At 42.0% G+C, this 72089-nt stretch overlaps 4 non-coding genes and 2 pseudogenes across 4 annotated transcripts; 2 read left to right on the top strand and 4 right to left on the bottom strand.

Moving 5' to 3' along the window:
• Positions 1-15675: 15675 nt before the first annotated feature.
• On the bottom strand, positions 15676-15852 carry LOC140314832 (U2 spliceosomal RNA; annotated as a pseudogene).
• A 4985-nt stretch (positions 15853-20837) lies between these two features.
• On the top strand, positions 20838-21028 carry LOC140314910 (U2 spliceosomal RNA). The gene has a single exon (XR_011917236.1). It is a non-coding gene; the product is annotated as a U2 spliceosomal RNA (small nuclear RNA).
• Positions 21029-40278: 19250 nt separating this feature from the next.
• On the bottom strand, positions 40279-40455 carry LOC140314831 (U2 spliceosomal RNA; annotated as a pseudogene).
• A 19035-nt stretch (positions 40456-59490) lies between these two features.
• LOC140314913 (U2 spliceosomal RNA) lies at positions 59491-59681 on the top strand. The gene has a single exon (XR_011917239.1). It is a non-coding gene; the product is annotated as a U2 spliceosomal RNA (small nuclear RNA).
• Positions 59682-71291: 11610 nt separating this feature from the next.
• Positions 71292-71479, bottom strand: LOC140314933 (U2 spliceosomal RNA). Its single transcript, XR_011917257.1, has one exon. It is a non-coding gene; the product is annotated as a U2 spliceosomal RNA (small nuclear RNA).
• Positions 71480-71754: 275 nt separating this feature from the next.
• Positions 71755-71868, bottom strand: LOC140314858 (U5 spliceosomal RNA). Its single transcript, XR_011917188.1, has one exon. It is a non-coding gene; the product is annotated as a U5 spliceosomal RNA (small nuclear RNA).
• Between the last annotated feature and the right edge of the window lie 221 nt (positions 71869-72089).

Genomic DNA, 72089 nt, shown 5'->3' with positions numbered 1-72089 from the left:
TTGTTGTTTGTTTGTTTTTGTAGAGGTCCTCCGGGATGGGGTTGGGTTGAGTGGGGTGGGGCGGGATGGGTTCCTTCTGGGGGTACAGTAGCTCCCGGAATATGGTGACTGCAGGCCCCGAGCCTGGTGGACATCAGGCCCTCCTGCCCTGTGTTGGGTCCCAGGTAGCGGGGATGCCTATTGCAGCCAGTCTCTGGCTGCCCTCTCCGGGGTGGGAGGGACCAGGAGGATGAATTAATTATTCTGCTAGTTTATATATTGTAAACATAAACAATAAACATTTATAAAACTTCCCTTGGCAAAGCAAATCTGTTTGGCATAAAGGTATTCAGACTACAATTCTGCTGCCATAATGCACAATTCCGGATTTTGATATAAAATGAATTCCTTCACTCAAACCAAGTTAAAACTGCTTTGTCCTTCATATTTTTGCATGTCTAAATAGGTTTCAGGCATAAAATTCTTCATATTACCCTGTATGTGAAAGAAGCATACTTGTGATGGAGCAATACACTCCTTTTGGGTAACCTAAACTGATGGTTGGGGAGGAAAGTTAGAAGAACAATCAACTATCAACCAAAGACAGATGACGTGATGAGCGGGCAATATAACTGTGTGTTTTTGCTTCAGTGGTCAGAGCAACTCTGTATTCTGTACTGTGTTGTTCTCTCTTTCAAGATATTATTATTAAAGCCTCTTATCTCCTCAGAAGAAAATAACTGACTCTGTGCGTTACTAAATTTCCACCACAATTTTGGCGTCACGAACAGGATCCCTCGACTGGTGTCTCTGGACCGGATCGCAGTGCATGGCCAGCCTGGACTGAAGTAGCTGTTCCAGCCTCATACCTCCAAGGCCTTTTCTGAGAGAGAGGACTGGCAGGTCCTTTTCTTGAATACCAGCGCTGGGATCATTTTTGAAATATGATAGTCTGAGACGATAGGACTGCTTTTTAGTTTTTATTTGAATAAAAGAGTGTTTCCCGGTTGTGTCATCAGTGAGACAGAGATTTCATGGGTAAGTGAAACTTTTGAAGCAGTCCAAAGAAGTGTGAAGTACTCCGAAGAAGTGTGAGTACAGATTAAAGGTCCTCATTGGAGACGTCCTTTGAGTTTTGGTGTCACGGGTGTTGTGACTTACACACACACATTTCTGAATTGAGAAAGGAAATTATTTTAGAGGAAGCACTAGAGTTTAGATCCCACATTTGTTGATAGGCATTCATTTATTTCTTCACTTCTGATGAAGTTTCAACAATAAACAACAAACTTTGTATTATGAGAAAGAACCAGACTCATTCTTCAGGAATCCGAAAATAAGCTCTATTTTACGAGTTATGCACGAATTCGGATTCTCCTATAAAACGAATTCCTTAACTCTAACCAAGTTAAGACTGCTTTGTACTTCATATTTATTCATGTCTAATCAAGTTTCAACGATAAACAACGTTGTACTTTCTAGAATGAGAAAGAACTTCTTCAGCAATAAGCATCTCTCGACATATGACGAAATACAGATTTTGCTATAAAATTAATTCCTTCTATCAGCCTGACTTAAAACTGTTTGTCCTCCTTATTTATCCACTTCAAATCAAGTTTCAACAATTAAAAAAATGTTGTAGTTTGAGAAAAAACAACTTCATCTTAAGCAATCAGTAGGGTAAGAAAGGGTAAGAAAAGGTGCAAATGCCAACCATACATCACTAAAAGGTGGAGCGGAAGTATTCGGCTGCAAGTAGGTGCGAATGCATGACAATGTATGATCAAAAGAGGGAGCGGAGGTTTTCGGCTGCAAGGTCTGAATGTCCAACCATAATTTGTAAAAACCGGGGAAGAAAAGGCTCGAAAGCCCGACTATACACCATCAAAAGCGGGAGCGGAGGTGTTCGGCTGCAAGTAGGTGTGAATGTTCGACCATAATTTGTAAAAAGCGGGTAAGAAAAGGTTCGAATGCCCGACTATATATTAACCAAAGCAGGAGGAGAGGTCTTCGGATAAGAGTGGGTGAGAATTTACAACCATAATCTATAAAATGCGGTGAAAAAAAAGGTGTGAATACCCCATAGAACACTAAAAGGTAGAGCGGAAGTGTTCGGCTGCAAGAAGGTGTGAATGTCTGACCATAGTTTGTAAAAAGCGGGTAAGAAAAGGTTCGAATGCCCGAACATACACCATCAAAGGAGGGAGCGGAGGTGTTCAGCTGTAAGAAGGTGTGAATGTCCGACCATAGTTGGCAAAAAGCAGGTAAGAAAAGGTTAAAATACCCGATTGTACACAATCAATAGCGGGAGCAGAGTTGTTCCGCTACTAAAAGGTGTGAAAGTCCGACCATGGTTTGTAAAAAGCGGGTAAGAAAAGGTGTGAATGCCCGACAATGTATGATCAAAAGAGGGAGAGGAGGTTTTCGGCTGAAACAAGGTCTGAATGTCCATCCATATTTTGTAAAAATCTGGGAAGAAAAGGCTCGAAAGCCCGACTATACACCATCAACAGCTGGAGCGGAGGTGTTCAGCTGCAAGAAGGTCTGAATGTCCATCAATAATTGCTAGAAAACATGGAAGAGAATTTTCGAATATCAAACCGCACATGATCATAAGCGGGAGAGGAGGTGTTCAAATGCAAGAAGGTGTGAATGTCCACCCATAATTACTGCAAAATGGGTAAGAAAAGGTACGAATGCCCAACCATACATGATCCTAACAGGGAGCGGAGGTGTTTGGCTGCGACAAGGTGTGTATGTCCACCCATAATTAATGAAAAGCGGGCAACAAGTAGGTTTGAATACCCATCATCAAAAGCAGGAGTGGATGTGTTCGGCTACAAGAAGGTGTGAACGTCCGACCAAAGTTTGTAAAAAGCAGTGAAGAAAAGTTTCGAATATCCAACCAAACATAATCAAAAGCGGGAGCAGAGCTGTTCGACTGCAAGTAGGTGTGAATGTCAGATCATAATTTGCAAAAAGCTGATGAGAAAGGGTGAGAATGCCCGGCTATACACCATCAAATGCGGGAGCGGAAGTGTTCGGCTGTGAGTAGGTGTGAATGTCAAACCATAATTGCTGAAAAATGTGTTAGAAAAGACTAGAATGCCGGACCATACATCATCAAAAGCGGGAAAAGTGGTGTTCGGCTGCAAGTAGGTGTGAATATACAGCCATAATTACTCACAAACCGGTAAGAAAAGGTAGTATTGCCAGACCATACATTATCAAAACAGGGAGCGGAGGTGGTTCAGCTGCAAGGTGTGAATATCTGACTAAAGTTTATAAAAAGCGGGTAAGACAAGGTGCGAATGCCTGACAATGTATGATCAAATGAGGGAGCGGAGGTTTTCGGCTGCAAGGTCTGAATGTACAACCATAATTTGTAAAAACCGGGGAAGAAAAGGCTCGAAAGCCCGACTATACACCATCAAAAGCGGGAGCGGAGGTGTTCGGCTGCAAGTAGGTGTGAATGTTCAACCATAATTTGTAAAAAGCGGGTAAGAAAAGGTTTGAATGCTCGACTATATATTAACAAAAGCAGGAGGAGAGGTCTTCGGATAAGAGTGGGTGAGAATTTCCAACCATAATCAATAAAATGCGATGAAAAAAAAGGTGTGAATACCCCATAGAACACTAAAAGGTGGAGCAGAAGTGTTCGGCTGCAAGAAGGTGTGACTGTTCGACTATATTTGGTGAAAAGCAGGTGAAGCAAGGTCTGAATGCCCAACCTTACATCATCAAAAACGAGATCAGAGGTGTTTGGCTGCAAGAAGGCCATAGTTTGCCAAAAGCGGGTAAGCTGCGAATGACCGGCTAAATATCAACAAAAGTGGGGGCGGAGGTCTTCGGATGCAAGTGGGTGTGAATATTCCACCATACAAGTATGGTGGAGAGGAAGCTGTGAATGGCCGACCATAGTAAAAAGCGGGTGAGAAAAGGTGCGAATGTCCAATCATACATGATCAAAACAGGGAGCGGAGGTGTTTGGCTGCGACAAGGTGTGTATGTCCACCCATAATTAATAAAAAGCGGGCAACAAGTAGGTTTGAATACCCATCATCAAAAGCAGGAGTGGATGTGTTCGGCTACAAGAAGGTTTGAATGTCTGACCATAGTTTGTAAAAAGCGGGTAAGAAAAGGTTCGAGTGCCCGAACATACACCATCAAAAGAGGGAGCGGAGGTGTTCCGCTGTAAGACGGTGTGAATGTCCAACAATAGTTGGTAAAAAGCGGGTAAGAAAAGGTTAAAATACCCGACTGTACACAATCAATAGCGGGAGCGGAGTTGTTCCGCTACAAGAAGGTGTGAAAGTCCGACCATGGTTTGTAAAAAGCGGGTAAGAAAAGGTGCGAATGCCCGACAATGTATGATCAAAAGAGGGAGTGGAGGTTTTCGGCTGCAAGAAGGTCTGAATGTCCAACCATAATTTGTAAAAACCGGGGAAGAAAAGGCTCGAAAGCCCGACTATACACCATCAAAAGTGGGAGCGGAGGTGTTCAACTTCAAGACGGTCTGAATGTCCATCAATAATTGCTAGAAAACATGAAAGAAAATTTTCAAATATCAAACTGCACATGATCATAAGCAGGAGAGGAGGTGTTCAGCTGCAAGAAGGTGTGAATGTCTACCCATAATTACTGAAAAATGGGTAAGAAAAGGTGCGATTGCCTAACCATACATCATCAAAAGAGGGAGCGGAGGTGTTCCGCTGTAAGACGGTGTGAATGTCCGACCATAGATGGTAAAAAGCGGGTAAGAAAAGGTTAAATTACCCGACTCTACACCATCAAAAGAGGGAGCGGAGTTGTTCAGCTAAGAGAAGGTGTGAAAGTCCGACCTTGGTTTGTAAAAAGCGGGTAAGAAAAGGTTCGTATGCCCGAATATACACCATCAAAAGCGGAAGCGGAGGTGTTCGGCTGCAAGATATTGTGAACGTCCGACCAAAGTTTGTAAAAAGCAGTTAAGAAAAGGTTCGAATATCTAACCAAACATAAGAATGAGTCTTTTCCGCTGTAGAATGCCCGACTATAGACCATCAAATGCGGGAGCGGAGGTGTTCGGCTCTGAGTAGGTGTGAATGTCCGACCATAATTGCTGAAGAATGTGTTAGAAAAGGTAAGAATGCTGGACCATACATCATCAAAAGCGGTAGAGGTGGTGTTCGGCTGCAAAAAGGTGTGACTGTTCGACTAAAGTTTGTAAAAAGTGGGTAAGACAAGGTGCGAATGCCTGACAATGTATGATCAAAAGCGGGAGCGGAGGTGTTCAGCTGCAAGAAGGTCTACATGTCCATCAATAATTGCTAGAAAACATGAAAGAAACTTTTCGAAAATCAAACCGCACATGATCATAAGTGGGATAGGAGGTGTTCAGCTGCAAGGTGTGAATGTCCACCCATAATTCCTGAAAAATGGGCAAAAAAAGGTGTGAATGCCCAACCATACATCATCAAAAGCAGGAGTGGAAGTGTTCGGCAACAAGAAGGTGTGAACGTCCAACCAAAATATGTAAAAAGAAGTTAAGAAAAGGTTCGAATATCCAACCAAACATAATCAAAAGCGGGAGCAGAGCTGTTCGACTGCAAGTAGGTGTGAATGTCAGATCATAATTTGCAAAAAGCTGATGAGAAAGGGTGAGAATGCCCGACTATACACCATCAAATGCGGGAGCGGAGTTGTTCGGCTGTGAGTAGGTGTGAATGTCCAGCCATAATTACTCACAAACGGGTAAGAAAAGGTAGTATTGCCAGACCATATATGATCAAAACAGGGAGCGGAGGTGGTTCAGCTGCAAGAAGGTTTGAATGTCAAAGTAAAGTTCAAATATATTAACAAAAGCGGGAGGAGAGGTCTTCGGATGAAAGTGGTTGAAAATTTCCAACCATAATGTATAAAATGCGGTGAAAAAAAAGGTGTGATAAAACACTAAAAGGTGGAGCGGAAGTGTTCGGCTGCAAGAAGGTGTGAATGTCCGACTATATTTGGTGAAAAGCAGGTGAAGCAAGGTCTGAATGCCCAACCTTACATCATCAAAAGCGAGATCAGAGTTGTTTGGCTGCAAGAAGGCCATAGTTTGCCAGAAGCGGGTAAGGTGCGAATGTCCGACTAAATATCAACAAAATTTGGGGCGGAGGTTTTCGGATGCAAGTGGGTGTGAATATCCCACCATACAAGTATGGTGGAGAGGAAGCTGTGAATAGCCGACCATAGTTTGGAAAAAGCGGGTAAGAAAAGGTTTGAATGCCCGAACATACACCATCAAAAGAGGGAGCGGAGGTGTTCCGCTGTACGAAAGTGTGAATGTCCAACCATACTTGGTAAAAAGCGGGTAAGAAAAGGTTAAAATACCCGACTGTACACAATCAATAGCGGGAGCGGATGTGTTCGGCTACAAGAAGGTGTGACAGTCCGACCATGGTTTGTAAAAAGCGGGTAAGAAAAGGTGCGAATGTCCGACAATGTATGATCAAAAGAGAGAGCGGAGGTTTTCGGATACACGAAGGTTTGTATGTCCTACCATAGTTTGTAAATAGCGGGTAAGAAAAGGTTCGAATGCCCGACTATACACCATAAAAAGCGGGAGCGGAGGTGTTCCGCTGTAAGACGGTGTGAATGTCCGACCATAGTTGGTAAAAAGCGGGTAAGAAAAGGTTAAAATACCCGACTGTACACAATCAATAGCGGGAGCGGAGTTGTTCGGCTACAAGAAGGTGTGAAAGTCCGACCATGGTTTGTAAAAAGCAGTTAAGAAAAGGTTCGAATATCCAACCAAACATAATCAAAAGCGGGAGCAGAGCTGTTCGACTGCAAGTAGGTGTGAATGTCCAGCCATAATTACTCACAAACGGGGGAAGAAAAGGTAGTATTACCAGACCATACATGATCAAAACAGGGAGCGGAGGTTCAGCTGCAAGGTGTGAATGTCTGACTATAGTTTGTAAAAAGCGGGTAAGACAAGGTGCGAATGCCCAACAATGTATGATCAAAAGAGAGAGCGGAGGTGTTCGGCTGCAAGGTCTGAATGTCCAACCATAATTTGTAAAAACCGGGTAAGAAAAGGCTCGAAAGCCCGACTATACATCATCAAAAGCGGGAGCGGAGGTGTTCAGCTGCAAGAAGGTGTGAATGTTCGACTAAAGTTTGTAAAAAGCTGGTAAGACAAGGAGCGATGTCCCTTCATTGTATAATCAAAAGCGAGAGCGGAGGTGTCCAGCTGTGAGTAGGTGTGAATGTCCGACCATAATTGCTGAAAAATGTGTTAGAAAAGGTAAGAATACTGGACCATACATCATTAAAAGCGGGAGAGGTGGTGTTCGGCTGCAAGAAGGTGTGAAAGTCCGACAATGGTTTGTAAAAAGCGGGTAAAAAAAGGTTCGAATGCCCGAATATACATCATCAAAAGCGGAAGCGGAGGTGTTCGGATGCAAGAAGGTGTGAACGTCCGACCAAAGTTTGTAAAAAGCAGTGAAAAGTGAGAAAAAGCATTTCGTGAGTTCTGCATGATTTGGGATTTTGCTTATAAAATGCATTACTTCACTCAAACTATGTTAAAACTGATTTGTCCTTCATATTTACCATGTCTAGAAATATTTAAACAACGTTGTTTTTTTGTTTAAATCTATCGAGACATTGATAAATATGTAGGTAAAAGCCGTTTTAACATAGTTTGAGTGAAGGAATTGATTTGATAGATAAAATCCCAAATCATGCAGAACTCCTCAAAAGGGGCGTATGGCTTAATCACAAGTGTGGTTCTTTCTCATTCAGGGTAGTATGAGGAAGTTTATGCTTGAAATATATGTAGAAATGGGTACATATGAAGGACAAAGCAGTGTTAACTTAGTTGGAGTGAAGGAATTCATTTTATACATAAAATCCCAAATCATGCAGAACGTATGAAAAGAAGCTTATTCTCGGATTCCTGATCCTTCAGTTTTGCTCTTTCTTCTACTGCAAAATACAATGTTGTTCTTTGTTGAAGTCGATCTAGACATTGATAAATATGAAGGAAAAAGCAGTTTTAACTTGGTTTGAGTGAATGAATTCATTTTATACATAAAATCCGAAATCGTGCAGAACTCATGAAAATAAGCTTATTCTCGGATTCCTAAAACTTTTGATTGGCTCTTTCTTTTATTGAAAAGTACAACGTGGTTTTTTTGTTTAAATCTATCGAGACATTGATAAATATGAAGGTAAAAGCCGTTTTAACATAGTTTGAGTGAAGGAATTAATTTTATAGATAAAATCCCAAATCATGCAGAACTCCTCAAAAGGGAGGTATGGCTTAATCACAAGTGTGGCTCTTTCTCATTCAGGGTAATATGAGGAAGTTTATGCTTGAAATATATGTAGAAATGGGTACATATGAAGGACAAAGCAGTGTTAACTTAGTTTGCGTGAAGAAATTCATTTTATACATAAAATCCGAAATCGTGCAGAACTCATGAAAATAAGCTTATTCTCGGATTCCTAAAACTTTTGATTTGCACTTTCTTTTACTGCAAAGTACAACATTGTTTTTTGTTGAAATCTATCTAGACATTGATAAATACCAGCCGAAACTCTGCTGCCACTTTTGATAATTTATGGTTTGGCATTCTTACCTTTTCTTACCCGCTTTTTACAAATTATGATCTTACATTCACACCTACTTGCAGTCGAACACCTTCTCATCCACTTATGATCATGTGCGGTTGGGCTTTCGCACCTTTTCTTACCCATTTTTCAGTAATTATGGGTGGATATTCAGACCTTCTTGCAGCTGTAAACCTCCGCACCTCTTTTGATCATACATTGTCGGGCATTCACACCTTGTCTTACCCGCTTTTTACAAACTTTAGTCGGACATTCAAACCTTCTTGCAGCTGAACCACCTCCGCTCCCTGTTTTGATCATATATGGTCTGGCAATAGTACCTTTTCTTACCCGTTTGTGAGTAATTATGGCTGGACATTCACACCTTCTTGCAGCCGAACACAACCTCTCCCGCTTTTGATGATATATGGTCCGGCATTCTTACCTTTTCTAACACATTTTTCAGTATTCGAACCTTCTCTTACCCGCTTTTTACAAACCATGGTTGGACTTTCATACCTTCTTGTAGCTGAACAACTCCACTCCTGCTTTTGATGATTTATGGTTGGACATTCGCATCTTTTCCTACCCATTTTTCAGTAATTATGGGTGGATATTCACATCTTCTTGCAGCTGAACACCTCCTCTCCCGCTAATGATCATGTAAGGTTTGATATTCGAAAATTTTCTTTCATGTTTTAAAGCAATTATTAATGGACATTCACACCTACTTGCAGCCGAACACCACCTCTCCCGCTTTTGATGATGTATGGACCGGCATTCTTACCTTTTCTAACACATTTTTCAGCAATTATGGTTGGAGAATCACACCTACTCACAGTCGAACAACTCCGCTACCGCATTTGATGGTGTATAGTCGGGATTTCTCACCCTTTCTCATCAGCTTTTTGCAAATTATTCTCTGACAGTCACACCTACTTGCAGTCAAACAGCTCTGCTCCCGCTTTTGATTATGTTTGGTTAGATATTCGAACCTTTTCTTAACTGCTTTTTTACAAATTTTGGTCGGACGTTCACACCTTCTTGCAGCCGAACACCTACGCTTCCGGTTTTGATAGTGTATATTCGGGCATACGAACCTTTTCTTACCCGCTTTTTACAAACCATGGTCGGACTTTCACACCTTCTCTTAGCTGAACAACTCCGCTCCCTCTTTTGATTGTGTACAGTCGGGTATTTTAACCTTTTCTTACCCGCTTTTTACCAACTATGATCGGACATTCACACCGTCTTACAGCGGAACACCTCCGCTCCCTCTTTTGATGGTGTATGTTCGGGCATTCGAACCTTTTCTTACCCGCTTTTACAAACCAGGGTCGGACTTTCACACCTTTTAGTAGCCGAACAACTCCGCTCCCGCTATTGATTGTGTACAGTCGGGTATTTTAACCTTTTCTTACCCGCTTTTTACCAACTATGGTCGGACATTCACACCGTCTTACAGCGGAACACCTCCTCTCCCGCTTATGATCATGTACGGTTTGATATTCGAAAATTTACTTTCTTGTTTTAAAGCAATTATTGATGGACATTCAAACCTTCTTTTTGATTGTGTATAGTCGGGCTTTCGAGCCTTTTCTTCCCGGTTTTTACAAACCATGGTGTGACTTTCACACCTTCTTGTAGCCAAACAACTCCGCTCCCGCTATTGATTTTGTACAGTCGGGTATTTTAACCTTTTCTTACCCGCTTTTTACCAACTATGGTCGGACATTCACACCGTCTTACAGCGGAACACCTCTGCTCCCGCTTTTGATGGTGTATAGTCGGGCTTTCGAACCTTTTCTTACCCGCTTTTTACAAACTATGGTGGGACATTCAAACCTTCTTGTATCCGAAAACCTCCGCTCTCTCTTTTGATCATATATTGTCGGACATTCGCACCTTTTCGTACCCGCTTTTTACAAACCATGGTCGGACTTTCACACCTTTTAGTAGCCAAACAACTCCGCTCCCGCTATTGATTGTGTACAGTCGGGTATTTTAACCTTTTCTTACCCGCTTTTTACCAATTATGGTCGGACATTCACACCTTCTTTCGGCGGAACACCTCCGCTCCCTGTTTTGATCATTTATGGTCTGGCAATACTACCTTTTCTTACCCGTTTTTAGGTAATTATGGCTGGACATTCACAGCTTCTTGCAGCCGAACACCTCTTCTCCCGCTTTTGATGATGAATTGTCCGGCATTCTTACCTTTTCTAACACATTTTTCAGCAATTATTGTCGGTCATTCACACCTTTCTCATCAGCTTTTTGCAAATTATGATCTGACATTCACACCTACTTGCAGCCGAACACCTCGGCTTCCGCTTTTGATGGTGTATATTTTGGCATTCGAACCTTTTCTTACCCGCTTTTTACAAACCATGGTCGGACTTTCACACCTTCTTTTAGCCGAACAACTCCGCTCCTGCTATTGATTGTGTAGAGTCGGGTAATTTAACCTTTTCTTACCCGCTTTTTACCAACTATGGTCGGACATTCACACCTTCTTACAGCGAAACACCTCCGCTCCCTCTTTTGATTGTGTATGTTCGGGCATTCGAACCTTTTCTTACCCGCCTTTTACAAACTATGGTCGGACATTCAAACCTTCTTGTAGCCGAACACATCCACTTCTGCTTTTGATGATGTATAAATGGGCATTCATACCTTTTCTTACCCATTTTTCAGTAATTATTGGTGGACATTCAGACCTTCTTGCAGCTGAATACCTCCGCTCCCGCTTTTGATGGTGTATAGTCGGGCTTTGGAGGCTTTTCTTCAACGGTGTTTACAAATTATGGTTGGAAATTCAGACCTTGCAGCCTAAAATCTCCGCTCCCTCTTTTGATCATACATTGTGGGGCATTCGCACCTTGTCTTACCCGCGTTTTACAAACCATGGTCGGACTTTCACACCTTCTTGTAGCCGAACAACTCCGCTCCCGCTATTGATTGTGTACAGTCGGGTTTTTTAACCTTTTCTTACCCACTTTTTACCAACTACGGTCGGACATTCACACCTTCTTATGGCGGAACACCTCCGCTGCCTCTTTTGATGGTGTATGTTCGGGCATTTCAACCTTTTCTTACCCGCTTTTTACAAACTATGGTCGGACATTCACACCTACTTGCAGCCGAACACCTCGGCTTCCGCTTTTGATGGTGTATATTTTGGCAATCGAACCTTTTCTTACCCGCTTTTTACAAACCATGGTTGGACTTTCACACCTTCTTTTAGCCGAATAACTCCGCTCCCGCTATTGATTGTGTAGAGTCGGGTATTTTAACCTTTTCTTACCCGCTTTTTACCAACTATGGTCGGACATTCACACCTTCTTACAGCGGAACACCTCCGCTCCCTCTTTTGATGGTGTATGTTCTGGCATTCGAACCTTTTCTTACCGACTTTTTACAAACTATGCTCGGACATTCACACCTTCTTGCAGCGAAACACCTCCGCTCCCTCTTTTGATTGTGTATGTTCGGGCATTCACACCTTTTCTTACCCGCCTTTTACAAACTATGGTCGGACATTCAAACCTTCTTGTGGCCGAACACATCCACTTCTGCTTTTTATGATGTATAGTTGGGCATTCACACCTTTTCTTACCCATTTTTCAGTAATTATTGGTGGACATTCAGACCTTCTTGCAGCTGAACACCTCTGCTCCCGCTTTTGATGGTGTATAGTCGGGCTTTCGAGGCTTTTCTTCAACGGTGTTTACAAATTATTGTTGGAAATTCAGACCTTGCAGCCGAACACCTCCGCTCCCTCTTTTGATCATACATTGTCGGGCATTCGCACCTTTTCTTAACCACTTTTTACAAAACATGGTTGGACTTTCACACTTTCTTGTAGCCGAACACATCCCTTCCCGCTATTGATTGTGTACAGTCGGGTATTTTAACCTTTTCTTACCCGCTTTTTACCAACTACGGTCGGACATTCACACCTTCTTATGGCGGAACACCTCCGCTCCCTCTTTTGATGGTGTAGGTTCGGGCATTCGAACCTTTTCTCACCCGCTTTTTACAAACTATGCTCGGACATTCAAACCTTCTTGTAGCCGAACACATCCAGTCCTGCTTTTGATGATGTATGGTTGGGCATTCGCACCTTTTTTTTTACCCATTTTTGAGGAATTATGGGTGGACATTCACACCTTCTTGCAGCTGAACACCTCCTCTCCCACTTATGATCATGTGCGGTTGGATATTCGAACATTTTTTTTCATGTTTTCTAGCAATTATTGATGGACATTCAGACCTTCTTGCAGCTGAACACCTCCGCTCCCGCTTTTGATGGTGTATAGTCGGGCTTCCGAGCCTTTTCTTCCCCGGTTTTTACAAATTATGGTTGGATATTTAGACCTTCTTGCAGCCGAAAACCTCCGTTCCCTCTTTTGATCATACATTGTCCGGCATTCGCAACTTTTCTTACCCGCTTTTTACAAACCATGGTCGGACTTTCACACCTTTTAGTAGCCAAACAACTCCGCTCCCGCTATTGATTGTGTACAGTCGGGTATTTTAACCTTTTCTTACCCGCTTTTTACCAATTATGGTGGGACATTCACACCTTCTTACAGCGGAACACCTCCGCTCCCTGTTTTGATCATTTATGGTCTGGCAATACTACCTTTTCTTACCCGTTTTTGAGTTATTATGGCTGGACATTCACAGCTTCTTGCAGCCGAACACCTCTTCTCCCTTTTTTGATGATGAATGGTCCGGCATTCTTACCTTTTCTAACACATTTTTCAGCAATTATTGTTGGTCATTCACACCTTTCTCATCAGCTTTTTACAAATTATGATCTGACATTCACACCTACTTGCAGCCGAACACCTCGGCTTCCGCTTTTGATGGTGTATATTTTGGCAATCGAACCTTTTCTTACCCGCTTTTTACAAACCATGGTCGGACTTTCATACCTTCTTTTAGCCGAACAACTCCGCTCCCGCTATTGATTGTGTAGAGTTGGGTATTTTAGCCTTTTCTTACCCGCTTTTTACCAACTATGGTCGGACATTCACACCTTCTTACAGCGGAACACCTCCGCTCCCTCTTTTGATGGTGTATGTTCTGGCATTCGAACCTTTTCTTACCCACTTTTTACAAACTATGCTCGGACATTCACACCTTCTTGCAGTGAAACACCTCCGCTCCCTCTTTTGATGGTGTATGTTCGGGCATTTGCACCTTTACTTACCCGCTTTTTACAAACTATGGTGGTACATTCAAACCTTGTAGCCGAAAACCTCCACTCCCTCTTTTGATCATACTTTGTCGGGCATTCGCACCTTTTCTTACCCGCTTTTTACAAACTATGCTCGGACATTCAAACCTTCTTGTATCCAAACACATCCACTCCTGCTTTTGTTGATGTATGGTTGGGCATTCGAACCTACTTGTTGCCCGCTTTTCATTAATTATGGGTGGACATTCACACCTTGTCACAGCCAAACACCTCCGCTCCCTCTTTTGATCATGTATGGTTGGACATTCGCACCTTTTCTCACCCGCTTTTTGCAAACTATGGTCGGCCATTCACAGCTTCCTCTCCACCATACTTGTATGGTGGGATATTCACACCCACTTGCATCCGAAGATCTCCGCCCCCACTTTTGTTGATATTTAGTCGGTCATTCACACCTTACCTGTTTTCTTGCCGCCAAACACCTCTGATCTCGCTTTTGATGATGTAAGATTGGGCATTCAGACCTTGCTTTTCCTGCTTTTCACCAACTATAGATGGACATTCACACCTTCTTGCAGCCGAACACTTCCGCTCCACCTTTTAGGTTTCTATCACACCTTTTTTTTCACCGCATTTTATAGATTATGGTTGGAAATTCTCAACCACTCATCCGAAGACCTCTCCTCCCGCTTTTGTTAATATATTTGAACTTTAGTCAGACATTCACACCTACTTGTAGCCGAACACCACCTCTCTAGCTTTTGATGAGGTATGGTCCGGGATTCTTACCGTTTCTAACACATTTTTCAGCAATTATGGTAGGATATTCACACCTTCTTGCAGCTGAACACCTCCTCTCCCACTTATGATCATGTGCGGATTGATTTTCGAAAATTTTCTTTCATGTTTTCTAGCAATTAATTATGGACATTTAGACCTTCTTGCAGCTGAACACCTCCGCTCCCGCTTTTGATCATACATTGTCAGGCATTCGCACCTTGTCTTACCCGCTTTTTACAAACTTTAGTCGAACATTCACACCTTTTTGCAGCCGAACAGTTTTTTGCAGCCGAATTTGGGCATTCACACCTTTTCATACCCACTTTTTACCAACTATGGTCGGACATTCACACCGTCTTACAGCGGAACACCTCCGCTCCCTCTTTTGATGGTGTATGCTCGGACATTCAAACCTTCTTGTAGCCGAACACATCCACTCCTGCTTTTGATGATGTATGGTATGGCATTCGAACCTACTTGTTGCCCGCTTTTCATTAATTATGGGTGGACATTCACACCTTGTCGCAGCCAAACACCCTGTTTCGATCATGTATGGTTGGACATTCGCACCTTTTCTCACCCGCTTTTTGCAAACTATGGTCGGCCATTCACAGCTTCCTCTCCACCATACTTGTATGGTGGGATATTCACACCCACTTGCATCCGAAGACCTCCGCCCCCACTTTTGTTGATATTTAGTCGGTCATTCGCACCTTACCCGCTTTTGGCAAACTATGGCCTTCTTGCAGCCAAAAACCTCTGATCTCGCTTTTGATGATGTAAGGTTGGGCATTCAGACCTTGCTTCACCTGCTTTTCACCAAATATAGTCGGACATTCACACCTTCTTGCAGCCGAACACTTCCGCTCCACCTTTTAGTTTTCTATGGGGCATTCACACCTTTATTTTCACCGCATTTTATAAAAACACCACAGGAACACCGTATTGAGGCTTTGTTCTGACCGCTCATTCGGTGTCGCGTTTCTTTCAAGCATTTCTCCTGGTTAGCCCGCACTCGGCTCGCTCCCAGAGCCGTGTTAAAGTCTACTTCGCATTCACTCTCTTTTCTCAGCAGACTAAAAGAAACTTCCATCCTGCACCGCTGTTAGCTTTTTCACAAGAGCAGAGGAGAGCGCACCGTTCCCAGCGGCACTGCAGTACCGGGTCGATGCTTGGAGTGAACGGAGCAAGCTCCTTTTTCAACTCCTATTGATAAAAATCCATTTAATATGTAGTCCTTGCATAGACATATCACATATTAAACTGATAAGTACAGATGGATTATGTGCAATTAGTAAAGAGAGTAGAGGACGATCTCTCTCGTTGGAAGTCCTTACCTATATCACTTATGGGGAGAGTTACAACCATTAAAATGATGATACTACCAAAAGTTAACTATTTGTTCTCAATGATCCCCATAAAACCATCTGCTACTTGGTTTAAGTCACTAGATTCATGCATCTCCAAATTTCTGTGGAAAAACAAACCACCACGTATTAGTTTAAAAACCCTACAGAAGACCAAGGACAGTGGTGGATTAGATTTACCTCATTTTCAGCACTATTCCTTAGCCAATAGGTTACAATATATATCAAAATGGTTTAAACCTTGTTGTTGTCACAGTTCCCAGAGACGTTGTAATCGTTGAGGATTCTATATTCAACCCCTCATTAGAGGCACGTGTTGCAGATTGATGACACTGAATCTTCTTCTCTGTTCATTGCTGGCATCATTCCCAGCATCGTAAGTGTTCGTGGCATTGTTAGCCTCTTCTTCTGGATCTTGATATCGAGCATCCTTTTGTATTTCTGGTTTGTAAGTCCTCTCTCTTCGTTCACCGGAGTCTTCGTCTCTTTGTCCTTGAGTTTGGTGATTTTTTCTTCTTTTGATGCCTTGACACAGTGTGACAGGTGATACCACATGGGAGATCCTTTAACTTGGACTGCTGTCCCTGTGCTGCGAAATGGCTGTGCTGCTCAAATGGTCTCTCCTTCATCATATACACAGTTATTTATACATCACCTTCCACCATGAAGCGTTGTCCCTTTTTGTTTCTCTCTTTGTTCTTAAAATGCTGTTATAAATGTCTAAACCAATCCATTAAACTAGATCATTTTGGCAGTAAAGCGATCTACAATGTGCTTGGTCGCAAAGCTGCTCATCTGTGGTAAACAGCTCTTCAGAAAGGCATTCTTCAATTGATTTCACTCATTTTATGTAATAATTTTGTGATTTCCTACAAAACTACACTTCTTCTCCCATCTGTCTGAGTATTTAATATTGTCTGGGTCCCGTTAAAACATGTATTTTTCCCATCTAATTCCTTGTTTGCTTTAAAACAAGTATTCCCCATTTTCTATCCCTTCAGTAGCCAACCAGTTTGTATGGAGTACACTGGAGCAACTTGACTGATCAGTAAAACACTGCTTTTGTTGTCACCGCAAGGCTTCCCCCGTCGGTTGTTTCACTGAGACACTACTGAGTAACTACAACTCAACACAGTTTATACACATAACATTCATATACATACTAACAAACAAACAAACAATAATTTATCGCAATTTTCTCATCTCTGTTTGAACGTACACCCAGGTAAATATTCCTGTAGTCTTCTCATACCGACTATGGACCCATTCATTGTTTAACTTCACTGTTTTGCAAATCCTAATTGAATATTACACATTGACATTGAACTTTACTGGATAAGCAGGTCTTCATTGCATTCAGCAGCCTATATGTGAGCATTTATGTGTAAGCTGTTCTTCTTTGCATTTATCAGCAGCAAGCAATTCTTCACTGCACATGCATATGTAAATAGTAAAACAATTCCAATGTGTTAGCGAAACCTTCTATATCACAGTGGTTTCTAAGGTCTATTTTAAGTTCTTTGCCATCAGTGAGATGACATTGTTTACAAAGTGTGTCAAATTATCACTGAAGATCTTTTCAGGAATTTCAAATCTAGAAATGAGTTATTTTACGCGTGATTTTGCTACTGAGAGTGCATCTGCTTGTGCACATGGAAATATTTCAGACCATTTGGTAAAAACCTCTGTTGTCACTGAGCAGAATCGTTTCCCTTAACATTAATTTAGTTCAATGAAATCTACAAAATAATGAAATAATGAAATCCAAACAAATATGTTGAAAAAGATACACTGGCTTAGGGAATTATCTTCGTTTTGGTCTTAGATTGCCCTGTGGAATGTATTTTGCACATATTTGACCTGCTAGACAAAACTTTATTCATTTATTTATTCTAAAAAAATGTTTTTAATAATTAGTAAAACCATATGCTGTAAAAACCTGGTTCATTATTGCTTCCATCCCTCCTGTTGAGACATGACATGGTCCGTGGCTCAATACTGCAGCATATTTAAACAAATTCTTTGGCAGTATGGTTTTCCTTCCGGTCATTCATACGAGTCTATTGTAGATGGCAATTGAATAACATCTAATAATGCTAAAATATTTGTAGTTTATACATTTAGCTGTGGATGTCAACATACCTGTTTTTCCAATGCTGTGTTAACACATGTACAGTTGAGAAGGCATACTGACTGTCAGTGTAAACGTTAACAACCTTTTTGTTATTTAATTTACAAGCTTCAGTTAAAGCTACCAATTCGACTGCTTGAACAGAGTAATTTTTTGGTAGTGGTTGTTTAAAGAAAACTTCAGTTTCTGTTACTTCTGCAAATCCTGTAGCATTTGTGCCATCAGGGTTTTTTTCTTTGATCTGTTGAATAAATATAGTTATTTCTGCATTTTCATAATGTATATCAGTTAAGTCTGGCCTGGGTAAAACACTGATGGTTATTTCTGACATGCAATCATGAGGCTTTCCATCTGTGGGGTAGGTAGCAGTGTGGATGGATTAAGTGTAGCACATCTCTCGACAACAAGGTGTGGCTGTGAAAGAAGAACTGTTATGTAGGAGAGATGTCTGGTAAAGATATTTTGTTAAGTAACCATATCACAGCCACTGCATGAGGTACCTTAAGTGTTAATGGGTGAAATAACACCATTATTGTTGATGCCTGCACTGCCAATGGCTTCTGGCCATTGATTCAAAAGTACGATCTCGTCCCTTTTTCCCCTTTCAGTGGACACTGGCCCCTAATTACCGCAATTCAGCAGGGGGTCTTTCATTAGGAGTACTGGACTCCCCCGTGCACGGTTTCAGCTCCGACCCTGGACAGCGGAAAAAACGTTGAGATCTGGTTTGAGGACCCAATTGTTGAGAAAAGTCTCTCAATGAGACTCAGAGTTGCTGGAGTCAGTTAATGCAAAGGTTTAATCTTGCAGCAAGTTCAAGAATGTGTGTGTGTATGGGTGTATGTGTGCGAACGTGTGTGAGTTTGTGTGTGTGAGAGTTTAAAGAACCTGTAATCCACAGGCAGGCCTTAACTAGTATGGCACGGGTCCAGCCTGTCTCATCTTTTTTGGAAGGTCCAGCGCTCGGCCGTAACCCTTCTGTCTGTTTGGACTCTCACATACATTCGGTTAATCATAGAAAAACGAGAACAAAACTTTTTAGCCCCTTAAATTCATAAAACAGACATGGTGCAGTTATTTCCATTGTAGAAAATAAGAGTAATCACCACCATTCCTATAAATTCTGGATATTCTAACAATCTGAATCTTTTTTAAATGTTCGATGAAGCCCTTTGCTGTTCTGTTTAGAGACTCAGCTGATCATAAACCAAGTTTTGCTCTTGAACCAAGCTTCTAAACTCTTCACCTTTTTCATTTCTCAGTTAGTATTCACTTTAAAACTGATTAAGAGAAAAATTAAATGAATGCCTATCAACAAATGTGGGATCTAAACTCTAGTGCTTCCTCTAAAATAATTTCCTTTCTCAATTCAGAAATGTGTGTGTGTAAGTCACAACACCCGTGACACCAAAACGGCTTTCTTTTCTCTCTTTTCTCTACACTCTGCACTGTGAGCACACACAACAAATCAGAAAGGCTTTTTTCTCTCTTTTCTACATTATGGACTGTGGGGACACAAAACCGCTCTCTCTTTTTTTTTTTTTGATTGTGTGCCAGGGCGTTGTCTCACGTATTAGATTATGCTTAAGATACGAATGAGTTTATCAGTCACATCAGAATCCATATATACTGATCCTCCCGTAATAAAATGGTCGGATCTTATCAAACACACTTTGTTTCTTGTGACAAGTCAGCGAAACAGCGTATACACGTCAAGACACTGAATCAAGTTTGCCACAAGAACTCATAAGTTTGGCAGTATTGCTCTGCCGTCAGCAATCATACACCCATTTTATTTTCATGAGACATGTGCAGGCACCTGTTCATCTACTGTTCTATCACTATGAATTAGTTTATCTATTATCAATAAGGATACTTCTACAACTACTATCAAAGTATGTCCGGACTTCTTATGTTGTCAGTTGCTATATATGAATAAGTGGGTTGCTACTGAAAAGCATTAAGCATGTCACACAGCCCAAACATATAACATTTCAGGACACACCACACAGTTAACAACCACAGTGAAGCGTGTCAAAGCCCAAACATGTAACATTCAACAGGACACTTACACAACACATTCAAATCAAACAGTCAGACAACATACAAGAACCTATACCCCAGCCGGCATTGCTCCCTGCCTATTTTCCTACAACTCACTATGTGTGTGCACACCTTTATTCACAAACTCTTCAACTTATACTCTTTTACCGAAGCTGCTACAGCTCGATTGGCCAAATACCCTTAGATCCTATTTCGGTGAATTTGACATCTGCCTTGCATGTAACAGATTAGCGGTTTAGCAGTTTTAATTTAGTTTGAGTGAAGGAATTCATTTTATAGCAAAATCCGAAATCGTGAAGAACTCATGGAAGTAAGCTTATTCTCGGATTCCTGAATCTTTAGATTTGCTCTTTCTTTTACTGCAAAGTACAACGTTGAGCAGCACTAATGAGTTGTTTCTATTTTTGGCAGGCTTTACCTTTGCGGATGAAGCCCTTTCTGTCTGTGCAAAAGAAATCTTGTTACTGTGCAGAGTGACTTCTCTGAGTAGAGTCGCCTTACTTGTTGCGACTGTGCCAATGTTCGAAGCTGGAGTGCAAAGTTGTTGCTTGAATGGTGCTCGCTGGAGCGTGCGGTAGTGTAAAGTTATACCATTTAAAAGGGCTGAAGAGTGCTCAGTGCAGCGCGTGGGCCGAGGTGCAAAGTGACACTATGGCCATAAAAAGAACACCGCTACAAGTGCGCATTGTGCCAGGAAGGGCCCTCGGACGTGAACCAGTGGACAGTTATCGCTTCTCGGCCTTTTGGCTAAGATCAAGTGTAGTATCTGTTCTTATCAGTTTAATGTCTGATGTGTCCTCTATGCGAGGACTACATATTAAATGGATTTGTATCAATAGGAGTTGAAAAAGGAGCTTGCTCCGTTCACTCCAAGCATCGACCCGGTACTGTAGTGCCCCTGGGAACGGTGCGCTCTCCTCTGCTCTTGTGAAAAAGCAAACAGCGGTGCAGGATGGAGGTTTCAGGGAGCCCAAGATGAAACTTTCTTTTAGTCTGCTGAGAAAAGAGAGTGAATGCGAAGTAGACTTTAACACGGCTCTGGGAGCGAGCCGAGTGCGGGCTAACCAGGCGAATTGCTTGAAAGAAACGCGACACCGAATGAGCGGTCAGAACAAAACCTCAATACGGTGTTCCTGTGGTGTTTTTATAAAATGCGGTGAAAAAAAAGGTGTGAATGCCCCATAGAAAACTAAAAGGTGGAGCGGAAGTGTTCGGCTGCAAGAAGGTGTGAATGTCCGACTATATTTGGTGAAAAGCAGGTGAAGCAAGGTCTGAATGCCCAACCTTACATCATCAAAAGCGAGATCAGAGGTTTTTGGCTGCAAGAAGGCCATAGTTTGCCAAAAGTGGGTAAGGTGCGAATGACCGACTAAATATCAACAAAAGGGGGGGCGGAGGTCTTCGGATGCAAGTGGGTGTGAATATCCCACCATAGAAGTATGGTGGAGAGGAAGCTGTGAATGGCCGACCATAGTTTGCAAAAAGCGGGTGAGAAAAGGTGCGAATGTCCAACCATACATGATCAAAACAGGGAGCGGAGGTGTTTGGCTGCGACAAGGTGTGAATGTCCACCCATAATTAATGAAAAGCGGGCAACAAGTAGGTTCGAATGCCATACCATACATCATCAAAAGCAGGAGTGGATGTGTTCGGCTACAAGAAGGTTTGAATGTCCGAGCATAGTTTCTAAAAAGCTGGTAAGAAAAGGTTCGAATGCCTGAACATACATCATCAAAAGCAGGACTGGATGTGTTCGGCTACAAGAAGGTTTGAATGTCCGACCATAGTTGGTAAAAAGTGGGTATGAAAAGGTTCGAATGCCCAAGTTCGGCTGAAAAAAACTGTGTTCGGCTGCAAAAAGGTGTGAATGTTTGACTAAAGTTTGTAAGACAAGGTTCGAATGCCTGACAATGTATGATCAAAAGCGGGAGCGGAGGTGTTCAGCTGCAAGAAGGTCTAAATGTCCATCATTAATTGCTAGAAAACATGAAAGAAAATTTTCGAAAATCAATCTGCACATGATCATAAGTGGGAGAGGAGGTGTTCAGCTGCAAGAAGGTGTGAATGTCCTACCATAATTGCTGAAAAATGTGTTAGAAACGGTAAGAATTCCGGACCATACATCATCAAAAGCTAGAGAGGTGGTGTTCGGCTGCAAGTAGGTGTGAATGTCTGACTAAAGTTCAAATATATTAACAAAAGCGGGAGGAGAGGTCTTCGGATGAGTGGTTGAGAATTTCCAACCATAATCTATAAAATGCGGTGAAAAAAAAGGTGTGATAGAAACCTAAAAGGTGGAGCGGAAGTGTTCGGCTGCAAGAAGGTGTGAATGTCCGTCTATAGTTGGTGAAAAGCAGGAAAAGCAAGGTCTGAATGCCCAATCTTACATCATCAAAAGCGAGATCAGAGGTGTTTGGCTGCAAGAAAACGGGTAAGGTGTGAATGACCGACTAAATATCAACAAAAGTGGGGGCGGAGGTCTTCGGATGCAAGTGGGTGTGAATATCCCACCATACAAGTATGGTGGAGAGGAAGCTGTGAATGTCCGACCATGGTTTGTAAAACGCGGGTAAGACAAGGTGCGAATGTCCGACAATGTATGATCAAAAGAGGGAGCGGAGGTGTTCGGCTGCAAGGTCTGAATTTCCAACCATAATTTGTAAACACCGTTGAAGAAAAGCCTCGAAAGCCCGACTATACACCATCAAAAGCGGGAGCAGAGGTGTTCAGCTGCAAGAAGGTCTGAATGTCCACCAATAATTACTGAAAAATGGGTAAGAAGAGGTGTGAATGCCCAACTATACATCATCAAAAGCAGAAGTGGATGTGTTCGGCCACAAGAAGGTTTGAATGTCCGACCATAGTTTGTAAAAGGCGGGTAAGAAAAGGTTTGAATGCCCGAACATACACAATCAAAAGAGGGAGCGGAGGTGTTTCGCTGCAAGAAGGTGTGAATGTCCGAGCATAGTTTGTAAAAAGCGGGTAAGAAAAGGTTCGAATGCCCGAACATACACCATCAAAAGAGGGAGCGGAGGTGTTCCGCTGTAAGAAGGTGTGAATGTCCAACCATAGTTGGTAAAAAGCGGGTAAGAAAAGGTTAAAATACCCGACTCTACACAATCAATAGCGGGAGCGGAGTTGTTCGGCTAAAAGAAGGTGTGAAAGTCCGACCATGGTTTGTAAAAAGCGGGTAAGAAAAGGTTCGAATGCAAAAATATACACCATCAAAAGCGGAAGCCGAGGTGTTCGGCTGCAAGTAGGTCTGAATGTCCACCCATAATTAATGAAAAGCGGGCAACAAGTAGGTTCGAATGCCCAACCATACATCAACAAAAGCAGGAGTGGATGTGTTTGGCTACAAGAAGGTTTGAATGTCCAACCATAGTTTGTAAAAAGCGGGCAAGAAAAGGTGCGAATGCCCGAAAATACACCATCAAAAGAGGGAGCGGAGGTGTTCCGCTGTAAGATGGTGCGAATGTCCGACCATAGTTGGTAAAAAGCGGGTAAGAAAAGGTTCGAATGCCCGAATATATACCATCATAAGCGGAAGCGGAGGTGTTCGGCTGCAAGAAGGTGTGAACGTCCGACCAAAGTTTGTAAAAAGCAGTTAAGAAAAGGTTTGAATATCCAACCAAACATAATCAAAAGTGGGAGCAGAGCTGTTCGACTGCAAGTAGGTGTGAATTTCCACCCATAATTCCTGAAAAATGGGTAAGAAAAGGTGCGAATGCCCAACCATACATCATCAAAAGAAGAAGTGGATGTGTTCTGCTACAAGAAGGTTTGAATGTCCGACCATAGCTTGTAAAAAGTGGGTAAGAAAAAGTTCGAATGCTCGAACATACACCATCAAATTTGGGAGCGGAGGTGTTCCGCTGTAAGACGGTGTGAATGTCCGACCATAATTGGTAAAAAGCGGGTAAGAAAAGGTTAAAATACCCGACTGTACACAATCAATAGCGGGAGCGGAGTTGTTCGGCTACAAGAAGGTGTGAAAGTCCGACCATGGTTTGTAAAACGCGGGTAAGACAAGGTGCGAATGCCCGACAATGTATGATCAAAAGAGGGAGCGGAGGTGTTCGGCTGCAAGGTCTGAATTTCCAACCATAATTTGTAAACACCGTTGAAGAAAAGCCTCGAAAGCCCGACTATACACCATCAAAAGCGGGAGCAGAGGTGTTCAGCTGCAAGAAGGTCTGAATGTCCACCAATAATTACTGAGAAATGGGTAAGAAAAGGTGTGAATGCCCAACTATACATCATCACAAGCAGAAGTGGATGTGTTCGGCCACAAGAAGGTTTGAATGTCCGACCATAGTTTGTAAAAGGCGGGTAAGAAAAGGTTTCAATGCCCGAACATACACAATCAAAAGAGGGAGCGGAGGTGTTTCGCTGCAAGAAGGTGTGAATGTCCGAGCATAGTTTGTAAAAAGTGGGTAAGAAAAGGTTCGAATGCCAGAACATACACCATCAAAAGAGGGAGCGGAGGTTTTCCGCTGTAAGAAGGTGTGAATGTCCGACCATAGTTGGTAAAAAGCGGGTAAGAAAAGGTTAAAATACCCGACTCTACACAATCAATAGCGGGAGCGGAGTTGTTCGGCTAAAAGAAGGTGTGAAAGTCCGACCATGGTTTGTAAAAAGCGGGTAAGAAAAGGTTCGAATGCAAAAATACACACCATCAAAAGCGGAAGCCGAGGTGTTCGGCTGCAAGTAGGTGTGAATGTCCACCCATAATTAATGAAAAGCGGGCAACAAGTAGGTTCGAATGCCCAACCATACATCAACAAAAGCAGGAGTGGATGTGTTTGGCTACAAGAAGGTTTGAATGTCCGAGCATAGTTTGTAAAAAGCGGGTAAGAAAAGGTGCGAATGCCCGACAATGTATGATCAAAAGAGGGAGTGGAGGTTTTCGGCTACAAGAAGGTTTGAATGTCCAACCATAGTTTGTAAAAAGCGGGTAAGAAAAGGTGCGAATGCCCGAAAATACACCATCAAAAGAGGGAGCGGAGGTGTTCCGCTGTAAGATGGTGCGAATGTCCGACCATAGTTGGTAAAAAGCGGGTAAGAAAAGGTTCGAATGCCCGAATATATACCATCATAAGCGGAAGCGGAGGTGTTCGGCTGCAAGAAGGTGTGAACGTCCGACCAAAGTTTGTAAAAAGCAGTTAAGAAAAGGTTCGAATATCCAACCAAACATAATCAAAAGTGGGAGCAGAGCTGTTCGACTGCAAGTAGGTGTGAATTTCCACCCATAATTCCTGAAAAATGGGTAAGAAAAGGTGCGAATGCCCAACCATACATCATCAAAAGAAGAAGTGGATGTGTTCTGCTACAAGAAGGTTTGAATGTCCGACCATAGCTTGTAAAAAGTGGGTAAGAAAAAGTTCGAATGCTCGAACATACACCATCAAATTTGGGAGCGGAGGTGTTCCGCTGTAAGACGGTGTGAATGTCCGACCATAATTGGTAAAAAGCGGGTAAGAAAAGGTTAAAATACCCGACTGTACACAATCAATAGCGGGAGCGGAGTTGTTCGGCTACAAGAAGGTGTGAAAGTCCGACCATGGTTTGTAAAACGCGGGTAAGACAAGGTGCGAATGCCCGACAATGTATGATCAAAAGAGGGAGCGGAGGTTTTCGGCTGCAAGGTCTGAATTTCCAACCATAATTTGTAAACACCGTTGAAGAAAAGCCTCGAAAGCCCGACTATACACCATCAAAAGCGGGAGCAGAGGTGTTCAGCTGCAAGAAGGTCTGAATGTCCACCAATAATTACTGAGAAATGGGTAAGAAAAGGTGTGAATGCCCAACCATACATCATCAAAAGAAGAAGTGGATGTGTTCTGCTACAAGAAGGTTTGAATGTCCGACCATAGCTTGTAAAAAGTGGGTAAGAAAAAGTTCGAATGCTCGAACATACACCATCAAATTTGGGAGCGGAGATGTTCCGCTGTAAGACGGTGTGAATGTCCGACCATAATTGGTAAAAAGCGGGTAAGAAAAGGTTAAAATACCCGACTGTACACAATCAATAGCGGGAGCGGAGTTGTTCGGCTACAAGAAGGTGTGAAAGTCCGACCATGGTTTGTAAAACGCGGGTAAGACAAGGTGCGAATGCCCACAGTGAAGCGTGTCAAAGCCCAAACATGTAACATTCAACAGGACACTTACACAACACATTCAAATCAAACAGTCAGACAACATACAAGAACATATACCCCAGCCGGGTAGGAAGGTCCAGCGCTCGGCCGTAACCCTTCTGTCTGTTTGGACTCTCACATACATTCGGTTAATCATAGAAAAACGAGAACAAAACTTTTTAGCCCCTTAAATTCATAAAACAGATAGTCTGAGACGATAGGACTGCTTTTTAGTTTTTATTTGAATAAAAGAGGGTTTCCCGGTTGTGTCATTAGTGAGACAGAGATTTCATGGGTAAGTGAAACTTTTGAAGCAGTCCGAAGAAGTGTGAAGTACTCCGAAGAAGTGTGAGTACAGATTAAGGTCCTCATTGGAGACGTCCTTTGAGTGAAGGAATATATTTCCCCATTCCAAGTCTGAGAATGGGAAACAGTAGGTCTCAGACTTTTGACCCTACCGGGGGACCTAAGCATGATGAAATGAAAAAGACATATGGTCCAGAGGTTTTCCACCAGAAGGTTCTTTTAGTATGTTAGAAATAAGAAAATTAGAAGAAAAGTTTTGCAAATATGAGAAAGAGATGAAGCAAAAAAAAAGAAAATTAAGTTTAAATAAGAAGTAAGAAAGGTATAGAATTTTGGAAAAAATAAAGTGTATTAAGAGAAAGAAAGGAAAATGTTAAACAAATGCCATGACGGAATGATGATAATAATTTAGTATTAGCTGTGCCGGATCCAGACCTGGACTCCTGCCCTCCACAACGCCTGCAACAACAACAGCCAGCCCTGCCACAAGCCTCTGGCTCTCGGGAAGAAGGGACTTCTTCCATCCTCCCTCGGGAAGAAATTCCATCATTCTCACAACATCAGCTACATAGGTCTGATGATGAGGAAAAGGAAGACGTTTGGTTCTCCAGCGTACCTGCCCAAGAACTTTTAACGCAAGTGACAAAAATCCTTTACCCACAATCTGGACTTCAGAGATCTAAACGTGAGAAAAAACAAAACCAGATTCAAACCATGCCTATGGTTAAAGTTGCAGTTCCCACTGGACCATTACTGGTTTATCGACCCTGGACTGAGACTGACATCATGGAAGCATAACAATGCTTACCAGATCCAGAGATTTCTGGACCCCATTTTGCTGACGAGTTGCGAGATTTCTGCGCACAATTCTGCCCGACTGGGGTTGAATTGCGTCGCATATTGGCAAAAAAGTTCAAACCGTCCGACCTCTGCAAAATAGAGGCCAGTATGCTACAACTGGATTTGCGACCTACCAACAGTGAACGAGGACATAATGATAACGCTCAATATGAAGCAGCCAACCAAAGACTGTGTCAAGCCATCACCACTCAATTTCCAACCAAAATCAATATGTCCCACATTTACACCTGCAAACAGAAACCCGGTGAAGGGACTGATGATTTTGTACACCGCATCCTTGAGGAAGTCAGCAAGCACAGCGGTCATCAGAGACCAAGGGATTTGGGTAATGAATCAGGACCATGGGAGAGTATTGCATGCAATGCAATAATTAAAGGCCTCATGCCAGATGTCGCCACTGAAGTAAAGAACATTTACGTGGGATGGTGTGAGGGTCCTCGTTTGGCTGACGTTCGCCGATATGCTCGCCATGCTCATAACCAAGTTGAGACGCGTAAGACAACCAAAAGGGACAAGTGTGAAAAGGAGCTGCATTTGGCAGCCATGACCATGTATTACGCAGTTGGTGTAAACAGAGGACGAGGCCGAAGTCGAAGACGTGGATGTGTGGGATCAGAGCTATGATCCGAATATTTGTTTTTACTGTGGCCAGACTGGACACTGGAAGAAGGACTGTCCACAGCTGAAAAGTGATGAAATTGGGCAAAAGGCTGACTGAGGGTGGGAGGCAGGTTCTGGACGTCACGCGGCAGCGGAGCCTCCACTAATGGGTGATAGCACAAACACACTCACACATTTTTCCTGCTCTGTGTAGTGAAGAAACGCTTGCCGACTGTGATTCACGTAGTAAAGTTTTGCATGCTATTTCCGTCCTAGAGCAAAGATATTTCTCTCAGATTATGGGAACTTATGTTCATCAGTAGTGACGTCAGGGGAGTTTTATTGTCCTCCAAAGTTAAGTGGAAACCACGTTTACTCTATGTCTGCCTCAGGCCAGGTTGTGAAGGAGAAAATGACAATGCCCATTGCGTGTTGTCACTCCCGATGAGCTCTCCTTCAAACACTCATTTTTGTTATCAGAGTTGTGTCCCATTAACCTGATGGGCTGTGATCTCATGTGTAAATTAGGCATTATTTTAACTTCTACACCAGAGGGTGTTAAGGTTATGTTACAGCCTGACAAAGTTTTCACAGCAGTGCAGTTTGATTCATCGGCACTTACATATGCTTATGAGTGGAAACTTCCCAGCTCTCCTTTTTCACAACAACTAGTGGAAGAAGCAAAAGTGTTAGTTTCACCCCTTTCTGATTTCATGCAACCTACTGATTTGCACTGCACATCACACATTTCTTTGGGGCCTGACAATGACTATGAGAAGAAGTGAAAAAATATGTGCGCCTACTTTATTGGCTGTGTCGCTCACTCCAGAGCACTTCGATTTTTTTAATGTTTGTGGTACTCGCCCTCACATTTCCTTGGCCAAACGTACACACTGGCAGTGACAAGGTGTGGGAGAGTTTGTTGCTACATGTCAGAAATAAATGGAGTGGACTGTTTCACCTGCTGATCCAAATTTGATGTTTTCTGAACGATTGTCAGCATACAAAAAAACATTTTTGAGTACAATGCATTGTCAAAGAACTGTGGACTTAATTCCTACCACAGAATCACATTTTGAAGCATGTTTTTTATCTGAAACAGATTTGTCTTCGATACCCATGTTGGCTGAAGTGCCCAATGATCTTTGGGCTAAGAGCAAATATGATGTGGGGTTGATAAAAGGCTGTGAACCAGTAATTGTCACCCCTAAATCAGACTTTTGTCCATGTAAAAAACAGTACCCTTTTAAGCCTGAAGCAATTAAAGGGATTAAACCTGTTTTTCAATCTTTTCAGAAAACAGGCGTTATTGTTCCTTTTGAAAATTCACCTGTGCTTACTCCATTGTTTCCTGTTAAAAAGATTAAAGATGCTGGCCAGCCAGATGAATGGCGTTTTGTACAGGACCTCCAAGCGGTGAATGCTGCAGTTCAGCCACATGCTCCTACTGTGCCCAACCCACACACTATTTTGTCTCAAATTACATCAGATGCACAGTTTTTCTCAGTGGTTGACTTGTCGCCAGTGCACCCTGATAGCCCATTTTGGTTTGCTTTTTAGTTTGAAGGGAGATCTTGGACTTTTACCCGGTTATGCCAGGGGTACTGTGAAAGTCCCACTATTTACAATGCTGCCCTCAAAGCTAGTCTGGATTAACTTCAATCAACCACAGGCTCTGCTCTTTTGCAGTATGTGGATGACATCCTTTTATGTGGTCCATCTAAACAACAGTGTGAAAAAGACAGTGAATCTGTTGAAACATCTTCCTTCTTATGGCCATAAAGCCAGCCTTTCTAAGTTACAGTTTGTACAGGACGAAGTCACCTTTTTGGGTCATGTGATTTCTAAGGATGGGCGCTCACTTTCTCCTAAACGTGTTGCTGCAGTTCAGATCATTCCTAAACCGGTTACTAAAAAACAGCTTATGTCATTCTTAGGTATAACATCTTACTGCAGGAACTTTATTCCTAACTACTCTTTTCTCGAAGCTCTCTTAGGTGCTCTTATCCATGGTAAAGGCAGCTGCAGTTCTGACATGCAGCTCCAGTCAGCTGATCGTGTTCCATGGACTCCTGAGGCTGAATCAGCCTTTAGTGAGCTTAAGCTGGCTCTTCAAACAGCACCAACACTTGGCATTCCAGATCCTCATAAACCTTTCATACAGGCAGTTGATGAGAAGCATGGTTGTATGACATCTGTTCTTATGCAGGAACATGGGGCAGGCAAAGGCCAGTGGCTCATTTCTCAGCAAAACTGGACTCTGTGGCTGCAGGCCTGCCTGGTTGTCTTCGTGCTGTTGCAGCTGCAGAGAAAGCTGTCCTGGCCTCCCAAGATATTGTGGGCTACGCTAATTTGACTGTTTTGGTTCCTCATACTGTTGCCATTATTCTTCTCGAGCAGAAAACTTCACATCTTTCAACTGCTTGTTGGCTCAGATACACCTCTGTGCTCCGTGATATGCCAAATGTCACTGTTAAACGTTGTACTGTTCTGAATCCTGCTACTTTGCTTCCGACTCCTGAGGATGGGGAGCCTCATGACTGTGAAGCTGTTTTGGAACAAGTTTGTACACCCCGACCTGATCTTTTAGAGACTCCTCTTCCAAACTCTGACATGATTCTTTTTGTAGATGGATCAGCTTTGCGTGATCCAGCCACAGGTACTAACTGTGTTTGGTTTGCAGTATGTTCTTCACATGACACTTTGTTGTCTGGTTCTCTTCCTAAACATTTCTCCGCTCAAACTACTGAGCTTATTGCACTTACTGAAGCTTGTAAGTTGGCAGCTGGTAAGTCTGTCACTATTTACACAGATTCCAGATATGCTTTTGGTGTTGTTCATGACTTTGGTGCGCTGTGGAAACACAGGCATTTCCTTAAATCAGATGGTAAAACTATTCTGAACTCCAAGCAGGTTTCTGATCTTCTTGATGCGATCCTTTTGCCTACAGCAATCTCGGTCTGTAAGTGTGCGGCTCACACTAACTCAGACGATCCTGTTGCTTGTGGCAATGCCAGAGCTGATGCTGCAGCTAAGCAGGCAGCTAATTTTTTTCCTGTTTTCGCTTCCCTCTCTTTGCAGGCAGAAGACTCCCTCACAGATCTCCATGCTTTGCAAACTTTTGCCTCTGCAGATGAAATTTGGTCCTCTGGACGCATTTGGTCCTCTGTGGGTGCAACTCATACGGATGGTGTTTGGATGGGACCTGAGGGTAAACCCTGTCTACCTAAACATTTTTTTCCTCATTTTTCAAAATTGACACATGGGTTGAACCATGTGTCAAAAGGAGGGATGCTGAATGCACTCACTGCTCAGTGGTTCACAAAAGGGTTCAGTTCATATGCGCAAAAATACTGTCAGTCATGTATGGTTTGTGCCACACATAATGTAGGAAAGGCATTACACACATCGCAAGTTGCACACCCTCCACCAGAGAAACCTTTTGAACATTTGATGATGGATTTTGTTGAACTCACACCAGCTGAAGGAAAGAAATATGCACTAGTAATAGTGGACGTGTTTAGTAAATGGGTTGAAGTTTTCCCTGCAAAACATGCAAACAGTAATGCAGTGACTAAAGCACTGCTAAACAGAAATCATTCCTAGATGGGGCATTCCAGAGAAGATCAGCAGTGATAATGGCACACATTTTGTAAACACTGCATTGACTGAGGTTGGTAAATTCCTGGGAATAAGCTTGCGCACACATTGTGCTTATCATCCACAGAGTGGAGGTGCTGTGGAAAGAGAAAATGGTACATTAAAGTCCAAGTTAGCCAAATGTTGTGAAGAAACAGGTCTGCCATGGACAAAAGCATTACCTATTGTGCTTACCTACATGAGAATGAGAATCAGAGCTCAAGTGAATCTCAGCCCATTTGAAATTTTATTTGGCAGACCTCCTAACCTGGGATTGGGACCTGTAACCAGACCCCTCCCTTCCACAACTGTTTGTGATGATGCTATGTTTTCTTACTGTCGAAACATTTCCACTGTTCTATCTCAAGTTTCACAGGCAGTAAAAGCAGCCCTTCCAGCCACAGAAAACACACCACTCCAACCAGATGACAGGTGGTGAAGGAACTTCACATTGGAAGCACAAACGTTGGCAAGGCCCGTTCCAGGTGCTACTGGTCACTCACACAGCTGTTAAAGTTGCAGAGAGAGCAACCTGGATTCATGCCAGTCACTGTAAGAAGGTACCAGAACCAGTAGATGACTTCCACCCTGACATACATCAGCCTAACCAACACGCCCGGAAGGACAAAGATAAGAGTCAGCAGTAAAAGCTGTACTCCACCGGTGTGTTAAGTGCTAGTAACCTCTGACACCGAAGATTGAAACATCCTTACTGAGACCAGCGATGAAGATGATCATACACATGCTGTGAACCATGGAAGAAACTGTTTGTTGTTTGTATTTTCTTATTTGTAACCAGCATGTGCACATTGTATCTTGATTTCACAGGAAGCAATAATACAGGGCTGCCGTATTTCCCCACGACCCGAGAGACCACCAGACGCCCGAAGCCACACAGCCCCCCCCAGCACACACCCAACCGCCCAGAGCGACGGGACAGCAACCCACCACCACCACTATGTGATCAAGCTAATCAGAAGGGACCAGAGAGAATTAAATTCAGCCAATTGATGTTTTGAGGAAGCAGACATTGTTTCCATGCTAATATAATCTAAAAGAAAATTTCTAAACTGGTTAATACACAGATTGTTCTTCGCTTTCCAGTTCATGAGAATAGTTTTCTTTGCTATACATAACACTGTGAGGATCATGTGTGCTAAGCTAAATTCCACATTGATGTTGTCTAAGTCACCCAGTATGCACAGTGTGGGGCATGCAGGAATGGTACACTTTAGTCATGTTGATAGGTCCGCACAGACTTCAAGCCAGAACTTCTGGACAGGCGCACAAAACCACAAAGCGTGTGCATAATCATCAGGTGTGTTATCTGTGCAATGTGAGCAGATGTTTGAGTGTGTTAAACCCATCCTGAACATCCTTTGTCCTGTATAGTGTGTTCTATGAAGAATTTTGTATTGTATGAGCTGTAAATTAGGATTTCGAGTCATTCTGAAGGTGTTCAAACATATATGTGGCCAGAAGCTATGACTAGAACTGATGGATAAATCTGCCTCCCATTTTGAGGACGGTAGAGACATTGTGTCATCTATCTTAGACAATAATTTATATATTTTTGATAGTAGTTTTGGGGTGCAGATGCTTAGAAATTCTACTACCCTAATCGGGAGTTGTAAGTCTGGTTGGTGGAGGATATATTTCTTTTTTATTATAGACTTAAGTTGTTGATATTCTAGGAATTTATTGCTGCCTATCTCATGTTGTGATATGAGCTCATAAAATAAAATAAAATGTCCATTTTGGATTATATGTTCCAGATGTTTGATTCCTTTGATCTTCCACAGAGTAAAGTTTAGCATTTTTTTGTTTTGCAGGATGTCAGGATTGTTCCAGATGGGTGTAAGCTTACACGGGACAAGTGAAGACTATGTTATTTTAAGAAATTCCCACCAGGCTGTCAGAGAGGTGCTGATGTTAATGCTTTTGAAACATTTGTGATTTTTTACGTTTTGACTAATAAGTGGCAGGTCAGAGATTTCCAGATTATCACACAATGCTTGTTCTATATTTATCCATGGTTCATCTATTGGGCTAGGTTTAAACCATTTTGATATATACTGTAACCTATTGGCTAAGGAATAGTGCTGAAAATTAGGTAAATCTAATCCACCCTGTCCTTGGTCTTCTGTAGGGTTTTTAAACTAATACGTGGTGGTTTGTTTTTCCACAGAAATTTGGAGATGCATGAACCTAGTGACTTAAACCAAGTAGCATGTAAGATGGTGCGAATGTCCGACCATAGTTGGTAAAAAGCGGGTAAGAAAAGGTTCGAATGGTTTCCACGAGTTCTACACAAAGAAAAAGTTCGAATGGCCAACCATACATCATCAAAAGCAGGACTGGATGTGTTCGGCTACAAGGTTTGAATGTCCGAGCATAGTTTGTTAAAAGCGGGTAAGAAAAGGTTCGAATGCCCGAACATACACCATCAAAAGAGGGAGCGGAGGTGTTCAGCCATAAGAAGGTGTGAATGTCCGACCATAGTTGGTAAAAAGTGGGTATGAAAAGGTTCGAATATCCAACCAAACATAATCAAATGCGGGAGCGGAGGTGTTCGGCTGTGAGTAGGTGTGAATGTCCGACCATACTTGCTGAAAAATATGACAAAGCAGTTTTCACTTGGTTTGAGTGAAGGATTTCCTAAAGGTTTAGTGTTGTTCTTTGGTATACTGCAAAGTAATACTTTCTATTTTGTTGAAACCGATTAAGTTAAAACTGCTTTGTCCTTCATATTTATCCATGTCATAATAGCTTTAAACAAAAAAGAACGTTGTACTTTGCAGGATAGGAAAGAACAACACTAAACCTTTAGGAATCCGAGAATAATCTTCTTTTCACGAGTTCTACACAATTTCGGATTTTGATATAAAATGAATTCCTTCACTCAAACCAAGTTAAAACTGCTTTGTCCTTCATATTTATTCATGTCTAAATAGCTTTAAACAAAAAAGAACGTTGTACTTTGCAGGATAGGAAAGAACAACTCTAAACCTTTTCAGGAATCCGAGAATAAGCGTCGATTGACGAGTTCTACACAATTTCGGATTTTGATATAAAATGAATTCGTTCACTCAAACCAAGTTAAAACTGCTTTTGTCCTTCATATTTATCCATGTCTGAATAGGTTTCAACAAAAAAGAAAGTATTACTTTGCAGTATACCAAAGAACAACACTAAACCTTTAGGAATCCGAGAATAAGCTTCTTTTCACCAGTTCTACACAATTTTGGATTTTGATATAAAATGAATTCCTTCACTCAAACCAAGTTAAAACTGCTTTGTCCTTCATATTTATCCATGTCTGAATGGGTTTCAACAAAATAGAAAGTATTACTTTGCAGTATACCAAAGAACAACACTAAACCTTTAGGAATCCGAGAATAAGCTTCTTTTCACCAGTTCTACACAATTTTGGATTTTGATATAAAATGAATTCCTTCACTCAAACCAAGTTAAAACTGCTTTGTCCTTCATATTTATCCATGTCTGAATGGGTTTCAACAAAATAGAAAGTATTACTTTGCAGTATACCAAAGAACAACACTAAACCTTTAGGAATCCGAGAATAAGCTTCTTTTCACCAGTTCTACACAATTTTGGATTTTGATATAAAATGAATTCCTTCACTCAAACCAAGTTAAAACTGCTTTGTCCTTCATATTTATCCATGTCTGAATCGGTTTCAACAAAATAGAAAGTATTACTTTGCAGTATACCAAAGAACAACACTAAACCTTTAGGAATCCGAGAATAAACTTATTTCCACGAGTTCTACACAATTTCGGATTTTGATATAAAATGAATTCCTTCACTCAAACCAAGTGAAAACTGCTTTGTCATATTTTTCAGCAAGTATGGTCGGACATTCACACCTACTCACAGCGGAACACCTCCGCTCCCGCATTTGATGGTGTATAGTCGGGCATTCTCACCATTTCTCATCAGGTTTTTGCAAATTATGATCTGACATTCACACCTGCTTTTGATGTTGTATGGTTGGGCATTCGCACCTTTTTTTACCCATTTTTCAGGAATTATGGGTGGACATTCACACCATCTTGCAGCTGAACACCTCCTCTCCCGCATATGATCATGTGCGGTTTGATATTCGAAAATTTTCTTTCATGTTTTCTAGCAATTATTGATGGACATTGAGACCTTCTTGCAGCTGAACACCTCTGCTCCCGCTTTTGATGGTGTATAGTCGGGCTTTCGAGCCTTTTCTTCCCCGGTTTTTACAAATTATGGTTGGACATTCAGACCTTCTTGCAGCCGAAAACCTCCGCTCCCTCTTTTGATCATACATTGTCGGGCATTCGCACCTTTTCTTAACCACTTTTTACAAAACATGGTTGGACTTTCACACTTTCTTGTAGCCGAACACATCCCTTCCCGCTATTGATTGTGTACAGTCGGGTATTTTAACCTTTTTTTACCCGCTTTTTACCAACTACGGTCGGACATTCACACCTTCTTATGGCGGAACACCTCCGCTCCCTCTTTTGATGGTGTAGGTTCGGGCATTCGAACCTTTTCTTACCCGCTTTTTACAAACTATGCTCGGACATTCAAACCTTCTTGTAGCCGAACACATCCAGTCCTGCTTTTGATGATGTATGGTTGGGCATTCGCACCTTTTTTTTTACCCATTTTTGAGGAATTATGGGTGGACATTCACACCTTCTTGCAGCTGAACACCTCCTCTCCCACTTATGATCATGTGCGGTTGGATATTCGAACATTTTTTTTCATTTTTTCTAGCAATTATTGATGGACATTCAGACCTTCTTGCAGCTGAACACCTCCGCTCCCGCTTTTGATGGTGTATAGTGGGGCTTCCGAGCCTTTTCTTCCCCGGTTTTTACAAATTATGGTTGGACATTTAGACCTTCTTGCAGCCGAAAACCTCCGTTCCCTCTTTTGATCATACATTGTCCGGCATTCGCACCTTTTCTTACCCGCTTTTTACAAACCATGGTCGGACTTTCACACCTTTTAGTAGCCAAACAACTCCGCTCCCGCTATTGATTGTGTACAGTCGGGTATTTTAACCTTTTCTTACCCGCTTTTTACCAATTATGGTGGGACATTCACACCTTCTTACAGCGGAACACCTCCACTCCCTGTTTTGATCATTTATGGTCTGGCAATACTACCTTTTCTTACCCGTTTTTGAGTTATTATGGCTGGACATTCACAGCTTCTTGCAGCCGAACACCTCTTCTCCCGCTTTTGATGATGACTGGTCCGGCATTCTTACCTTTTCTAACACATTTTTCAGCAATTATTGTTGGTCATTCACACCTTTCTCATCAGCTTTTTACAAATTATGATCTGACATTCACACCTACTTGCAGCCGAACACCTCGGCTTCCGCTTTTGATGGTGTATATTTTGGCATTCGAACCTTTTCTTACCCGCTTTTTACAAACCATGGTCGGACTTTCATACCTTCTTTTAGCCGAACAACTCCGCTCCCGCTATTGATTGTGTAGAGTTGGGTATTTTAGCCTTTTCTTACCCGCTTTTTACAAACTATGGTCGGACATTCACACCTTCTTACAGCGGAACACCTCCGCTCCCTCTTTTGATGGTGTATGTTCTGGCATTCGAACCTTTTCTTACCCACTTTTTACAAACTATGCTCGGACATTCACACCTTCTTGCAGTGAAACACCTCCGCTCCCTCTTTTGATTGTGTATGTTCGGGCATTCGAACCTTTTCTTACCCGCCTTTTACAAACTATGGTCGGACATTCAAACCTTCTTGTGGCCGAACACATCCACTTTTGCTTGTGATGATGTATAGTTGGGCATTCACACCTTTTCTTACCCATTTTTCAGTAATTATTGGTGGACATTCAGACCTTCTTGCAGCTGAACACCTCCGCTCCCGCTTTTGATGGTGTATAGTCGGGCTTTCGAGCCTTTTCTTCAACGGTATTTACAAATTATGGTTGGAAATTCAGACCTTGCAGCCGAAACACTCCGCTCCCTCTTTTGATCATACATTGTCGGGCATTCGCACCTTGTCTTACCCGCTTTTTACAAACCATGGTCGGACTTTCACACCTTCTTGTAGCCGAACAACTCCGCTCCCGCTATGGATTGTGTACAGTCCGGTTTTTTAACCTTTTCTTACCCGCTTTTTACCAACTATGGTCGGACATTCGCAGCATCTTACAGCGGAACACCTCCGCTCCCTCTTTTGATGGTGTATGTTCGGGCATTCGAACTTTTTCTTACCCGCTTTTTACAAACTATGGTCGGACATTCAAACCTTCTTGTAGCAGAACACATCCACTTCTTCTTTTGATGATGTATGGTTGGGCATTCGCACCTTTTCTTACCCATTTTTCAGGAATTATGGGTGGATATTCACACCTACTTGCAGTCGAACAGCTCTGCTCCCACTTTTGATTATGTTTGGTTGGATATTCGAACCTTTTCTTAACTGCTTTTTACAAACTTTGGTCGGACGTTCACACCTTCTTGCAGCCGAACATCTCCGCTTCCGCTTTTGATGGTATATATTCGGGCATTCGAACCTTTTCTTACCCACTTTTTACCAACTATGGTCGGACATTCACACCGTCTTTCAAGTGTAACACCTCCGCTCCCTCTTTTGATGGTGTATGTTCGGGCATTCGCACCTTTTCTTACCCGCTTTTTACAAACTATGGTCGTACATTCAAACCTTGTAGCCGAAAACCTCCACTCCCTCTTTTGATCATACTTTGTCGGGCATTCGCACCTTTTCTTACCCGCTTTTTACAAACTATGCTCGGACATTCAAACCTTCTTGTAGCCAAACACATCCACTCCTGCTTTTGTTGATGTATGGTTGGGCATTCGAACCTACTTGTTGCCCGCTTTTCATTAATTATGGGTGGACATTCACACCTTGTCACAGCCAAACACCTCCGCTCCCTGTTTTGATCATGTATGGTTGGACATTCGCACCTTTTCTCACCCGCTTTTTGCAAACTATGGTCGGCCATTCACAGCTTCCTCTCCACCATACTTGTATGGTGGGATATTCACACCCACTTGCATCCGAAGATCTCCGCCCCCACTTTTGTTGATATTTAGTCGGTCATTCACACCTTACCCGTTTTCTTGCCGCCAAACACCTCTGATCTCGCTTTTGATGATGTAAGATTGGGCATTCAGACCTTGCTTTTCCTGCTTTTCACCAACTATAGATGGACATTCACACCTTCTTGCAGCCGAACACTTCTGCTCCACCTTTTAGGTTTCTATCACACCTTTTTTTTCACCGCATTTTATAGATTATGGTTGGAAATTCTCAACCACTCATCCGAAGACCTCTCCTCCCGCTTTTGTTAATATATTTGAACTTTAGTCAGACATTCACACCTACTTGTAGCCGAACACCACCTCTCTAGCTTTTGATGAGGTATGGTCCGGGATTCTTACCGTTTCTAACACATTTTTCAGCAATTATGGTAGGATATTCACACCTTCTTGCAGCTGAACACCTCCTCTCCCACTTATGATCATGTGCGGATTGATTTTCGAAAATTTTCTTTCATGTTTTCTAGCAATTAATTATGGACATTTAGACCTTCTTGCAGCTGAACACCTCCGCTCCCGCTTTTGATCATACATTGTCAGGCATTCGCACCTTGTCTTACCCGCTTTTTACAAACTTTAGTCGAACATTCACACCTTTTTGCAGCCGAACACAGTTTTTTGCAGCCGAATTTGGGCATTCGCACCTTTTCATACCCACTTTTTACCAACTATGGTCGGACATTCACACCGTCTTACAGCGGAACACCTCCGCTCCCTCTTTTGATGGTGTATGTTCGGGCATTCGAACCTTTTCTTACCCGCTTTTTACAAACTATGCTCGGACATTCAAACATTCTTGTAGCCAAACACATCCACTCCTGCTTTTGATGATGTATGGTATGGCATTCGAACCTACTTGTTGCCCGCTTTTCATTAATTATGGGTGGACATTCACACCTTGTCGCAGCCAAACACCCTGTTTCGATCATGTATGGTTGGACATTCGCACCTTTTCTCACCCGCTTTTTGCAAACTATGGTCGGCCATTCACAGCTTCCTCTCCACCATACTTGTATGGTGGGATATTCACACCCACTTGCATCCGAAGACCTCCGCCCCCACTTTTGTTGATATTTAGTCGGTCATTCGCACCTTACCCGCTTTTGGCAAACTATGGCCTTCTTGCAGCCAAAAACCTCTGATCTCGCTTTTGATTATGTAAGGTTGGGCATTCAGACCTTGCTTCACCTGCTTTTCACCAAATATAGTCGGACATTCACACCTTCTTGCAGCCGAACACTTCCGCTCCACCTTTTAGTTTTCTATGGGGCATTCACACCTTTATTTTCACCGCATTTTATAAAAACACCACAGGAACACCGTATTGAGGCTTTGTTCTGACCGCTCATTCGGTGTCGCGTTTCTTTCAAGCATTTCTCCTGGTTAGCCCGCACTCGGCTCGCTCCCAGAGCCGTGTTAAAGTCTACTTCGCATTCACTCTCTTTTCTCAGCAGACTAAAAGAAACTTCCATCCTGCACCGCTGTTAGCTTTTTCACAAGAGCAGAGGAGAGCGCACCGTTCCCAGCGGCACTGCAGTACCGGGTCGATGCTTGGAGTGAACGGAGCAAGCTCCTTTTTCAACTCCTATTGATAAAAATCCATTTAATATGTAGTCCTTGCATAGACATATCACATATTAAACTGATAAGTACAGATGGATTATGTGCAATTAGTAAAGAGAGTAGAGGACGATCTCTCTCGTTGGAAGTCCTTACCTATATCACTTATGGGGAGAGTTACAACCATTAAAATGATGATACTACCAAAAGTTAACTATTTGTTCTCAATGATCCCCATAAAACCATCTGCTACTTGGTTTAAGTCACTAGATTCATGCATCTCCAAATTTCTGTGGAAAAACAAACCACCACGTATTAGTTTAAAAACCCTACAGAAGACCAAGGACAGTGGTGGATTAGATTTACCTCATTTTCAGCACTATTCCTTAGCCAATAGGTTACAATATATATCAAAATGGTTTAAACCTTGTTGTTGTCACAGTTCCCAGAGACGTTGTAATCGTTGAGGATTCTATATTCACCCCCTCATTAGAGGCACGTGTTGCAGATTGATGACACTGAATCTTCTTCTCTGTTCATTGCTGGCATCATTCCCAGCATCGTAAGTGTTCGTGGCATTGTTAGCCTCTTCTTCTGGATCTTGATATCGAGCATCCTTTTGTATTTCTGGTTTGTAAGTCCTCTCTCTTCGTTCACCGGAGTCTTCGTCTCTTTGTCCTTGAGTTTGGTGATTTTTTCTTCTTTTGATGCCTTGACACAGTGTGACAGGTGATACCACATGGGAGATCCTTTAACTTGGACTGCTGTCCCTGTGCTGCGAAATGGCTGTGCTGCTCAAATGGTCTCTCCTTCATCATATACACAGTTATTTATACATCACCTTCCACCATGAAGCGTTGTCCCTTTTTGTTTCTCTCTTTGTTCTTAAAATGCTGTTATAAATGTCTAAACCAATCCATTAAACTAGATCATTTTGGCAGTAAAGCGATCTACAATGTGCTTGGTCGCAAAGCTGCTCATCTGTGGTAAACAGCTCTTCAGAAAGGCATTCTTCAATTGATTTCACTCATTTTATGTAATAATTTTGTGATTTCCTACAAAACTACACTTCTTCTCCCATCTGTCTGAGTATTTAATATTGTCTGGGTCCCGTTAAAACATGTATTTTTCCCATCTAATTCCTTGTTTGCTTTAAAACAAGTATTCCCCATTTTCTATCCCTTCAGTAGCCAACCAGTTTGTATGGAGTACACTGGAGCAACTTGACTGATCAGTAAAACACTGCTTTTGTTGTCACCGCAAGGCTTCCCCCGTCGGTTGTTTCACTGAGACACTACTGAGTAACTACAACTCAACACAGTTTATACACATAACATTCATATACATACTAACAAACAAACAAACAATAATTTATCGCAATTTTCTCATCTCTGTTTGAACGTACACCCAGGTAAATATTCCTGTAGTCTTCTCATACCGACTATGGACCCATTCATTGTTTAACTTCACTGTTTTGCAAATCCTAATTGAATATTACACATTGACATTGAACTTTACTGGATAAGCAGGTCTTCATTGCATTCAGCAGCCTATATGTGAGCATTTATGTGTAAGCTGTTCTTCTTTGCATTTATCAGCAGCAAGCAATTCTTCACTGCACATGCATATGTAAATAGTAAAACAATTCCAATGTGTTAGCGAAACCTTCTATATCACAGTGGTTTCTAAGGTCTATTTTAAGTTCTTTGCCATCAGTGAGATGACATTGTTTACAAAGTGTGTCAAATTATCACTGAAGATCTTTTCAGGAATTTCAAATCTAGAAATGAGTTATTTTACGCGTGATTTTGCTACTGAGAGTGCATCTGCTTGTGCACATGGAAATATTTCAGACCATTTGGTAAAAACCTCTGTTGTCACTGAGCAGAATCGTTTCCCTTAACATTAATTTAGTTCAATGAAATCTACAAAATAATGAAATAATGAAATCCAAACAAATATGTTGAAAAAGATACACTGGCTTAGGGAATTATCTTCGTTTTGGTCTTAGATTGCCCTGTGGAATGTATTTTGCACATATTTGACCTGCTAGACAAAACTTTATTCATTTATTTATTCTAAAAAAATGTTTTTAATAATTAGTAAAACCATATGCTGTAAAAACCTGGTTCATTATTGCTTCCATCCCTCCTGTTGAGACATGACATGGTCCGTGGCTCAATACTGCAGCATATTTAAACAAATTCTTGGGCAGTATGGTTTTCCTTCCGGTCATTCATACGAGTCTATTGTAGATGGCAATTGAATAACATCTAAAAATGCTAAAATATTTGTAGTTTATACATTTAGCTGTGGATGTCAACATACCTGTTTTTCCAATGCTGTGTTAACACATGTACAGTTGAGAAGGCATACTGACTGTCAGTGTAAACGTTAACAACCTTTTTGTTATTTAATTTACAAGCTTCAGTTAAAGCTACCAATTTGACTGCTTGAACAGAGTAATTTTTTGGTAGTGGTTGTTTTAAGAAAACTTCAGTTTCTGTTACTACTGCAAATCCTGTAGCATTTGTGCCATCAGGGTTTTTTGCTTGACCTGTTGAATAAATATAGTTATTTCTGCATTTTCATAACGTATATCAGTTAAGTCTGGCCTGGGTAAAACACTGATGGTTATTTCTGACATGCAATCATGAGGCTTTCCATCTGTGGGGTAGGTAGCAGTGTGGATGGATTAAGTGTAGCACATCTCTCGACAACAAGGTGTGGCTGTGAAAGAAGAACTGTTATGTAGGAGAGATGTCTGGTAAAGATATTTTGTTAAGTAACCATATCACAGCCACTGCATGAGGTACCTTAAGTGTTAATGGGTGAAATAACACCATTATTGTTGATGCCTGCACTGCCAATGGCTTCTGGCCATTGATTCAAAAGTACGATCTTGTCCCTGTTTCCCCCTTTCAGTGGACACTTGCCCCTAATTACCGCAATTCAGCAGGGGGTCTTTCATTAGGAGTACTGGACTCCCCCGTGCACGGTTTCAGCTCCGACCCTGGAAAGCGGAAAAAACGTTGAGATCTGGTTTGAGGACCCAATTGTTGAGAAAAGTCTCTCAATGAGACTCAGAGTTGCTGGAGTCAGTTAATGCAAATGTTTAATCTTGCAGCAAGTTCAAGAATGTGTGTGTGAATGGGTGTATGTGTGCGAACGTGTGTGAGTTTGTGTATGTGAGAGTTTAATGAACCTGTTATCCACAGGCAGGTCTTAACTAGTATGGCACAGGTCCAGCCTGTCTCATCTTTTTTGGAAGGTCCAGCGCTCGGCCGTAACCCTTCTGTCTGTTTGGACTCTCACATACATTCGGTTAATCATAGAAAAACGAGAACAAAACTTTTTAGCCCCTTAAATTCATAAAACAGACATGGTGCAGTTATTTCCATTCTAGAAAATAAGAGTAATCACCACCATTCCTATAAATTCTGGATATTCTAACAATCTGAATCTTTTTTAAATGTTCGATGAAGCCCTTTGCTGTTCTGTTTAGAGACTCAGCTGATCACAAACCAAGTTTTGCTCTTGAACCAAGCTTCTAAACTCTTCACCTTTTTCATTTCTCAGTTAGTATTCACTTTAAAACTGATTAAAAGAAAAATTAAATGAATGCCTATCAACAAATGTGGGATCTAAACTCTAGTGCTTTCTCTAAAATAATTTCCTTTCTCAATTCAGAAAGGTGTGTGTGTAAGTCACAACACCTGTGACACCAAAACGGCTTTCTTTTCTCTCTTTTCTCTACACTCTGCACTGTGAGCACACACACCAAATCAGAAAGGCTTTTTTCTCTCTTTTCTACATTATGGACTGTGGGGACACAAAACCGCTCTCTCTCTTTTTTTTTTTGATTGTGTGCCAGGGCGTTGTCTCACGTATTAGATTATGCTTAAGATACGAATGGGTTTATCAGTCACATCAGAATCCGTACATACTGATCCTCCCGTAAGAAAATGGTCGGATCTTATCAAACACACTTTGTTTCTTGTGACAAGTCAGCGAAACAGCGTATACACGTCAAGACACTGAATCAAGTTTGCCACAAGAACTCATAAGTTTGGCAGTATTGCTCTGCCGTCAGCAATCATACACCCATTTTATTTTCATGAGACATGTGCAGGCACCTGTTCATCTACTGTTCTATCACTATGAATTAGTTTATCTATTATCAATAAGGATACTTCTACAACTACTATCAAAGTATGTCTTCTTATGTTGTCAGTTGCTATATATGAATAAGTGGGTTGCTACTGAAAAGCATTAAGCATGTCACACAGCCCAAACATATAACATTTCAGGACACACCACACAGTTAACAACCACAGTGAAGCGTGTCAAAGCCCAAACATGTAACATTCAACAGGACACTTACACAACACATTCAAATCAAACAGTCAGACAACATACAAGAACATATACCCCAGCCGGGTAGGAAGGTCCAGCGCTCGGCCGTAACCCTTCTGTCTGTTTGGACTCTCACATACATTCGGTTAATCATAGAAAAACGAGAACAAAACTTTTTAGCCCCTTAAATTCATAAAACAGACATGATAGTCTGAGACGATAGGACTGCTTTTTAGTTTTTATTTGAATAAAAGAGGGTTTCCCGGTTGTGTCATTAGTGAGACAGAGATTTCATGGGTAAGTGAAACTTTTGAAGCAGTCCGAAGAAGTGTGAAGTACTCCGAAGAAGTGTGAGTACAGATTAAGGTCCTCATTGGAGACGTCCTTTGAGTGAAGGAATATATTTCCCCATTCCAAGTCTGAGAATGGGAAACAGTAGGTCTCAGACTTTTGACCCTACCGGGGGACCTAAGCATGATGAAATGAAAAAGACATATGGTCCAGAGGTTTTCCACCAGAAGGTTCTTTTAGTATGTTAGAAATAAGAAAATTAGAAGAAAAGTTTTGCAAATATGAGAAAGAGATGAAGCAAAAAAAAAGAAAATTAAGTTTAAATAAGAAGTAAGAAAGGTATAGAATTTTGGAAAAAATAAAGTGTATTAAGAGAAAGAAAGGAAAATGTTAAACAAATGCCATGACGGAATGATGATAATAATTTAGTATTAGCTGTGCCGGATCCAGACCTGGACTCCTGCCCTCCACAACGCCTGCAACAACAACAGCCAGCCCTGCCACAAGCCTCTGGCTCTCGGGAAGAAGGGACTTCTTCCATCCTCCCTCGGGAAGAAATTCCATCATTCTCACAACATCAGCTACATAGGTCTGATGATGAGGAAAAGGAAGACGTTTGGTTCTCCAGCGTACCTGCCCAAGAACTTTTAACGCAAGTGACAAAAATCCTTTACCCACAATCTGGACTTCAGAGATCTAAACGTGAGAAAAAAAAAACCAGATTCAAACCATGCCTATGGTTAAAGTTGCAGTTCCCACTGGACCATTACTGGTTTATCGACCCTGGACTGAGACTGACATCATGGAAGCATAACAATGCTTACCAGATCCAGAGATTTCTGGACCCCATTTTGCTGACGAGTTGCGAGATTTCTGCGCACAATTCTGCCCGACTGGGGTTGAATTGCGTCGCATATTGGCAAAAAAGTTCAAACCGTCCGACCTCTGCAAAATAGAGGCCAGTATGCTACAACTGGATTTGCGACCTACCAACAGTGAACGAGGACATAATGATAACGCTCAATATGAAGCAGCCAACCAAAGACTGTGTCAAGCCATCACCACTCAATTTCCAACCAAAATCAATATGTCCCACATTTACACCTGCAAACAGAAACCTGGTGAAGGGACTGATGATTTTGTACACCGCATCCTTGAGGAAGTCAGCAAGCACAGCGGTCATCAGAGACCAAGGGATTTGGGTAATGAATCAGGACCATGGGAGAGTATTGCATGCAATGCAATAATTAAAGGCCTCATGCCAGATGTCGCCACTGAAGTAAAGAACATTTACGTGGGATGGTGTGAGGGTCCTCGTTTGGCTGACGTTCGCCGATATGCTCGCCATGCTCATAACCAAATTGAGACGCGTAAGACAACCAAAAGGGACAAGTGTGAAAAGGAGCTGCATTTGGCAGCCATGACCATGTATTACGCAGTTGGTGTAAACAGAGGACGAGGCCGAAGTCGAAGACGTGGACGTGTGGGATCAGAGCTATGATCCGAATATTTGTTTTTACTGTGGCCAGACTGGACACTGGAAGAAGGACTGTCCACAGCTGAAAAGTGATGAAATTGGGCAAAAGGCTGACTGAGGGTGGGAGGCAGGTTCTGGACGTCACGCAGCAGCGGAGCCTCCACTAATGGGTGATAGCACAAACACACTCACACATTTTTCCTGCTCTGTGTAGTGAAGAAACGCTTGCCGACTGTGATTTCCGTCCTAGAGCAAAGATATTTCTCTCAGAATATGGGAACTTATGTTCATCAGTAGTGACGTCAGGGGAGTTTTATTGTCCTCCAAAGTTAAGTGGAAACCACGTTTACTCTATGTCTGCCTCAGGCCAGGTTGTGAAGGAGAAAATGACAATGCCCATTGCGTGTTGTCACTCCCGATGAGCTCTCCTTCAAACACTAATTTTTGTTATCAGAGTTGTGTCCCATTAACCTGATGGGCTGTGATCTCATGTGTAAATTAGGCATTATTTTAACTTCTACACCAGAGGGTGTTAAGGTTATGTTACAGCCTGACAAAGTTTTCACAGCAGTGCAGTTTGATTCATCGGCACTTACATATGCTTATGAGTGGAAACTTCCCAGCTCTCCTTTTTCACAACAACTAGTGGAAGAAGCAGAAGTGTTAGTTTCACCCCTTTCTGATTTCATGCAACCTACTGATTTGCACTGCACATCACACATTTCTTTGGGGCCTGACAATGACTATGAGAAGAAGTGAAAAAATATGTGCGCCTACTTTATTGGCTGTGTCGCTCACTCCAGAGCACTTCGATTTTTTTAATGTTTGTGGTACTCGCCCTCACATTTCCTTGGCCAAACGTACACACTGGCAGTGACAAGGTGTGGGAGAGTTTGTTGCTACATGTCAGAAATAAATGGAGTGGACTGTTTCACCTGCTGATCCAAATTTGATGTTTTCTGAACGATTGTCAGCATACAAAAAAACATTTTTGAGTACAATGCATTGTCAAAGAACTGTGGACTTAATTCCTACCACAGAATCACATTTTGAAGCATGTTTTTTATCTGAAACAGATTTGTCTTCGATACCCATGTTGGCTGAAGTGCCCAATGATCTTTGGGCTAAGAGCAAATATGATGTGGGGTTGATAAAAGGCTGTGAACCAGTAATTGTCACCCCTAAATCAGACTTTTGTCCATGTAAAAAACAGTACCCTTTTAAGCCTGAAGCAATTAAAGGGATTAAACCTGTTTTTCAATCTTTTCAGAAAACAGGCGTTATTGTTCCTTTTGAAAATTCACCTGTGCTTACTCCATTGTTTCCTGTTAAAAAGATTAAAGATGCTGGCCAGCCAGATGAATGGCGTTTTGTACAGGACCTCCAAGCGGTGAATGCTGCAGTTCAGCCACATGCTCCTACTGTGCCCAACCCACACACTATTTTGTCTCAAATTACATCAGATGCACAGTTTTTCTCAGTGGTTGACTTGTCGCCAGTGCACCCTGATAGCCCATTTTGGTTTGCTTTTTAGTTTGAAGGGAGATCTTGGACTTTTACCCGGTTATGCCAGGGGTACTGTGAAAGTCCCACTATTTACAATGCTGCCCTCAAAGCTAGTCTGGATTAACTTCAATCAACCACAGGCTCTGCTCTTTTGCAGTATGTGGATGACATCCTTTTATGTGGTCCATCTAAACAACAGTGTGAAAAAGACAGTGAATCTGTTGAAACATCTTCCTTCTTATGGCCATAAAGCCAGCCTTTCTAAATTACAGTTTGTACAGGACGAAGTCACCTTTTTGGGTCATGTGATTTCTAAGGATGGGCGCTCACTTTCTCCTAAACGTGTTGCTGCAGTTCAGATCATTCCTAAACCGGTTACTAAAAAACAGCTTATGTCATTCTTAGGTATAACATCTTACTGCAGGAACTTTATTCCTAACTACTCTTTTCTCGAAGCTCTCTTAGGTGCTCTTATCCATGGTAAAGGCAGCTGCAGTTCTGACATGCAGCTCCAGTCAGCTGATCGTGTTCCATGGACTCCTGAGGCTGAATCAGCCTTTAGTGAGCTTAAGCTGGCTCTTCAAACAGCACCAACACTTGGCATTCCAGATCCTCATAAACCTTTCATACAGGCAGTTGATGAGAAGCATGGTTGTATGACATCTGTTCTTATGCAGGAACATGGGGCAGGCAAAGGCCAGTGGCTCATTTCTCAGCAAAACTGGACTCTGTGGCTGCAGGCCTGCCTGGTTGTCTTCGTGCTGTTGCAGCTGCAGAGAAAGCTGTCCTGGCCTCCCAAGATATTGTGGGCTACGCTAATTTGACTGTTTTGGTTCCTCATACTGTTGCCATTATTCTTCTCGAGCAGAAAACTTCACATCTTTCAACTGCTTGTTGGCTCAGATACACCTATGTGCTCCGTGATATGCCAAATGTCACTGTTAAACGTTGTACTGTTCTGAATCCTGCTACTTTGCTTCCGACTCCTGAGGATGGGGAGCCTCATGACTGTGAAGCTGTTTTGGAACAAGTTTGTACACCCCGACCTGATCTTTTAGAGACTCCTCTTCCAAACTCTGACATGATTCTTTTTGTAGATGGATCAGCTTTGCGTGATCCAGCCACAGGTACTAACTGTGTTTGGTTTGCAGTATGTTCTTCACATGACACTTTGTTGTCTGGTTCTCTTCCTAAACATTTCTCCGCTCAAACTACTGAACTTATTGCACTTACTGAAGCTTGTAAGTTGGCAGCTGGTAAGTCTGTCACTATTTACACAGATTCCAGATATGCTTTTGGTGTTGTTCATGACTTTGGTGCGCTGTGGAAACACAGGCATTTCCTTAAATCAGATGGTAAAACTATTCTGAACTCCAAGCAGGTTTCTGATCTTCTTGATGCGATCCATTTGCCTACAGCAATCTCGGTCTGTAAGTGTGCGGCTCACACTAACTCAGACGATCCTGTTGCTTGTGGTAATGCCAGAGCTGATGCTGCAGCTAAGCAAGCAGCTAATTTTTTTCCTGTTTTTGCTTCCCTCTTTGCAGGCAGAAGACTCCCTCACAGATGTCCATGCTTTGCAAACTTTTGCCTCTGCAGATGAAATTTGGTCCTCTGGACGCATTTGGTCCTCTGTGGGTGCAACTCATACGGATGGTGTTTGGATGGGACCTGAGGGTAAACCCTGTCTACCTAAACATTTTTTTCCTCATTTTTCAAAATTGACACATGGGTTGAACCATGTGTCAAAAGGAGGGATGCTGAATGCACTCACTGCTCAGTGGTTCACAAAAGGGTTCAGTTCATATGCGCAAAAATACTGTCAGTCATGTATGGTTTGTGCCACACATAATGTAGGAAAGGCATTACACACATCGCAAGTTGCACACCCTCCACCAGAGAAACCTTTTGAACATTTGATGATGGATTTTGTTGAACTCACACCAGCTGAAGGAAAGAAATATGCACTAGTAATAGTGGACGTGTTTAGTAAATGGGTTGAAGTTTTCCCTGCAAAACATGCAAACAGTAATGCAGTGACTAAAGCACTGCTAAACAGAAATCATTCCTAGATGGGGCATTCCAGAGAAGATCAGCAGTGATAATGGCACACATTTTGTAAACACTGCATTGACTGAGGTTGGTAAATTCCTGGGAATAACCTTGCGCACACATTGTGCTTATCATCCACAGAGTGGAGGTGCTGTGGAAAAAGAAAATGGTACATTAAAGTCCAAGTTAGCCAAATGTTGTGAAGAAACAGGTCTGCCATGGACAAAAGCATTACCTATTGTGCTTACCTACATGAGAATGAGAATCAGAGCTCAAGTGAATCTCAGCCCATTTGAAATTTTATTTGGCAGACCTCCTAACCTGGGATTGGGACCTGTAACCAGACCCCTCCCTTCCACAACTGTTTGTGATGATGCTATGTTGTCTTACTGTCGAAACCTTTCCACTGTTCTATCTCAAGTTTCACAGGCAGTAAAAGCAGCCCTTCCAGCCACAGAAAACACACCACTCCAACCAGATGACAGGTGGTGAAGGAACTTCGCAGGAAACATTGGAAGTCCAAACGTTGGCAAGGCCCGTTCCAGGTGCTACTGGTCACTCACACAGCTGTTAAAGTTGCAGAGAGAGCAACCTGGATTCATGCCAGTCACTGTAAGAAGGTACCAGAACCAGTAGATGACTTCCACCCTGACATACATCAGCCTAACCAACACGCCCGGAAGGACAAAGATAAGAGTCAGCAGTAAAAGCTGTACTCCACCGGTGTGTTAAGTGCTAGTAACCTCTGACACCGAAGATTGAAACATCCTTACTGAGACCAGCGATGAAGATGATCATACACATGCTGTGAACCATGGAAGAAACTGTTTGTTGTTTGTATTTTCTTATTTGTAACCAGCATGTGCACATTGTATCTTGATTTCACAGGAAGCAATAATACAGGGCTGCCGTATTTCCCCACGACCCGAGAGACCACCAGACGCCCGAAGCCACACAGCCCCCCCCAGCACACACCCAACCGCCCAGAGCGACGGGACAGCAACCCACCACCACCACTATGTGATCAAGCTAATCAGAAGGGACCAGAGAGAATTAAATTCAGCCAATTGATGTTTTGAGGAAGCAGACATTGTTTCCATGCTAATATAATCTAAAAGAAAATTTCTAAACTGGTTAATACACAGATTGTTCTTCGCTTTCCAGTTCATGAGAATAGTTTTCTTTGCTATACATAACACTGTGAGGATCATGTGTGCTAAGCTAAATTCCACATTGATGTTGTCTAAGTCACCCAGTATGCACAGTGTGGGGCATGCAGGAATGGTACACTTTAGTCATGTTGATAGGTCCGCACAGACTTCAAGCCAGAACTTCTGGACAGGCGCACAAAACCACAAAGCGTGTGCATAATCATCAGGTGTGTTATCTGTGCAATGTGAGCAGATGTTTGAGTGTGTTAAACCCATCCTGAACATCCTTTGTCCTGTATAGTGTGTTCTATGAAGAATTTTGTATTGTATGAGCTGTGAATTAGGATTTTGAGTCATTCTGAAGGTGTTCAAACATATTTGTGGCCAGAAGCTATGACTAGAACTGATGGATAAATCTGCCTCCCATTTTGAGGACGGTAGAGACATTGTGTCATCTATCTTAGACAATAATTTATATATTTTTGATAGTAGTTTTGGGGTGCAGATGCTTAGAAATTCTGCTACCCTAATCGGGAGTTGTAAGTCTGGTTGGTGGAGGATATATTTCTTTGTTATTATAGACTTAAGTTGTTGATATTCTAGGAATTTATTGCTGCCTATCTCATGTTGTGATATGAGCTCATCAAATGAAATAAAATGTCCATTTTGGATTATATGTTCCAGATGTTTGATTCCTTTGATCTTCCACAGAGTAAAGTTTAGCATTTTTTTGTTTTGCAGGATGTCAGGATTGTTCCAGATGGGTGTAAGCTTACACGGGACAAGTGAAGACTTTGTTATTTTAAGAAATTCCCACCAGGCTGTCAGAGAGGTGCTGGTGTTAATGCTTTTGAAACATTTGTGATTTTTTACGTTTTGACTAATAAGTGGCAGGTCAGAGATTTCCAGATTATCACACAATGCTTGTTCTATATTTATCCATGTTCATCTATTGGGCTAGGTTTAAACCATTTTGATATATACTGTAACCTATTGGCTAAGGAATAGTGCTGAAAATTAGGTAATCCACCCTGTCCTTGGTCTTCTGTAGGGTTTTTAAACTAATACGCGGTGGTTTGTTTTTCCACGGAAATTTGGAGATGCATGAATCTAGTGACTTAAACCAAGTAGCAGGTTGGTTTTATGGGGATCATTGAGAACAAATAGTTAACTTTTGGTAGTATCATCATTTTAATGGTTGTAACTCTCCCCATAAGTGATATAGGTAAGGACTTCCAACGAGAGAGATTGTCCTCTACTGTCTTTAATAATTGCACATAAATTAGCTTTGTTAGCTCTGAGAGCCTGGAGGAAATGTTTATGCCTAAATATCTAATCTTTCCTGACTGTAAAGTGATCGCAGGTATATTCTGGACCCTACAGTTAATGGGCAGAACTGTGGTCTTAGACCAATTGATAGAGTAGTCAGAAAGTGCTGAGAATTTATTTATGAGTGTGATCGTGAGTGAGAGACGTCTGTGAGTTCTGAAGGAAAAGTAATACATCATCAGCATAAAGACTTATTTTATGCTCAATATTTTGGGGTTGGATGTCTTTAATATTTCTATCTTGTCTGATAGCAGCTGCTAAAGGTTTGATGAAAATAGCAAAAAGTGAGGGAGAAAGTGAGCAACCCTGTCTTGTACTTCTCTGCAGACTGAAGCTTGGAGAAGTTTGATCATTTGTCCTGACACTTGCATTTGGGGAGTCAGTTATTTTCTTGTGAGGAGATAAGAGACTTTAATAATAATATCTTGCAAGAGAGAACAACACAGTACAGAATACAGAGTTGCTCTGACCACTGAAGCAAAAACACACAGTTATATTGCCCGCTCATCACGTCATCTGTTTTTGGGTATAATTGATTGTTCTTCTAACTTTCCTCCCCAACCATCAGTTGAGGTTACCCAGACACACTCGTAAATACCAGCCTAACCCTGTCCCCCCTAAAGTGCAGCTATCTCATTATAACAAGCCCACCATTGTAAAGAGGAATTTAAGAAAACAGGGCAGGGTGGTACCTTGCAGCTCGGTCATTTGCAGGTTATACACAGTAACACTCAATACAATGCATATAAGAATTATTTTCCATTACATTCCTCCCTTTTGATTATAATAATACCATTATATTAATCAACCCAAAAGAAACAAGGAAAATAATAACTTTATCTGTAAAACATCAGCCTGCATTTGCACACAACGTGAGTTTAAAATGCAGGCATCATAGTAATAAAGGGTCCAATGATAAACAATCAAAACATGAACAATTAAACGTGATTATCTTCATCCCTCTCTAAGTCAGTGTCACTAGAGGAAAAATTTTGAAAGCAAGAAAGTTATTTGAGTCATTTGGTCTTTTTCACACTGTTGTTTAGATGGACTACATAAAATGATGTCATCCACATACTGCAAAAGAGCAGAGCCTGTGGTTGATTGAAGTTAATCCAGACTAGCTTTGAGGGCAGCATTGTAAATAGTGGGACTTTCACAGTACCCCTGGCATAACCGGGTAAAAGTCCAAGATCTCCCTTCAAACTAAAAAGCAAACCAAAATGGGCTATCAGGGTGCACTGGCGACAAGTCAACCACTGAGAAAAACTGTGCATCTGATGTAATTTGAGACAAAATAGTGTGTGGGTTGGGCACAGTAGGAGCATGTGGCTGAACTGCAGCATTCACCGCTTGGAGGTCCTGTACAAAACGCCATTCATCTGGCTGGCCAGCATCTTTAATCTTTTTAACAGGAAACAATGGAGTAAGCACAGGTGAATTTTCAAAAGGAACAATAACGCCTGTTTTCTGAAAAGATTGAAAAACAGGTTTAATCCCTTTAATTGCTTCAGGCTTAAAAGGGTATTGTTTTTTACATGGACAAAAGTCTGATTTAGGGGTGACAATTACTGGTTCACAGCCTTTTATCAACCCCACATCATATTTGCTCTTAGCCCAAAGATCATTGGGCACTTCAGCCAACATGGGTATCGAAGACAAATCTGTTTCAGATAAAAAACATGCTTCAAAATGTGATTCTGTGGTAGGAATTAAGTCCACAGTTCTTTGACAATGCATTGTACTCAAAAATGTTTTTTTGTATGCTGACAATCGTTCAGAAAACATCAAATTTGGATCAGCAGGTGAAACAGTCCACTCCATTTCTTTCTGACATGTAGCAACAAACTCTCCCACACCTTGTCACTGCCAGTGTGTACGTTTGGCCAAGGAAATGTGAGGGCGAGTACCACAAACATTAAAAAAATCGAAATGCTCTGGAGTGAGCGACACAGCCAATAAAGTAGGCGCACATATTTTTTCACTTCTTCTCATAGTCATTGTCAGGCCCCAAAGAAATGTGTGATGTGCAGTGCAAATCAGTAGGTTGCATGAAATCAGAATGGGGTGAAACTAACGCTTTTGCTTCTTCCACTAGTTGTTGTGAAAAAGGAGAGCTGGGAAGTTTCCACTCATAAGCATATGTAAGTGCCGATGAATCAAACTGCACTGCTGTGAAAACTTTGTCAGGCTGTAACATAACCTTAACACCCTCTGGTGTAGAAGTTAAAATAATGCCTAATTTACACATGAGATCACAGCCCATCAGGTTAATGGGACACAACTCTGATAACAAAAATGAGTGTTTGAAGGAGAGCTCATCGGGAGTGACAACACGCAATGGGCATTGTCATTTTCTCCTTCACAACCTGGCCTGATGCAGACATACAGTAAACGTGGTTTCCACTTAACTTTGGAGGACAATCAAACTCCCCTGACGTCACTACTGATGAACATAAGTTCCTATATTCTGAGAGAAATATCTTTGCTCTAGGACGGAAATAGCATGCAAAACTTTACTACGTGAATCACAGTCGGCAAGCGTTGCTTCACTACACAGAGCAGGAAAAATGTGTGAGTGTGTTTGTGCTATCACCCATTAGTGGAGGCTCCGCTGCCGCGTGACGTCCAGAACCTGCCTCCCACCCTCAGTCAGCCTTTTGCCCAATTTCATCACTTTTTAGCTGTGGACAGTCCTTCTTCCAGTGTCCAGTCTGGCCACAGTAAAAACAAATATTCGGATCATAGCTCTGGCGTGGCTCCTCTCCCACACGTCCACGTCTTCGACTTCGGCCTCGTCCTCTGTTTACACCAACTGCGTAATACATGGTCATGGTTGCCACATGCAGCTCCTTTTCACACTTGTCCCTTTTGGTTGTCTTACGCGTCTCAACTTGGTTCTGAGCATGGCGAGCATATCGGCGAACGTCAGCCAAACGAGGACCCTCACACCATCCCACGTAAATGTTCTTTACTTCAGTGGCGACATCTATATAATATTGTCTGGGTCCCGTTAAAACATGTATTTTTCCCATCTAATTCCTTGTTTGCTTTAAAACAAGTATTCCCCATTTTCTATCCCTTCAGTAGCCAACCAGTTTGTATGGAGTACACTGGAGCAACTTGACTGATCAGTAAAACACTGCTTTTGTTGTCACCGCAAGGCTTCCCCCGTCGGTTGTTTCACTGAGACACTACTGAGTAACTACAACTCAACACAGTTTATACACATAACATTCATATACATACTAACAAACAAACAAACAATAATTTATCGCTATTTTCTCATCTCTGTTTGAACGTACACCCAGGTAAATATTCCTGTAGTCTTCTCATGCCGACTATGGACCCATTCATTGTTTAACTTCACTGTTTTGCAAATCCTAATTGGATATTACACATTGACATTGAACTTTACTGGATAAGCAGGTCTTCATTGCATTCAGCAGCCTATATGTGAGCATTTATGTGTAAGCTGTTCTTCTTTGCATTTATCAGCAGCAAGCAATTCTTCACTGCACATGCATATGTAAATAGTAAAACAATTCCAATGTGTTAGCGAAACCTTCTATATCACAGTGGTTTCTAAGGTCTATTTTAAGTTCTTTGCCATCAGTGAGATGACATTGTTTACAAAGTGTGTCAAATTATCACTGAAGATCTTTTCAGGAATTTCAAATCTAGAAATGAGTTATTTTACGCGTGATTTTGCTACTGAGAGTGCATCTGCTTGTGCACATGGAAATATTTCAGACCATTTGGTAAAAACCTCTGTTGTCACTGAGCAGAATCGTTTCCCTTAACATTAATTTAGTTCAATGAAATCTACAAAATAATGAAATAATGAAATCCAAACAAATATGTTGAAAAAGATACACTGGCTTAGGGAATTATCTTCGTTTTGGTCTTAGATTGCCCTGTGGAATGTGTTTTGCACATATTTGACCTGCTAGACAAAACTTTATTCATTTATTTATTCTAAAAAAATGTTTTTAATAATTAGTAAAACCATATGCTGTAAAAACCTGGTTCATTATTGCTTCCATCCCTCCTGTTGAGACATGACATGGTCCGTGGCTCAATACTGCAGCATATTTAAACAAATTCTTTGGCAGTATGGTTTTCCTTCCGGTCATTCATACGAGTCTATTGTAGATGGCAATTGAATAACATCTAATAATGCTAAAATATTTGTAGTTTATACATTTAGCTGTGGATGTCAACATACCTGTTTTCCCAATGCTGTGTTAACACATGTACAGTTGAGAAGGCATACTGACTGTCAGTGTAAACGTTAACAACCTTTTTGTTATTTAATTTACAAGCTTCAGTTAAAGCTACCAATTCGACTGCTTGAACAGAGTAATTTTTTGGTAGTGGTTGTTTTAAGAAAACTTCAGTTTCTGTTACTACTGCAAATCCTGTAGCATTTGTGCCATCAGGGTTTTTTTCCTTGATCTGTTGAATAAATATAGTTATTTCTGCATTTTCATAACGTATATCAGTTAAGTCTGGCCTGGGTAAAACACTGATGGTTATTTCTGGCTTTCCATCTGTGGGGTAGGTAGCAGTGTGGATGGATTAAGTGTAGCACATCTCTCGACAACAAGGTGTGGCTGTGAAAGAAGAACTGTTATGTAGGAGAGATGTCTGGTAAAGATATTTTGTTAAGTAACCATATCACAGCCACTGCATGAGGTACCTTAAGTGTTAATGGGTGAAATAACACCATTATTGTTGATGCCTGCACTGCCAATGGCTTCTGGCCATTGATTCAAAAGTACGATCTCGTCCCTTTTTCCCCCTTTCAGTGGACACTGGCCCCTAATTACCGCAATTCAGCAGGGGGTCTTTCATTAGGAGTACTGGACTCCCCCGTGCACGGTTTCAGCTCCGACCCTGGACAGCGGAAAAAACGTTGAGATCTGGTTTGAGGACCCAATTGTTGAGAAAAGTCTCTCAATGAGACTCAGAGTTGCTGGAGTCAGTTAATGCAAAGGTTTAATCTTGCAGCAAGTTCAAGAATGTGTGTGTGTATGGGTGTATGTGTGCGAACGTGTGTGAGTTTGTGTGTGTGAGAGTTTAAAGAACCTGTTATCCACAGGCAGGCCTTAACTAGTATGGCACGGGTCCAGCCTGTCTCATCTTTTTTGGAAGGTCCAGCGCTCGGCCGTAACCCTTCTTTCTGTTTGGACTCTCACATACATTCGGTTAATCATAGAAAAACGAGAACAAAACTTTTTAGCCCCTTAAATTCATAAAACAGACATGGTGCAGTTATTTCCATTCTAGAAAATAAGAGTAATCACCACCATTCCTATAAATTCTGGATATTCTAACAATCTGAATCTTTTTTAAATGTTCGATGAAGCCCTTTGCTGTTCTGTTTAGAGACTCAGCTGATCATAAACCAAGTTTTGCTCTTGAACCAAGCTTCTAAACTCTTCACCTTTTTCATTTCTCAGTTAGTATTCACTTTAAAACTGATTAAAAGAAAAATTAAATGAATGCCTATCAACAAATGTGGGATCTAAACTCTAGTGCTTCCTCTAAAATAATTTCCTTTCTCAATTCAGAAATGTGTGTGTGTAAGTCACAACACCCGTGACACCAAAACGGCTTTCTTTTCTCTCTTTTCTCTACACTCTGCACTGTGAGCACACACAACAAATCAGAAAGGCTTTTTTTCTCTCTTTTCTACATTATGGACTGTGGGGACACAAAACCGCTCTCTCTTTTTTTTTTTTTTGATTGTGTGCCAGGGCGTTGTCTCACGTATTAGATTATGCTTAAGATACGAATGAGTTTATCAGTCACATCAGAATCCATACATACTGATCCTCCCGTAATAAAATGGTCGGATCTTATCAAACACACTTTGTTTCTTGTGACAAGTCAGCGAAACAGCGTATACACGTCAAGACACTGAATCAAGTTTGCCACAAGAACTCATAAGTTTGGCAGTATTGCTCTGCCGTCAGCAATCATACACCCATTTTATTTTCATGAGACATGTGCAGGCACCTGTTCATCTACTGTTCTATCACTATGAATTAGTTTATCTATTATCAATAAGGATACTTCTACAACTACTATCAAAGTATGTCCGGACTTCTTATGTTGTCAGATGCTATATATCAATAAGTGGGTTGCTACTGAAAAGCATTAAGCATGTCACACAGCCCAAACATATAACATTTCAGGACACACCACACAGTTAACAACCACAGTCAAGCGTGTCAAAGCCCAAACATGTAACATTCAACAGGACACTTACACAACACATTCAAATCAAACAGTCAGACAACATACAAGAACCTATACCCCAGCCGGCATTGCTCCCTGCCTATTTTCCTACAACTCACTATGTGTGCGCACACCTTTATTCACAAACTCTTCAACTTATACTCTTTTACCGAAGCTGCTACAGCTCGATTGGCCAAATACCCTTAGATCCTATTTCGGTGAATTTGACATCTGCCTTGCATGTAACAGATTAGCGGTTTAGCAGTTTTAATTTAGTTTGAGTGAAGGAATTCATTTTATAGCAAAATCCGAAATCGTGAAGAACTCATGGAAGTAAGCTTATTCTCGGATTCCTGAATCTTTAGATTTGCTCTTTGTTTTATTGCAAAGTACAACGTTGAGCAGCACTAATGAGTTGTTTCTATTTTTGGCAGGCTTTACCTTTGCGGATGAAGCCCTTTCTGTCTGTGCAAAAGAAATCTTGTTACTGTGCAGAGTGACTTCTCTGAGTAGAGTCGCCTTACTTGTTGCGACTGTGCCAATGTTCGAAGCTGGAGTGCAAAGTTGTTGCTTGAATGGTGCTCGCTGGAGCGTGCGGTAGTGTAAAGTTATACCATTTAAAAGGGCTGAAGAGTGCTCAGTGCAGCGGGTGGGCCGAGGTGCAAAGTGACACTATGGCCATAAAAAGAACACCGCTACAAGTGCGCATTGTGCCAGGAAGGGCCCTCGGACGTGAACCAGTGGACAGTTATCGCTTCTCGGCCTTTTGGCTAAGATCAAGTGTAGTATCTGTTCTTATTAGTTTAATGTCTGATGTGTCCTCTATGCGAGGACTACATATTAAATGGATTTGTATCAATAGGAGTTGAAAAAGGAGCTTGCTCCGTTCACTCCAAGCATCGACCCGGTACTGTAGTGCCCCTGGGAACGGTGCGCTCTCCTCTGCTCTTGTGAAAAAGCAAACAGCGGTGCAGGATGGAAGTTTCAGGGAGCCCAAGATGAAACTTTCTTTTAGTCTGCTGAGAAAAGAGAGTGAATGCGAAGTAGACTTTAACACGGTTCTGGGAGCGAGCCGAGTGCGGGCTAACCAGGAGAATTGCTTGAAAGAAACGCGACACCGAATGAGCGGTCAGAACAAAGCCTCAATACGGTGTTCCTGTGGTGTTTTTATAAAATGCGGTGAAAAAAAAGGTGTGAATGCCCCATAGAAAACTAAAAGGTGGAGCGGAAGTGTTCGGCTGCAAGAAGGTGTGAATGTCCGACTATATTTGGTGAAAAGCAGGTGAAGCAAGGTCTGAATGCCCAACCTTACATTATCAAAAGCGAGATCAGAGGTTTTTGGCTGCAAGAAGGCCATAGTTTGCCAAAAGTGGGTAAGGTGCGAATGACCGACTAAATATCAACAAAAGTGGGGGCGGAGGTCTTCGGATGCAAGTGGGTGTGAATATCCCACCATAGAAGTATGGTGGAGAGGAAGCTGTGAATGGCCGACCATAGTTTGCAAAAAGCGGGTGAGAAAAGGTGCGAATGTCCAACCATACATGATCAAAACAGGGAGCGGAGGTGTTTGGCTGCGACAAGGTGTGAATGTCCACCCATAATTAATGAAAAGCGGGCAACAAGTAGGTTCGAATGCCCAACCATACATCATCAAAAGCAGGAGTGGATGTGTTCGGCTACAAGAAGGTTTGAATATCCGAGCATAGTTTGTAAAAAGCGGGTAAGAAAAGGTTCGAATGCCTGAACATACATCATCAAAAGCAGGACTGGATGTGTTCGGCTACAAGAAGGTTTGAATGTCCGACCATAGTTGGTAAAAAGTGGGTATGAAAAGGTTCGAATGCCCAAAATCGGCTGAAAAAAACTGTGTTCGGCTGCAAAAAGGTGTGAATGTTTGACTAAAGTTTGTAAGACAAGGTTCGAATGCCTGACAATGTATGATCAAAAGCGGGAGCGGAGGTATTCAGCTGCAAGAAGGTCTAAATGTCCATCATTAATTGCTAGAAAACATGAAAGAAAATTTTCGAAAATCAATCTGCATATGATCATAAGTGGGAGAGGAGGTGTTCAGCTGCAAGAAGGTGTGAATGTCCTACCATAATTGCTGAAAAATGTGTTAGAAACGGTAGGAATGCCGGACCATACATCATCAAAAGCTAGAGAGGTGGTGTTCGGCTGCAAGTAGGTGTGAATGTCTGACTAAAGTTCAAATATATTAACAAAAGCGGGAGGAGAGCTCTTCGGATGAGTGGTTGAGAATTTCCAACCGTAATCTATAAAATGCGGTGAAAAAAAAGGTGTGATAGAAACCTAAAAGGTGGAGCGGAAGTGTTCGGCTGCAAGAAGGTGTGAATGTCCGTCTATAGTTGGTGAAAAGCAGGAAAAGCAAGGTCTGAATGCCCAATCTTACATCATCAAAAGCGAGATCAGAGGTGTTTGGCTGCAAGAAAACGGGTTAGGTGTGAATGACCGACTAAATATCAACAAAAGTGGGGGCGGAGGTCTTCGGATGCAAGTGGGTGTGAATATCCCACCATACAAGTATGGTGGAGAGGAAGCTGTGAATGTCCGACCATGGTTTGTAAAACGCGGGTAAGACAAGGTGCGAATGTCCGACAATGTATGATCAAAAGAGGGAGCGGAGGTGTTCGGCTGCAAGGTCTGAATTTCCAACCATAATTTGTAAACACCGTTGAAGAAAAGCCTCGAAAGCCCGACTATACACCATCAAAAGCGGGAGCAGAGGTGTTCAGCTGCAAGAAGGTCTGAATGTCCACCAATAATTACTGAAAAATGGGTAAGAAAAGGTGTGAATGCCCAACTATACATCATCAAAAGCAGAAGTGGATGTGTTCGGCCACAAGAAGGTTTGAATGTCCGACCATAGTTTGTAAAAGGCGGGTAAGAAAAGGTTTGAATGCCCGAACATACACAATCAAAAGAGGGAGCGGAGGTGTTTCGCTGCAAGAAGGTGTGAATGTCCGAGCATAGTTTGTAAAAAGTGGGTAAGAAAAGGTTCGAATGCCCGAACATACACCATCAAAAGAGGGAGCGGAGGTGTTCCGCTGTAAGAAGGTGTGAATGTCCAACCATAGTTGGTAAAAAGCGGGTAAGAAAAGGTTAAAATACCCGACTCTACACAATCAATAGCGGGAGCGGAGTTGTTCGGCTAAAAGAAGGTGTGAAAGTCCGACCATGGTTTGTAAAAAGCGGGTAAGAAAAGGTTCGAATGCAAAAATATACACCATCAAAAGCGGAAGCCGAGGTGTTCGGCTGCAAGTAGGTCTGAATGTCCACCCATAATTAATGAAAAGCGGGCAACAAGTAGGTTCGAATGCCCAACCATACATCAACAAAAGCAGGAGTGGATGTGTTTGGCTACAAGAAGGTTTGAATGTCCGAGCATAGTTTGTAAAAAGCGGGTAAGAAAAGGTGCGAATGCCCGACAATGTATGATCAAAAGAGGGAGTGGAGGTTTTCGGCTACAAGAAGGTTTGAATGTCCAACCATAGTTTGTAAAAAGCGGGTAAGAAAAGGTTCGAATGCCCGAATATATACCATCATAAGCGGAAGCGGAGGTGTTCGGCTGCAAGAAGGTGTGAACGTCCGACCAAAGTTTGTAAAAAGCAGTTAAGAAAAGGTTCGAATATCCAACCAAACATAATCAAAAGTGGGAGCAGAGCTGTTCGACTGCAAGTAGGTGTGAATTTCCACCCATAATTCCTGAAAAATGGGTAAGAAAAGGTGCGAATGCCCAACCATACATCATCAAAAGAAGAAGTGGATGTGTTCTGCTACAAGAAGGTTTGAATGTCCGACCATAGCTTGTAAAAAGTGGGTAAGAAAAAGTTCGAATGCTCGAACATACACCATCAAAATTGGGAGCGGAGGTGTTCCGCTGTAAGACGGTGTGAATGTCTGACCATAATTGGTAAAAAGCGGGTAAGAAAAGGTTAAAATACCCGACTGTACACAATCAATAGCGGGAGCGGAGTTGTTCGGCTACAAGAAGGTGTGAAAGTCCGACCATGGTTTGTAAAACGCGGGTAAGACAAGGTGCGAATGCCCGACAATGTATGATCAAAAGAGGGAGCGGAGGTGTTCGGCTGCAAGGTCTGAATTTCCAACCATAATTTGTAAACACCGTTGAAGAAAAGCCTCGAAAGCCCGACTATACACCATCAAAAGCGGGAGCAGAGGTGTTCAGCTGCAAGAAGGTCTGAATGTCCACCAATAATTACTGAGAAATGGGTAAGAAAAGGTGTGAATGCCCAACTATACATCATCACAAGCAGAAGTGGATGTGTGCGGCCACAAGAAGGTTTGAATGTCCGACCATAGTTTGTAAAAGGCGGGTAAGAAAAGGTTTAAATGCCCGAACATACACAATCAAAAGAGGGAGCGGAGGTGTTTCGCTGCAAGAAGGTGTGAATGTCCGAGCATAGTTTGTAAAAAGTGGGTAAGAAAAGGTTCGAATGCCAGAACATACACCATCAAAAGAGGGAGCGGAGGTTTTCCGCTGTAAGAAGGTGTGAATGTCCGACCATAGTTGGTAAAAAGCGGGTAAGAAAAGGTTCGAATGCCCGAATATATACCATCAAAAGCGGAAACGGAGGTGTTCGGCTGCAAGAAGGTGTGAACGTCCGACCAAAGTTTGTAAAAAGCAGTTAAGAAAAGGTTCGAATATCCAACCAAACATAATCAAAAGTGGGAGCAGAGCTGTTCGACTGCAAGTAGGTGTGAATGTCCACCCATAATTCCTGAAAAATGGGTAAGAAAAGGTGCGAATGCCCAACCATACATCATCAAAAGAAGAAGTGGATGTGTTCTGCTACAAGAAGGTTTGAAGGTCCGACCATAGTTTGTAAAAAGTGGGTAAGAAAAAGTTTGAATGCCCGAACATACACCATCAAAAGAGGGAGCGGAGGTGTTCCGCTGTAAGACGGTGTGAAAGTCCGATCATAATTGGTAAAAAGCGGGTAAGAAAAGGTTAAAATACCCGACTCTACACAATCAATAGCGGGAGCGGAGTTGTTCGGCTACAAGAAGGTGTGAAAGTCCGACCATGGTTTGTAAAACGCGGGTAAGACAAGGTGCGAATGCCCGACAATGTATGATCAAAAGAGGGAGCGGAGGTGTTCGGCTGCAAGGTCTGAATTTCCAACCAATAATTACTGAAAAATGGGTAATAAAAGGTGTGAATGCCCAACTATACATCATAAAAAGCAGAAGTGGATGTGTTCGGCCACAAGAAGGTTTGAATGTCCGACCATAGTTTGTAAAAAGCGGGTAAGAAAAGGTTCGAATGCCCGAACATACACAATCAAAAGAGGGAGCGGAGGGGTTTCGCTGCAAGAAGGTGTGAATGTCCGAGCATAGTTTGTAAAAAGTGGGTAAGAAAAGGTTCGAATGCCAAAATATACACCATCAAAAACGGAAGCCGAGGTGTTCGGCTGCAAGTAGGTGTGAATGTCAGATCATAATTTGCAAAAAGCTGATGAGAAAGGTGTGAATGACCGACAATAATTACTGAAAAATGTGTTAGAAAAGGTAAGAATGCCGGACTATTCATCATCAAAAGCAGAGAAGAGGTGTTCGGATGCAAGAAGCTGTGAATGTCCAGCCATAATTACTCAAAAACGGGTAAGAAAAGGTAGTATTGCCAGACCATAAATGATCAAAACAGGGAGCGGAGGTGTTCCGCTGTAAGAAGGTGTGAATGTCCGACCATAATTGGTAAAAAGCGGGTAAGAAAAGGTTAAAAGACCCGACTGTACACAATCAATAGCGGGAGCGGAGTTGTTTGGCTACTAAAAGGTGTGAAAGTCCGACCATACATCCTCAAAAGCAGAACTGGATGTGTTCGGCTACAAGAAGGTTTGAATGTCCGACCATAGTTTGTAAAAAGCGGGTAAGAAAAGGTTCGAATGCCCAAACATACACCATCAAAAGAGGGAGTGGAGGTGTTCCGCCATAAGAAGGTGTGAATGTCCGACCGTAGTTGGTAAAAAGTTGGTAAGAAAAGGTTAAAATACCCGACTGCACACAATCAATAGCGGGAGCGAATGTGTTCGGCTACAAGAAGGTGTGAAAGTCCGACCATGTTTTGTAAAAAGCGGGTATGAAAAGGTGCGAATGCCCGACAATGTATGATCAAAAGAGGGAGCGGAGGTTTTCGGCTAAAAGAAGGTCTGAATGTCCAACCATAATTTGTAAAAACCGGGGAAGAAAAGGTTTGAAAGCCCGACTATACACCATCAAAAGCGGGAGCAGAGGGGTTCAGCTGCAAGAAGGTCTGAATGTCCATCAATAATTGCTAGAAAACATGAAAGAAAATTTTCGAATATCAAACCGCACATGATCATAAGTGGGAGCGGAGGTGTTTAGCTGCAAGAAGGTGTGAATGTCCACCCATAATTCCTCAAAAATGGATAAAAAAAAAAGGTGCGAATGCCCAACCATACATCATCAAAAGCAGGTGTGAATGTCAGATCATAATTTGCAAAAACCTGATGAGAAATGGTGAGAATGCCCGACTATACACCATCAAATGCGGGAGCGGAGGTGTTCGGCTGTGAGTAGGTGTGAATGTCCGACCATACTTGCTGAAAAATATGACAAAGCAGTTTTCACTTGGTTTGAGTGAAGGATTTCATTTTATATCAAAATCCGAAATTGTGTAGAACTCGTGGAAATAAGTTTATTCTCGGATTCCTAAAGGTTTAGTGTTGTTCTTTGGTATACTGCAAAGTAATACTTTTTATTTTGTTGAAACCGATTCAGACATGGATAAATATCAAGGACAAAGCAGTTTTAACTTGGTTTGAGTGAAGGAATTAATTTTATATCAAAATCCGAAATTGTGTAGAACTCGTGGAAATAAGTTTATTCTCGGATTCCTAAAGGTTTAGTGTTGTTCTTTAGTATACTGCAAAGTAATACTTTCTATTTTGTTGAAACCGATTAAGTTAAAACTGCTTTGTCCTTCATATTTATCCATGTCATAATAGCTTTAAACAAAAAAGAACGTTGTACTTTGCAGGATAGGAAAGAACAACTCTAAACCTTTTCAGGAATCCGAGAATAAGCTTCTTATCACCAGTTCTACACAATTTCGGATTTTGATATAAAATGAATTCCTTCACTCAAACCAAGTTAAAACTGCTTTGTCCTTCATATTTATCCATGTCTGAATAGGTTTCAACAAAAAAGAAAGTATTAATTTGCAGTATACCAAAGAACAACACTAAACCTTTAGGAATCCGAGAATAAGCTTCTTATCACCAGTTCTACACAATTTCGGATTTTGATATAAAATGAATTCCTTCACTCAAACCAAGTTAAAACTGCTTTGTCCTTCATATTTATCCATGTCTGAATAGGTTTCAACAAAAAAGAAAGTATTAATTTGCAGTATACCAAAGAACAACACTAAACCTTTAGGAATCCGAGAATAAGCTTCTTATCACCAGTTCTACACAATTTCGGATTTTGATATAAAATGAATTCCTTCACTCAAACCAAGTTAAAACTGCTTTGTCCTTAATATTTATCCATGTCTGAATAGGTTTCAACAAAAAAGAAAGTATTACTTTGCAGTATACCAAAGAACAACACTAAACCTTTAGGAATCCGAGAATAAGCTTCTTATCGCCAGTTCTACACAATTTCGGATTTTGATATAAAATGAATTCCTTCACCCAAACCAAGTTAAAACTGCTTTGTCCTTAATATTTATCTGTGTCTGAATAGGTTTCAACAAAAAAGAAAGTATTACTTTACAGTATACCAAAGAACAACACTAAACCTTTAGGAATCCGAGAATAAGCTTCTTATCACCAGTTCTACACAATTTCGGATTTTGATATAAAATGAATTCCTTCACTCAAACCAAGTTAAAACTGCTTTGTCCTTCATATTTATCCATGTCTGAATGGGTTTCAACAAAATAGAAAGTATTACTTTGCAGTATACCAAAGAACAACACTAAACCTTTAGGAATCCGAGAATAAACTTATTTCCACGAGTTCTACACAATTTCGGATTTTGATATAAAATGAATTCCTTCACTCAAACCAAGTGAAAACTGCTTTGTCATATTTTTCAGCAAGTATGGTCGCACATTCACACCTACTCACAGCCGAACACCTCCGCTCCCGCATTTGATGGTGTATAGTCGGGCATTCTCACCATTTCTCATCAGGTTTTTGCAAATTATGATGACATTCACACCTGCTTTTGATGTTGTATGGTTGGGCATTCGCACCTTTTTTTACCCATTTTTCAGGAATTATGGATGGACATTCACACCATCTTACAGCTGAACACCTCCTCTCCCGCATATGATCATGTGCGGTTTGATATTCGAAAAATTTTCTTTCATGTTTTCTAGCAATTATTGATGGACATTGAGACCTTCTTGCAGCTGAACACCTCTGCTCCCGCTTTTGATGGTGTATAGTTGGGCTTTCGAGCCTTTTCTTCCCCGGTTTTTACAAATTATGGTTGGACATTCAGACCTTCTTGCAGCCGAAAACCTCCGCTCCCTCTTTTGATCATACATTGTCGGGCATTCGCACCTTTTCTTACCCGCTTTTTACAAAACATGGTCGGACTTTCACACCTTCTTGTAGCCGAACACATCCCTTCCCGCTATTGATTGTGTACAGTCGGGTATTTTAACCTTTTCTTACCCGCTTTTTACCAATTATGGTGGGACATTCACACCTTCTTACAGCGGAACACCTCCGCTCCCTGTTTTGATCATTTATGGTCTGGCAATACTACCTTTTCTTACCCGTTTTTGAGTTATTATGGCTGGACATTCACAGCTTCTTGCAGCCGAACACCTCTTCTCCGGCTTTTGATGATGAATGGTCCGGCATTCTTACCTTTTCTAACACATTTTTCAGCAATTATTGTCGGTCATTCACACCTTTCTCATCAGCTTTTTACAAATTATGATCTGACATTCACACCTACTTGCAGCCGAACACCTCGGCTTCCGCTTTTGATGGTGTATATTTTGGCATTCGAACCTTTTCTTACCCGCTTTTTACAAACCATGGTCGGACTTTCATACCTTCTTTTAGCCGAACAACTCCGCTCCCGCTATTGATTGTGTAGAGTTGGGTATTTTAGCCTTTTCTTACCCGCTTTTTACCAACTATGGTCGGACATTCACACCTTCTTACAGCGGAACACCTCCGCTCCCTCTTTTGATGGTGTATGTTCTGGCATTCGAACCTTTTCTTACCCACTTTTTACAAACTATGCTCGGACATTCACACCTTCTTGCAGTGAAACACCTCCGCTCCCTCTTTTGATTGTGTATGTTCGGGCATTCGAACCTTTTCTTACCCGCCTTTTACAAACTATGGTCGGACATTTAAACCTTCTTGTGGCCGAACACATACACTTCTGCTTGTGATGATGTATAGTTGGGCATTCACACCTTTTCTTACCCATTTTTCAGTAATTATTGGTGGACATTCAGACCTTCTTGCAGCTGAACACCTCCGCTCCCGCTTTTGATGGTGTATAGTCGGGCTTTCGAGCCTTTTCTTCAACGGTGTTTACAAATTATGGTTGGAAATTCAGACCTTGCAGCCGAACAACTCCGCTCCCTCTTTTGATCATACATTGTGGGGCATTCGCACCTTGTCTTACCCGCGTTTTACAAACCATGGTCGGACTTTCACACCTTCTTGTAGCCGAACAACTCCGCTCCCGCTATTGATTGTGTACAGTCCGGTTTTTTTAACCTTTTCTTACCCGCTTTTTACCAACTATGGTCGGACATTCGCAGCATCTTACAGCGGAACACCTCCGCTCCCTCTTTTGATGGTGTATGTTCGGGCAATCGAACTTTTTCTTACACGCTTTTTACAAACTATGGTTGGACATTCAAACCTTCTTGTAGCAGAACACATCCACTTCTTCTTTTGATGATGTATGGTTGGGCATTCGCACCTTTTCTTACCCATTTTTCAGGAATTATGGGTGGATATTCACACCTACTTGCAGTCGAACAGCTCTGCTCCCACTTTTGATTATGTTTGGTTGGATATTCGAACCTTTTCTTAACTGCTTTTTACAAACTTTGGTCGGACGTTCACACCTTCTTGCAGCCGAACACCTCCGCTTCCGCTTTTGATGGTATATATTCGGGCATTCGAACCTTTTCTTACCCACTTTTTACCAACTATGGTCGGACATTCACACCGTCTTTCAAGTGTAACACCTCCGCTCCCTCTTTTGATGGTGTATGTTCGGGCATTCGCACCTTTTCTTACCCGCTTTTTACAAACTATGGTCGTACATTCAAACCTTCTTGTAGCCGAAAACCTCCGTTCCCGCTTTTGATGGTGTATAGTCGGGCTTCCGAGCCTTTTCTTCCCCGGTTTTTACAAATTATGGTTGGACATTTAGACCTTCTTGCAGCCGAAAACCTCCGTTCCCTCTTTTGATCATACATTGTCGGGCATTCGCACCTTTTCTTACCCGCTTTTTACAAACCATGGTCGGACTTTCACACCTTCTTGCAGCCGAACACCTCCGCTTCCGCTTTTGATGGTATATATTCGGGCATTCGAACCTTTTCTTACCCACTTTTTACCAACTATGGTCGGACATTCACACCGTCTTTCAAGTGTAACACCTCCGCTCCCTCTTTTGATGGTGTATGTTCGGGCATTCGAACCTTTTCTTACCCGCTTTTTACAAACTATGCTCGGACATTCAAACCTTCTTGTAGCCAAACACATCCACTCCTGCTTTTGTTGATGTATGGTTGGGCATTCGAACCTACTTGTTGCCCGCTTTTCATTAATTATGGGTGGACATTCACACCTTGTCACAGCCAAACACCTCCGCTCCCTGTTTTGATCATGTATGGTTGGACATTCGCACCTTTTCTCACCCGCTTTTTGCAAACTATGGTCGGCCATTCACAGCTTCCTCTCCACCATACTTGTATGGTGGGATATTCACACCCACTTGCATCCGAAGATCTCCGCCCCCACTTTTGTTGATATTTAGTCGGTCATTCACACCTTACCCGTTTTCTTGCCGCCAAACACCTCTGATCTCGCTTTTGATGATGTAAGATTGGGCATTCAGACCTTGCTTTTCCTGCTTTTCACCAACTATAGATGGACATTCACACCTTCTTGCAGCCGAACACTTCCGCTCCACCTTTTAGGTTTCTATCACACCTTTTTTTTCACCGCATTTTATAGATTATGGTTGGAAATTCTCAACCACTCATCCAAAGACCTCTCCTCCCGCTTTTGTTAATATATTTGAACTTTAGTCAGACATTCACACCTACTTGTAGCCGAACACCACCTCTCTAGCTTTTGATGAGGTATGGTCCGGGATTCTTACCGTTTCTAACACATTTTTCAGCAATTATGGTAGGATATTCACACCTTCTTGCAGCTGAACACCTCCTCTCCCACTTATGATCATGTGCGGATTGATTTTCGAAAATTTTCTTTCATGTTTTCTAGCAATTAATTATGGACATTTAGACCTTCTTGCAGCTGAACACCTCCGCTCCCGCTTTTGATCATACATTGTCAGGCATTCGCACCTTGTCTTACCCGCTTTTTACAAACTTTAGTCGAACATTCACACCTTTTTGCAGCCGAACACAGTTTTTTGCAGCCGAATTTGGGCATTCGCACCTTTTCATACCCACTTTTTACCAACTATGGTCGGACATTCACACCGTCTTACAGCGGAACACCTCCGCTCCCTCTTTTGATGGTGTATGTTCGGGCATTCGAACCTTTTCTTACCCGCTTTTTACAAACTATGCTCGGACATTCAAACCTTCTTGTAGCCGAACACATCCACTCCTGCTTTTGATGATGTATGGTATGGCATTCGAACCTACTTGTTGCCCGCTTTTCATTAATTATGGGTGGACATTCACACCTTGTCGCAGCCAAACACCCTGTTTCGATCATGTATGGTTGGACATTCGCACCTTTTCTCACCCGCTTTTTGCAAACTATGGTCGGCCATTCACAGCTTCCTCTCCACCATACTTGTATGGTGGGATATTCACACCCACTTGCATCCGAAGACCTCCGCCCCCACTTTTGTTGATATTTAGTCGGTCATTCGCACCTCACCCGCTTTTGGCAAACTATGGCCTTCTTGCAGCCAAAAACCTCTGATCTCGCTTTTGATGATGTAAGGTTGGGCATTCAGACCTTGCTTCACCTGCTTTTCACTAAATATAGTCGGACATTCACACCTTCTTGCAGCCGAACACTTCCGCTCCACCTTTTAGTTTTCTATGGGGCATTCACACCTTTTTTTACACCGCATTTTATAAAAACACCACAGGAACACCGTATTGAGGCTTTGTTCTGACCGCTCATTCGGTGTCGCGTTTCTTTCAAGCAATTCTCCTGGTTAGCCCACACTCGGCTCGCTCCCAGAGCCATGTTAAAGTCTGCTTCGCATTCACTCTCTTTTCTCAGCAGATTAAAGAAACTTCCATCCTGCACCGCTGTTTGCTTTTTCACAAGAGCAGAGGAGAGCGCACCGTTCCCAGCGGCACTGCAGTACCGGGTCGATGCTTGGAGTGAACGGAGCAAGCTCCTTTTTCAACTCCTATTGATAAAAATCCATTTAATATGTAGTCCTTGCATAGACATATAACATATTAAACTGATAAGTACAGATACTACACTTGATCTTAGCCAAAATGCCGAGAAGCGATAACTGTCCACTGGTTCACGTCCGAGGGCCCTTCCTGGCACAATGCGCACTTGTAGCGGTGTTCGTTTTATGGCCATAGTGTCACTTTGCACCTCCGCCCACCCGCTGCACTGAGCACTCTTCAACCCTTTTAAATGGCATACCTTTACACTACCGCACGCTCCAGCGAGCACCATTCAAGCAACATCGGCACAGTCGCAGCAAGTGAGGCGACTCTACACAGAGAAGTCACTCTGCGCAGTAACAAGATTTCTTTTGCACAGACAGAAAGGGCTTCACCCGCAAAGGTAAAGCCTGCCAAAAATAGAAACAACTCATTAGTGCTGCTCTACACGGAAGTCTTTAGTAAAAGGCGAAAGACTTGTACATTATGAAGAGAAACCAGTGTATGATTATCCATCACTGCGGGAGCAGGGCATCAGGCTAGTTGGCATAGCCACCTTCCCCATGGTGAGCTTTGCTTGGTTGAGACGCTTGCTCCCCCCCCTTGCTCCTCGGCTGACCAAGTAGGAACAATCGGGCCATATTCGATGGCTGCCTTGTCTTTTACTCTGTGCAAAAGACAAGGCAGCCACAAACAACACGGGAACACCGTGTTGAGGCTTTGATCT

This window comes from Leuresthes tenuis, unplaced genomic scaffold (genome assembly GCF_036924035.1).
Source record: "Leuresthes tenuis unplaced genomic scaffold, fLeuTen1.0.hap1 SCAF_9, whole genome shotgun sequence".
NCBI lineage: Eukaryota > Metazoa > Chordata > Actinopteri > Atheriniformes > Atherinopsidae > Leuresthes > Leuresthes tenuis.
This window is presented reverse-complemented; position numbering and strand designations above follow the sequence as displayed.